Genomic DNA, 72089 nt, shown 5'->3' on the forward strand with positions numbered 1-72089 from the left:
ATGAATACAATTCTCATTAAAATATAATATATGTGAAATAATAATTAAAATAAACAAAAATACTAATATAGGGTTTTAGGGGGATATGTTTAACAACAAAATCGAAATCATTAAAGACAATTTAAATGAAGCTCATTCATATCTGCATTAATAATGTCTTTGTATAGGTGCATTATGTTGAGCTTTGTACAGGTCATGTTTTTCATTTTGTCAGGATCCACTTTTGTAAGATCAAAAATGTTTGTGTTGGTTCAGCGCTTTGAACAAGGACGCTGCCTGGTTTTTGGGGTTGTTGTCCCGGGTTTAAGATGCTAGGAGGACTTTATGAATGTGCAGAGTGTGTTGTGATTATGATGTTTAGGGTCTGGGGTGTTTCTGCAGCTGGGGCTGTATCAATTGTATAGAGTTTAGGGTTTTCTCTTTTGGAAGGATTTTGTTATGATCTTCTGTAATCTAAGAATATTAGAGCAAAATCATTGACCAGAGGTGAATGTTTGTTCCCTCTGTTATGAATACAATTGAACTTTAAAAAAAAAAAAAAACCAATGGCTTTGTACCAAACCTCTTTACTTGTTTGACATGAAAGCAACAGTCTGACAGGGAAAGGATATAGCTCTGTAATTGCAAAAATAAAGATTAGTTTTCTCATTAACTGAAATGAATGCAAAAAGTTTATCTTTTTTGTGGCGGTCTTCAGCCTTTGGAAGATAAATATAAGAGGATTCATTTGTCTGGCACTTATTTAAGACAAATAGAGAGAGCCATGAAATGGAAACCAAACCCCGTAGTGGGATGGAAACATCAAAATTGTATTACTGCTTTAAGAAGTCAAGCCGAAGAAGATTTTAAGAGCCTTCTCTCTAACAAATTTACTAAGTGTTACTGCCTTGTCATGAGTAGGGGCCAACTCTTTCACCAAGGCAGCTCGTTGATAGCTCTCAACCAGGAGAATATCAGCGGAGTTCTTTCTGGGTCTATAATTTTCATGTCAAGAACATCTTCTTGAAGTTTGTAGGGTTTAAGCAGGAACAAATCATAATTTCTAGGATTCCCATGCTTTCATTGCTGATCGAAGGAGTTCCATCGGAAGAAAGTCCTTCATTCCCTCTTCAAGCACTTGTACTTTCTCCAACAGTTCCTTGATGGCTTTTTCCTGTACCTCTCCACAAGTTTTCACCACTGTAAGCAGTCTCACATGGCTGCACATAAGAATGCTGAGTTAGTCTATCTGTTTTAATATGCTCAAAGTTTTAGTGGCATCTTGTTTTCATTAGCTTAACAATATTCCACTATATAAGCTATTATGTTAACTGGTGTGAACAATTCACATTTATCATCTTACATTAAATGAAATGCATAAAAAGGAAAAAAAAAGATCAGTAATGCACAAATTAGCTTTTAACCTTTTGCTAGATGAAGTTGGTCCAGAAGCGACCTTTGGCTCTTTTGTAAGGATCCTCAGGCAAGAGTTGAGGGATATTCATCCAGGTTTCATCGATGTATACTATTATCCAGAGCGATTCAGCAAAGGGTATTCCATTGTGAGCAAGAACTGGACCTTTCTGGTGGACAGGGTTGTACGTTAGGAGCAAAGGGCTTTTGTTCTTAAAATGTTCTTCCACACACTCGCAAGGTATGCCTTTAAGCTTGAGATCCAATTCTACTCTCCCAGCATAAGGAGTGCATCACATTCCATGTAGGGTCACTTTGTTTTCCTTTTCCAAATCTCTGTCTCCACTTGGATCTTATGTTCATCTTTGTGGAAGCACTCTACAGACTTGCAGCCATCGTCCTTAACTTGCAGTGCACATCAAGTCTTTTGCTCACTCATCCAAAAAGGTCGATGGTCTGGACTGAGTAAGCCGCCAGTCACATTGTCATATTAAAGAATAAAGCACCTAGTACAACTCTGTCACATAAAATAGAAAATTAGACATAGCTTTCAGAGGTTGGTGAAAAGCAGATGACACAAAACTCCAGTTGATCTGAATTATCCATAATATTTCAAAATTTGAAAAATGAGATTAGTGATGTGTTTTGTTCTCTGTTTTTAAATGATAAGGTACTTGACTGAAATCTCAGTTTTGGTAGCACAAATAGTCAGACTGTCCCACATGTATAGTTAAATATAACTGCCTTGAATAGCAAGTAACTGATCCTTTGATCCATTACTAGTCAATGAGCTTATCACTGATGCAAATCACATGAACGCTTCATTGATCTTAATTCTTTAAAGGGCTGTGGTTAGGACGGAGAATACTTTAAGCTAATTAGCACTTGTTTTATGGTTATTTGACTTTTGGCCTGTGACTGGCTAAAGGCATGGACTAAACCTTTTTTGGTTTTCCCTTTTATCTTTCATTTGGTGGTTAGATGTGGAAAAGGTTGACAAAAATCTCTATAGAAGTTTGCTTAAACTCTCTAAATAGCCATGAATGAGATTATCAGATAGACAAGGAAAGCTTTTAAGAGAAAGAGAAATTAAGAGATGGGAGAAGAAAACAAAGTGATACTACATGGGGTGTGGGCTAGCCCTTTCAGCAAGAGAGTGGAACTGGCTCTGAAGCTTAAAGGCATACCTTTTGAGTACGTTGAAGAAGATTTGCAGAACAAAAGCCCACAGCTCCTCCGGTGCAATCCTGTTCACAAGAAGATTCCTGTTCTTGTTCATAATGGAAAGCCAATTGCTGAATCGCTCGTCATCCTGGAATATATTGATGAAACCTGGAAGAACAGCCCTCGTCTCCTGCCCAAGGATCCATATAAAAGAGCCAAAGTTCGGTTCTGGACCAGCTTTGTCCAGCAACAGGTTAGCGAATATTCTTTGCATTTCTGTCTTTATAGTTTATAGGGACATCGCTTAAACTCACTACTGAAACAGAGTTGCTCTGGTTTTGTTGGAATGAATTATATTTGATACTTAATAGGAGAAAATACTAAAAATATGATTTTATTGAAATTAATGTTCAAGCTAATATAAGGACTAATGCTTATTTTCTTAAATGCAGCTGTTTGATACAATGTTCACAGTGACCAAAACAGAAGGAGAAGCACAAAGGAAAGCGGTCAAGGAAGTTTCAGAAAAATTGCAGGTGCTAGAAGAGGGAATAAAAGAGTTGTTTCCAAATGGCAATCCCTGCATTGATAGCCAGAATATTGGACTCCTTGACATTGTAATCTTATCATTACTTGGCCCCCACAAAGTTCAAGAAGAAGTTCTTGGCATAAAGATCATCGATCCAGAGAAGACTCCATTGATATTCTCATGGCTGACAGCTATAAACCAGATGACTGTAGTGAAAGAGTCGACTCCACCTCATGACAAGTTGGTGGCGCTTCTTAAATTTCTTAAAGAGAATTCCCTCAAGTCTTCAGCTTAGTATCATATGGTGTTTTCTTGATGTTATTAGGCATTGTCTAGCTTTAAGTTCCTTTCATATGCCTCAAATAAGCAGCAGTAAAGGCCATATCATCTTTGTGGTTAGATTGTTTGATACTTGATAAATTTGGTTGGAATATTTTTATATTTATTCAGGATGAATTTTCATCATAATATTGTGAAGAAGTTTTTAAGAAAACTAATTCTGGAAAAATGATGAGCATTGTTGTCTAATTTTCACAGACGTGCACGTTATCCCTGTAGATACTAGATTTTGGTTAATACTGTTACTCTAAAGAATTACGTTACAATATAATGTTGTACAGAGAACAACCAGAACAAGTGAAGTGCTACTTCACACTGAATAAGTAAAACAAGTAGAACACTACTCCATATGGAACAATTAATGCAAGTAGAACAACTATTTCGAATAGAATAACCACTTCATTTGGATGACAGTGAAAGCAACTCGGAATAAGTGGCAGGGTTCATGGGTTACTTTTATCTTGGGATGTTCCAGAGAGTTTGGCTTGGTGGCTCAGATATGGAGGTAGTTAAGAGGTCTTCCTCTTAACCCTTTCCTGAAGTACAAGTGTTTCACCATCTTACCTTGTTCTCGTATACTTATTCATATACAGCTTATTCTCTTATACTTATTCTCGTACAATTTATTCTTGTACACCTCTTTTCCATTACCTTTACTTGAGAACAAGTCTTACTACATCCAATTACAGTAACGATTACTTACATTAATATTCTTCATAATAATGTTATTCATTAGGCGCATTAAAGCCTATTCTTATGTAACCGTCACTTTTAGCACTATATATAGAGCCTCACAATTCATTTGGGAGGACTCTTCTCTTCCCCTCCAAGCTAACACATTCTCAACTTGAGAGCTCCTCTCTCTAAATTCTCTCTCTAATTATCTTGTACTCTCTAAGTCTTTTAAGTCTTTTCTTATTGTCTTCCACCTGCCACAGCACTTAGTACTTCAGGAACTGCTTCAATCTTCCTCTCTGCCGCCTCTGGCACATCCTTTTACTTGTTTGCAACACTTCCTCTCCCTATCACAAGAACCCCTTTTACATTTTGGCGACTCCACTGGGGAGGAGTGATTGCATTAAGCAAAAGCTTACTAGAAAAACTTTGCATTATTGGAAGAAATAGACAGTTCCTTTAGTAACCAAGATGCATCTATTCCAACCTACATCCAAAAGCTGATGAAAATGATTTAGGCTTCTTAAGAGAGAATGCAAATGTTAAAAGACAACAATAGGCGGATGTTGGAGACCATATCTCAACTTGTATCCTTCACTTCCACCATTTTTCAAGCTCAATCTGTACACTTTAATGAGAATTCACCTGATGAAGTCATTCCTCTAGTTACAAACACTAAGGGGAATGAAGGAAATGGAGAAACTACAATTAATGTGGATGTTTAGGGAAGAGTTCTTTTTCTTTACTCAAGAGAAAGTTAATCTCTTTGATTTGGGAATAGAATATCAAAAGTCCAGAGAAGACCTCATGGAATACATCTAACACTTTAGAGAAAGGGTGTTGGATATACAAGAGTCTTATGATGAAAAGGAGTTGGTGATGATTTGCATTCAAAAAAAATGTTTGACGAGTGTAGGCTACACTAGCAGAATTTACCTCTTCCAACTTTTGCTACCTTAATGGAAATGGCAAGAAGAACCAATAATACGATTCTCAAACAAAAGAGAGCTACTTGCTTCGATAGAAAGAATACTCCAAGAGTGAATGCAATTTAAGGAAGAGGTAGAGAAAGAAGAGATCCTTTTTAGAAGGAAATATTCCATAAGAAAATGCAAGCAGAATAGTTATTGATTGAGAACAACACGGTCCAGAACAACTCGCTTTCTGCTTATGTATGATATTTCTATGACTTTAACTCTTCATCGCTTTATGAATTGCAATTTGACAGTAAAAAAAATTCATATTCAGCCGCTAGCTTTATCGCTTATATTTTGGCTGTAATTATATTATACTATTGGTCGCAAGCTTTATTGCTTATTCTTTGACCATAGTTCATCATTCTTACTTTAGCCGTAAGCTTTACTGCTCATATTTTGGCTGCAATGATATTCTACTTTTGGTCGCAAGCTTTATCGCTTATTCTTTGACCATAATTTATTATTCACATTCCAGCCGCTAGCTTTATCGCTCATAATTTGGCTGTAATGATGTTATGCTATTGGCCGCTAGCTTTATCGCTCATTTCTTGGCCCTAGCTTATTACTCACAAATTGGCCGTAGCTCTTACGCTTACTTATTTTAAGGGTTGAATTAACCTCCTTCATATCAAGTTAGAGTTTATCTCCTTGATGTAAAGTTGAGAGTTCCTTTTTGGCCACATACAATAATATGAAATGTAAACACATACGCAACAAGCGTATAGCATTATTATTATTGCAAAAGAAAAAGAAATATGATATATCAATAGCGGAGTACTAGCTCAAATGAGCTTTCAAAAAGAGTAAAAGAAAAGCAAAAAACTAGTCAATTACATACTCCATAGAGAAGAGTTATTATTGGCAAATACAACTAATTGCTCTTGTACTTCAGCTTCACGTTTTTTTAGTGAAGCTATCTTCGCTGCAATGTCTTCTAACTCATTCTCCAAGGAAGACTTGTTGAGAAAAATCTTGGTTTTAGATCTACAATCACTGAGGCACTCAAGCTTGAATCCAAAGTTACAAGCATCATCGAAATCCTGTAACATCTGTTACAATTCCTCTGGTGAAGTACTCATTAGTGGAGCATGGGAAATGGCTAAAGCTCTACCCAACACTTCCATCATTAAGCAAATGACGTCTACGTTCTTTACAAAGGAGGTACTCCAAAACTCTCTCTCTATATTGAAAACATGCTCCAAGTATGCCACATACTCCAATGAAACTTGAAAGCCATGGAAGTCAACTTTCTTACCACTTTGTTTAGTATGTGCTACTTGAGTGCCAGAAGCACTACTTGCATCTCTGTGTTCTGGCACTGGGGAGGAAGAAGCACGAGAATTAATCGGAGTAGCTCTAGCATCATTAGTAACAACTCCAACATCATGAACAACCTCAATATTGGAAGTTGCTCCGACATTATTGATGACAACATCAAGAATAGCTCCAGCATCAACTCTAACATCAGGTACAATCTCAACAGCAGAAATAACTTCAGTGTTAGGAACAACCTCGGTATTAAGAATAGCCTCATCTTGAATAACCTGGGGAATAAAGCTATAAACATGATTTGGAAATAGAACATCCAAATCAAGGACATCATCAAAAGGGGCTAGCTCACCTTCACTTTCAGCTTCATCAACATCAACAGACTTATCATCAAATTCATCACTACGTTCAGAGTCACATGATTTTTCCTCAGTCTCAGCTTCAAAAGTTTCTTCCTCTTCAATCGAGTTAAGTTCTACTCTCACAGTTGTTTCTCTCTACAAAAAAAAAAAAAGTATGATGAGGGAATGAATTTAAAAAAAAAAAGTAAAAGAAGAAGTAAAAGATGAACTTACTTTTCGATGCACATGTTCTGTTTGATGAGTAAGAGCGCGAGGAGCATCATCTTCTTCTTCATTTACATTTCTTTTCTTTTTGAGAGAAATCAAGTGTAAGGATACATCGGAGTTACTTATAAAAGGAGTGTAGAGACAAGCTCTGGGATTAGTCAAAAGAATAATAAAATATCTCCATTCTTCAACACACTCCATCCAAAAAGCAAACCATCCAGAAGTGTGGATACCAACTCTATCAAAAGCTGGGACAATACAACTTTTCAGTTTATCTGAACGGAGTGAAAGTCTTGTCATGAGAAATGAAGAAACACAAGAAGAAAAGCTGATAGGCTAAGAGGAGTCAGGTGGAGCTAGTTGGTCAAATCCAAATTGACGTGCCACTCTATAAGGAGAATACACTTCAACAGAACGAAAGTTTCTATCTCCACCAGAACTAAAACTCTCAATCATAGAAGGCAAATGGGAACTATGAACCCATATACAAAAGTTAATACCTCGTGAGCTCATTCTTCCAGATTGTAGAGGATGAAGGTCATAATAAATTGCAGGATCACCAAATCCATTTATAGGCTGCACATAAGGTCTGGGATCGAATTCTTTTGTAACATCCATCACTTCAAGAACATTACCCCTTTGTAGTCGATTATGCCATGCCCAAGCTCTATAGTTGTTTCTGGATAAAAGGTTATTCATAGAAAAAGATGCAAAAGGATATGCATTAGGCATGGGAGCACAAGTACCAAACCTTTCCCATAAGCACATCTAAATGAAGGAAACATCCACATAAGTCAAAACCTTGTAACGCCCAGCTGACTCAATAGTTTTGAGTTGGTATAAGTCTAATATCTTATATAGGGATCCTAAATACAGTGGAGCAAGAGGAAAGCGTATTCCCTTAACCATTTTTATTGCTAAAGGAACAACTGCTGAGGAGATACCATCATCTGGACACCTTGGGAGTACGTGTCGTGCCAACCAAAAAATTATTAAAGCTACTAGCTCATACTTATGGTTTGGGTACTCAAGAGAATCAATCTTAATTCCTTTAGCATTGAACTTTTTATAAAAAACCCCTATCCAATTGGAAAATCGTGCAACCTTCGAAGTTTTACTCAGACTCTTAAGTAGATCAAAGAAAAAGTCTCGAGTACATACCTCTTCTTCAGAAAGCTTAATAGAGTGAAAATCATCCTTTCCTATACAAGGAAGTTCCAAGAGAACACATACATCTTCTAGAGTGAAGGTAAATTCCCCCCATGCAATAATCATAGTATGAGAAAACGTGCTCCACCATCTATCCTTTTTTCTCAAACTCTTAAGTAGCACGCCACACATCTATCCTTTTTTCTCTACGAATATTGAGCTTAGAAGTGATACGTATAGCATCAAGTATCCCAGCAGAAGAGAGAAGTTTAACATAAGAAGGATTCTTCAATACCTTAGTTACCCATTCATCCCAACCATAAACAAATTGAGAATTGGACCCTAACTTAGTAGCAGAAAAGGGAAACTCACAACGTTCAAACCTGAATTTCAGAATAGATGGTCCTAGAATACCACTTCTTCTATGAGGAGGTGCTTCTGAGCATAAACGATTCCAATCATATCCAACAGACTCAGAGGGATGTTCGTCAACCTGTCTGGCACGAATGTCTCCCCAAAAACGATCTTCTCATCTTTCTCTAATAATTTCATCTTCCCAATTTTCAGGAACAGGAGGAACTTCACCACTCTTTCCTACTCTAATTTTCTTGGGAGCAACTAATTTGGAATCACTATTCTTCCTTTTATGTGCAGTGGTTTTCTTCCTTGTTGCAACTCTTCCAAGCTCACCATAATTGATCTTCGGAGGGACACGCGTCCTAGGCATAGAGGATGATGGAAAAAGCTGCCTACAAATATGATCATGAAAAAAAGAGATAAGTATACATACGTAATAATTTTTTTATTTTTACTTATTTATTATGCATAAAAAAAATCACAACCATAAAATAAAACAATAAAACTTATCAAAATTATAAATTTTTATATTATTATTATTATTTTATATGCAATATAAATAAATATATATAATAAATAAGTAAAACTTAAAAAAAATTTAATAATAATAATAATAACAAATAGATAAAACTAATATATATATATAACATTTTAAAAAAATATATAAAATAATTAAAGAACTCGCAACGTTTGTTGCGAGCTTTGTTAAAAAGAGCTCGCGGCTTCACTTAAAAAGTTTTTACTTTAAAAAGCTAGAGAAAGACATAATACAAGTCAAAGTCATAATACAAGCCCAAGTAAAAAAAAAAGCTGCACCAAAACATAAAACAAGGGTCAAAGTCAAATTATATTAAAAAAAAAAGAAAAAAGGAAGACATGCAGCTTTTGCCAACTTTTTACGCATTTACTAGTTTGTTTCTTTATTCTGGTATTTCTCCCTCCTGACATGCCGTTCGCTTTAATCTTTTTTCTTGACTTCTTTATTCTAATATTTCTCTTTTCTATTAAACACTATATGTCAAAATAAAAACAATAAATTATACTTAAAAATAAATAAATGAATTAAGAAGCCTATTACTCCAATTTGTTAGATCCAAAAGCAAATAGAAACCATAGCTACCTTGCAACGAGTCAGAGTAATAAAAGATTAAAACAAAGCCAAGGTAACATAAATATTCTTACTTTATGATTTTCTTTTATAATCAAAATATCTCATGCATGAAATTTTTTTTCTTTTTTCTCTTTCCTCATATTTTAATAAAAAAAAATTTTCATGAATGGGGCAACAAGTAAGAGAAATTCAACTAAAAAAAATTCAACTGATTGAAAACAAAATTAAAAAAAAAATTACAAGAAGAAGAAAAATTTACTTACTTGAAAAGATTCGCAAAAGAATCGACTTTACTCTAAAATTTGTTTTGCTTTACTTTGAGTATGAATGAAGAAAATTGTTCATAGCAACTTGATATTTATAAGCCATGTAGAATCAAGATTTTTATGAAAAAGATATTAAATATTATTGCATAATCAATAAAATATTACAAATGGAATCAAGGTTTTTTATGAAAAAGATATTAAATATTATTGCATAATCAATAAAATATTACAAAAGATATTGAAATTAAAAAATATGCAATCAAATATTACAAAAAGATATTGACATTACAAAAAAAAAATAGTATTACACCTTACACAAGATAGTAACATGTTACTATCTAAAGTATTACTAGCTAAGGTGTTATTGTCTAAAACAATACTGCCCAACGCATTACTACTCAAAATGATACAGTATAATACGTTATAGTACAAAAAAAAATTTACTTTAAATTAATACATAAGAATTATTTTTAACAATAAATTTTTATGCAGGAGGCAAAATGTAGATACTAGATTTTGGTTAATACTATTACTCTAAAGAATTACGTTACAATATAATGTTGTACAGAGAACAACCAGAACAAGTGAAGTGCTACTTCACGCAGAATAAGTAAAACAAGTAGAACACTACTCCATATGGAACAATTAATGCAAGTAGAACAACTATTTCGAATAGAATAACCACTTCATTTGGATGACAGTGAAAGCAACTCGGAATAAGTGGCAGGGTTCATGGGTTACTTTCATCTTGGGATGTTCCAGAGAGTTTGGCTTGGTGGCTCAGATATGGAGGTAGTTAAGAGGTCTTCCTTTTAACCCTTTCCTGAAGTACAAGTGTTTCACCATCTTACCTTGTTCTCGTATACTTATTCATGTACAGCTTATTCTCTTATACTTATTATCGTACAGCTTATTCTCTTGTACTTATTCTTGTACACCTCTTTTCCATTACCTTTACTTGAGAACAAGTCTTACTACATCCAATTACAGTAACGGTTACTTACATTAATATTCTTCATAATAATATTATTCATTAGGCGCATTAAAGCCTATTTTTATGTAACCGTCACTTTTAGCATTATATATAGAGCCTCACAATTCATTTGGGATGACTCTTCTCTTCCCCTCCAAGCTAACACATTCTCAACTTGAGAGCTTTTCTCTCTAATTATCTTGTACTCTCTAAGTCTCTCTAAGTCTTTTCTTATTGTCTTCCACCTGCCACAACACTTAGTACTTCAGGAACTGCTTCAATCTTTCTCTCTACCGCCTCTGGCACATCCTTTTACTTGTTTGCAACACTTCCTCTCCCTATCACAAGAACCCTCTTTACAATCCCAAACAAGTAATATAATGATAAGTAGAGTATCGTTTTCGCAGGAATTTGTTTCTAAATTTTTACCAAGTATTAAAATATTATAGCAAATCAATCTTATTTAAGTAACCAAAATTTGTAAAAAATTAATTAAAACAAAATTTAAAATAAACACTAAATTAACCAATTAAAATTAAATATACTTGAGAAAAATAATATACTAAAAACCTAAGATTATGAGTTTATTCAACATTTCATCGGATATCAGCTTCTCTAATTATTTACCTTCTTAGGTGGTTTTACTAACCTAGAATCTAAAATTATGTACAAGTCTATGTTGAGATGCTTGTACAAATATATAACTTAATTAGTCTACTATTTGTCAATAGGAATTAACTAAATTAAGTTCATTAAGCTAGTGTCTTAATTTGGCTATGTGTGGCAATTGGTGTATGTTTACCCGAATCACAAATCAGATCACCTAAGTGACGTGAATATACACTATTCAAATTTTAGTCCAATATAAAATTTCTTTGTTGAGTCTCAATTAGATTCACAAATCAATTAATTATTGATCAGATAATTAACAACAATAATAACATATTTGAATAAGCAAAACCATACCCATTTATGATAAATAAAAGAAAAATTAATATTCAAACTACATATTAAAATCTACCATAATCCTAGAAAAATAAATTAGTTCATAATATCTAAAGAAAACATTATCCAAAGAAATTTAGCCATGAAATTCAAGTCAAAAAAAGTAAGATTAACATAAAATAGAGAGAGAAACTAATGTTAAAGCTTTGTGTTCTTGAATCTTTGTTAATTGCTCTTGTTCTCTTACTTGATTCTTAGCTCAAAATCTCCAAAAAGGCTATTGTCGTTCTCTCTCTTCAATGCTCTGAAAAAGGTTCTTTTTATAGGTTTAAATTAACCTAATTACCAAATTCCCACATAGCAATTCATTTTTGGAAAGCAATGTGGCGCCACAGCCATGCTTCCTTGGCACCACAAAGCCATGCTGTTGTTTGTGGGGTCGTGACCTTACTTCTTCAGCGTTGTGGCGCTTTGGCCTTGGGAGTTTGTATGATGCACTCCATTCATCTAGTGCTGCGGCCATGCTCTTCCCAGCACTGCAGCCTTAACTTCCTCAACGCTGCAACTTTGAGAAACTCAAGGCAGTGGCCTCCAGTCAACATGCTGTCTTGTGTAGAATTGCATCCATCTATCATTTTTCAATGTGATTTTTACCTCAATCAGATCTGAATTGGGTGAAGTGGTAAAAATAAAAGTTATAGCATGTTCTCTTATCTTTTCAATGGATCAAGAATCGCATCAATTAGACTTTTATAGCTTAAGTTATCTTTAAAATACTACAGCATATACGAATGAAGCTTTCACCATATTTGTGTGATTTTAAATCCAATAAACTTTTTTCATCAAATATCTTACAAAAACCAAGAGAGAAATCAACAATAACAATCTTTAAAGTAAATTAAAGCAAAATAAAGTAAAATTAAAATAAAATAACTTAAATTAACTACTTAACGTGTAATTTAACTAAAATGCTTAAGATCCAAACTTAAAATCTCAAGAATCTAGCTATGAAAACCCTCAAAATGTGTCAAAATAACTCTATGTAATAGAGTTATCAAACACTTGAAGAATAGGGGAAGAAAAAAGAATGAAGAGGCAGTATATCAGATAATCATAAGCAACCAAGGAATAACGGTTGCATTTTTATATTTATACTCACAAAGTAAAATAAGATCCTTAAATTCAGCCTTATGAGACAAAATCGAAAAGGAATCAGCTAAGCACAGCTGTGCCAACGGTAGCTAAAACAAACTAGCAAACATGGCTATTGAGCCTTTAATAGAAAAGAACCAAAACAACTGCACAAGTGTGCGTACAAGAAGAGTAAAGTGATAAGACCTAAATGACACAAGGAGTGTCATACAACTTAAAACAGACAATAAGAAAATGCCACATGAACCCATCGTTTCAACACAAAGAAATAAATAAGCAAAATGACAGGCTAAATAATGTTTAGACATTAAACTTGAAACAAAAAGAAAAAAAAAACGACATCGTTTGATGAACACTATTCTTCAATCTTTAACTTTCTATTGGTTCCCTTTAAACCTTCAACCAGATTAGGAATCAGTTCTTCAACATAGCCCCTTGATTCCTAATCTTGTGAACACCAAACAATGATCTCAGCGTTTCAAACTTTTCCCTACTCAAGCTCTTGGTGAATATATCAGTTAATTGTTGATCAATATGACAATGTAGTAAATGGATTTCATTTTCCTTCACAACCTCTCTCAGTGCATGGTATTTAACCCTGATGTGTTTTGTTCTACCATGCAGTATAAAGTTTCTAGCAATAGCAATGGTAATTGATTATCAACATAAATTGGTGTGCTCATCTCTTGCTTAACTCCAAGATCAGATAATAATTTTCTTAACCACTTGGCATGGTTTGATGCAGCAACTGCTACTATATACTCAGCTTCAGCTGAAGACTGAGCCACAACCTCCTGCTTTTTAGAGTTCTAGGAGAAAACACCACTACCAAATGTGAAACAAACCCATTTGTACTTTTAGAATCAACAATAGACCTTGCTCAATCACTATCACAATAACCTAGTAAATCACTGCTCTCATCCTTCACATACACCAAACCATAATTCACTGTACCCTTCACATACCTGAGAAGTCTTTTTGTAGTAGTAAAATGCTCAATTAAAGGTGACTGCATAAATTTGGAAAAAAGACTAGTGGCGAACATTAGGTCTGGCCTTGTTGCAGACATGTATAACAAAGATCTTATGATATTCTTGTAAAGCATTCCATTTGCCTTAATAGACCCATCATCATTGCTCAACATACACCCAGTTAAAAGTGGGATATTCACATCTTTGCGTGATTCCATTCTGAACTTTTTTAATATGTCACCTTTATACTTAGTCTGATGTAGAATAATTTGAATAGGCAATTGCAATATTTCCATTCCCAAGAAGTAAGACATTAATCCTAGATCAGTCATCTCAAACACACTTAACATTTGATTCTTGAAGTCTTCTAGATACGCCTTGTCAGGACTTGTTGTCAGCATATCATCAACATATAGGGCCACAATTAACACCACAGTGTCATTTGATTTTTTGATGTATAAAGTGTGCTTAGTCACACTTTTGACAAATCCTTGATCACTAAAATGCTGGTAAATTCTCTCATGCTAGGCCCTGGGAACCTGCTTTAATCCATAAAGAACCTTGAGAAGTTTTCAGACTTTTCCTTCTGAGCCTTTCTTCACATACCTTTAGGCTGTTCTACATATATATTCTCTAACAATACACCATTAAGGAAGGCTGATTTAACATCTAGGTGAAAAATCTTCTAATTTTTTTTAGTAAATAGTGCTACAAGTAGTCTGATGGTGTCATACTGGGCACCTGGGGCAAATGTTTTAAAATAATCAACATTATACACTTTAGCATAACCCTTTACAACTAACTTAGCTTTGTACTTGTTAATTGTCCCATTTGGATTTAGTTTTGTTCTGAAGATCCACTTAACTCCAATCACATGTTGGTCAGTAAGTCTATTAACAAGGATCCAGGTATTGTTCTTCAAGATCATATTCATTTTAGCATCCACAGTAGCACTCCAGTTCTTGTTTGACACTATTGCAGTGAAATTTGTAGGCTCAGTTACAGCTACATGACATCTGTTGTATATATCCTACAAAGTTCTAGTTCCTTTAACAGCTAAGGATTCATATTTAATATCAGATACTTCATCATCAGTAACTTGCATAGGATTCTCATAAGCTACAATCACTTTATTTGATTTTTCTACAGTGCTTTTGTTCGAATTCCAACTTTGCCCTTCATCAAAAGTCACATCTCTACTCATGAATACTTTATTAGACTCGATGTTATATAGCCTGTAGCCTTTAATCACCTTACTGTAACTAATAAACACAGCCACAATTGACTTAAAATCAAACTTTGTTCTTCTTTCTTCAGGCACCTTGGCATGTGAGATAGTTGGTTTATGCCCAAACCACATCTCATAAGGGGTTTTTTTAACTCAGCACCATTGTATATGCTTTATTAAGCAAGTAGTTGGCTGTATTCATAGCTTCTGCCTAGAATTTCTTGGGTAAGTTCATTTGATATATAGCAGGCATCTTTCCATTTCTCCCATTGTTCTATTCTTCTTTTCTGACTTGCCATTCTGCTGAGGGTTATATGTTACTGTGAGCTTATGTTGAACTCCAAAAGTGGTTAAAAAACTCTCAAATTCAGTTGAAGTGTATTTTGTGCCATTATCACTTCTTACTGTTTTTATACTCAAGCTTGCAAAGTTTTCTGCAAGTCCCTTAAACTTCATGAATTGCATTAAGGCATTTGACTTCACCTTCAGGAAATATACCCAACAATAATTGGTAAGATCATCTATGAACAAAATATAGTATCTACTTCCATTCAAAAAGGGAATTTTCATTGGCCCACTAATATCAGTATGAATAAGCTCCAATTTCTGAGTAGCCTTCCATTTACTTACCTTAGGAAAAGGTTTTCTAGTGACATATTTTGCAGTGTTTTTCTGGTTTTGCTATTGTTGGCAATCCTTCGACTAGTTCATTAGATGACATGTATGACAGTGAATTATAATTCACATGTCCTAGCCTCCTACTCTAAAGCCTAGAGGTATCACATTCACTATACAGTGCCAAGTGTTTAGTGTCTGCCAAGTTAAGAGGATAATAGTTGTTCCTCATTTCAATAGTCAATAGTTCACTACGAGTTGGATCAAAAATTGTGCATCCAAAATCTGCTTTCCTTTGACAAATGCAAATTCCACTAAACTGATCGGCCTATACTCTCTTACTCTATTCCGATTTTTCACCTTAGAAATTAATGTAATAAAACTTTCATTAACTCCATGCCCTAGTTTAACAGTATGAAAAAAAAATCTTTCATAAAGCACATCACTTCCTTTTTCACTATTTGCCACTGTGATTTGAAGAAGATGAGATTAAACTCCTCTGGTCTAGAAGTTTTATCCCCATCACACTCCTTGATAACCCCCACACACCTCATCTTCTTGACAAGGGGATTCCAGTTCAAACATAATCTCTCCAAAAAAAACAGGGATTCCACAATTTATATCTTCCAGTTTTAACGTTTTTATCAAACTATAAAGCTTTTGAACATGTTTAAAAACCTCTTTTTTAATAGGATTTGGGTCATCAATTTGTTGGTTATTCACATGTATACTGGCCACTCTAATGCTTTCTTCTCATCTCAGAAGTTATTGCATGAAAATATTTAGTATTCCTGTCACTTTCACAAACCCATCTGTTTCTTGACTTTTGTTTCCATTTTTCTTCTTAGATTCAATACAGACTTCACAACTCACTTCTTTTCTTCATCACAACAACTCTCAAATCAAAGTTCCCCTAAGAAATCTGTCATTCCACATCCATTTTATGCAATTCTCCTTCCAAGGTTTTAATTTTCTGAGCCATCTCCCTAAACTTATTTTTATGCCAATCTTGAATAACTAGTTGTAAATTTCTCAACCCCCTCCATACTGCAAGTCCACGACTAGTCTCAGCCACTGCTTTCTCCAATTGTCTGCTATCAAAGAGTGAAAGTTATCATTCTCCATCTAATAATTGCAAGCTGTGAAAGGTTTAGAACCTTAATTAGTATTCACACCTCCTAATACTACAAGATTATGATCAGACAAGGAACTGGAAAAACATTTCTGAAATATATCCGAATAACAATTTAACCATTCATTAGCAATCAAAATTCTATCCAACCTTGAGAAAGTTGCCTCTGCACGTCTACTGTGCCAAGTAAAACAATCCCTCACCATAGGGAAATCCACCAATGCTGTATCTTGTATGAAGTTGGCAAATGCGAAAATCGAGTTAATATTCTCAGTCCTCCTAATCCTTTCTTCCATTGATTTATTGAATTAAAATCACATCCCACACACCACCACACGTCCCTGTTGTGCATTTCATTTAGTAATAGTTCCCATAAAACGCTTGTCGTCCTTCATCATTTGGTGTATATACATTGATAAAACCACACTACTTATTTAGACCATGGACTTTTGGTCGCTAGCATAAAATTTTTGTTTAATAGGTGTTCTTCCTCAATGAAAAAATCATCCTTCCACATGGTAATAATACCCCCTAACAAACCCTTAGCCTCCACACTACACCCCATCACTCTGCTCTTCCACTCAATGACATAATCATAGGATTTTCTTTCCTAATCACCGTTTGAACGACTCTCTTCTTCTTATCTCTACATAAACCACGAACATTCCATGTAAAAAGTATCATTTAAACGATATAATACTACACCCTCAACCTGCTCTATTCCTCTAGACCTGGGTACCTCTCTCTTCTTCCTTTAACACCACCACAGTTCTTATGAATTTCTTCTTAGAGTTCCCACTGCATTCCCAAAAATTTGTATGGTAATTTTACTTTCGAATTTGTTGTATTATTCTTTTTTTTTTGTTTTGTTTTATTTAAAAATTTGAAAATTTTTGCTATAAAATAATTAAATTTTATTGTTGAAAATTGATTAAAAGCGTGAATAAGGAAAAGAAAAAAATTAAAAATTTGGACGATTGGTAAATTAGGGTATAAAAGTCCATAAAAAATAAAAATGGTTATGTAATCTGTTAAATAATAATTTCATTGGAAAAAAAATATTGGTATATTAAAAAATTATATGAGCAACAATATAATAATGTGAATAAAAATAAAAAATGCAATTAATGTTAATTACTAAAACATAAATATGATGAATGATTTTAAAACCTAAATTTTTGTTTTATGCTATCTTACAAATATAATATGCTCATACAGAATTATTTAAATAAATATAATTAAGATTAGATACAAATTATGATCCTTGTTATTAATAATTGAATCAAAATCTTTTAATAAAATAATTTCCTTTTTAACATTATGTTTTCAACAATGATTTTATTTACAATTCAACTGATATCATTGAAATAATTTGAGAAAGTCAATATTCGATACCATTAATAATAATATATGTTAAGTTATACAACAAAATATAAATATTTTTTAAAGAAGCAACGATCTATCAATTATATCTCAATTTGCTTATGATAAAAATTATGCAGTTTATAAATAATTACTCTCAATATATTTAATTTGCTTAACTTTAATTTTATTTCATTATTTAAGAAAATGTGATTCTATTCTATTAGCAAGAAAATATGAATATTAAGATCTGTAGTTTAAATTTGGGGCAGCAATCCTCTATAGTGGGGGATAAACCATATATTAGCTTGTTACTACTTAGGATAAGATAGACTTCTTATACCAGGCAGCCACAAATTACAACGTCCAGGAGATAAGCTACTCGCAGCATAAAATAAGGCAAGCCAGTCTTTCAACCAAAGCCAAGTAGGGCATAACACTATCCTAATAGCTCCGGACAACCACAGCCTTGTAACCAAGGCAATGTTAAACCACAAACATACGAATAACAAGCTCCAGATTTAATATATGCAAGGCCCTGGTCCAAGACAATAGAAAGGAAGCTCCATCCAATTCCCAGCAAGTTTAAAGAATCTTTCCAGCTATGCCTCCAAACCATTTTAGCTGCTCCCATCATTCCACCCATGCAACATCACCACGTAAAGCCTGCTGTAAATCAGATAATGGCATTTAGTATGGAACTAAAAAGGGGAAGGGAGGAGCAGTTGTACAACGCACACATTCAAATGACCAAACAATGCCTCAAAAAACACAACACCACACACTCTACAACAAATTGACTATAATTCAACCTGCCAAGTTAGCTTTTTTTGGTTAAGTAACCAACAATTTTATCACGGTAAAAATAAAACAGTTCAAAACCCAAACCTTATTTAGAAGTATGGGAAACTTTTGGGGCATTCTGAGCAGCAGTATTATGCGTGACAGCTCGTGCGCTGGTGCAAGTTTTGTGTGTAACCCCATCATCTTGCACCAATAATGGGGTAGAGTTGATTGATTGCTATTCAGAATCATCATAGACTTCTCCATCATCAGAAAGTTCATCAAATGATCTCATGTCAAGCTGGTATCGAAGGATGCCTCCAATCCCGCCAAACCCCCGGCAGAACTGAGAACCCTCCTGTGATTTGTTGGTAACAAACTCAAGATTACAACCAAACCGCCTGTATTCATTAGCAAACCACTCTAAAAGTGGCATCTTCTCCTGAACCTCCAAATCAGCAGAGCTGGCTGAATCATGGAAGTTGTTCTGATTAGCTTCCTGCTCCTTGTTCAAATGTTTTATGACAATTTCACCAGTGCTGCTGTTCTTCAGCACATACCTATTGATGTCCAAATTTTCCCACACAATAAGGATCTCAACAGCTCCCATCTCCAAGGCCTTCAATGTGTCATCCACACCGAATACATATTTCCCTGTATCTTGACTGATTTCTTCAAAGTATTTCCCTATTAAGCGCTTCTCCTGTATGAATTTCACATTCGACAGGATTTCTGATGAAAGCTCAATTGCCTGGTTAAAACCATTCTCTCCTCCATAAGAGACATCAACCACATTCAGAATCTTAGCCTGAAGCCGCTGATCAAACATATCTGATTGACTCAACTCAGTTTTGAAATCAGCTGATCCAGCCAGTATTAATCCAGCAACATTAGGCTGGCTGGTGGCAGGATTGATAAAAAACTGTGTGGCAAGTTCAGCCGTCTTCCTCACATAGTTGTGCCGCTTTTCCATTCGAAGTCGAGCAAAACGAAGAGCTGATTGTCCTCCTCTCCCATGCTTCTTTGGAAGATCAACACTGAACTTATGAAGAACCTCTCTGGTATTACCACTTAATGTTCCAAAAAGAGTTCCATTACCATCCATTACAATAAAACCAAACTTATCATCTGATTCCAAAAGTTCATTCAGTGCTTCCGTGTGAAACTTGTTGTCACAGAGATAGAGTGATGCATTTATAGGCTTGAAAGGCTCAAAATCAATTGTGACTTTCTTCTCCTTCCCTTCTTCAGTCACAATTGTTCCTGTGTAGAGCACAAGTCCATTGGGAGGAACCTTACTATAAAGTTTGAGCCTCTGCTGAGCAGAAGTGATTGCACCCAACACAGATTGACGGTTGACTCTGCTTTTGATATTTGAAGCAGTTCCAAATTCATCTCCCAACATCTTCGTAACCCTAGATACTTGATCGCGCGGAGGCATTATGAGGGATATCATGCTGGTTCCATTGCCTTTAGCAGCTTCAAGTGCTTTAATCAGCTTCTTGATCTTCCATATCTCAATATTTTTATCGGTCTCGTGGCCGTCTGCCATTGCTAGGTAAAGTAATAATTGCAGAAAATGGAAGCAATAAAATTACCTAAAAAGGCAGTAAAACATTAACAAACTATAACTCAAAAGTATTCAAATCTAGCACTAAGGGCATGTTAGACCGGGAACTTTTCTCAAGATAATAAACCAATCAAACAAAAGACCCATAAGAACATGAATATTAACAAATAAAATATCATAAACTGCCAAAGAAAAAGCAAGTATGTATCAATCATAGGCCTTATCATAACCACATCTTTGTACCTTCACTTGCAACACATCTAGCTTCGTTGTACTAACAAAAGCAAGATCGAATAACCTAAAGAAATCGAGAAAAAATACTATTGTCTAGTCTAGTAATTCTTCAAAGAGCCATCACAAATCTAGTAATAATAACAGGAAAAGAATCACCTTTTTTTTAGATATAAAAGTGCCAAAAGCAACTTCAAATAAACTGAAAAGCCAGGAGGCCAAAAAAATGAAAAAAAAAAAAAAGAAGAAAAAACACGCGGCGCATAGTAATTGGTAATACTAACAAACGAGATCTTAATTAATCATTTAAAGTAGCCATCAAAGCATGTACTAATACACACGTAAATATCTTTTATTGATTTTATAGAAAATCCAAACATATCGGAAAAAAGTTGCAAAGATGTTACCTTAAATTAATATAAAAACAGGAAGAAATACTTCAAAAAGGCTTCTTAGCAAGATATTTTTGTAGATTCCTTTCCTGCTAACATACTATTTTAATCGCTCCCAAAAAAAAATAATATTAACAGATTTCTTTTTAATATATTATATTATATTGTAATAGATATTCGCCAAAATATATATAATAATACTAGAAAATATTTAAAAATCTATTCTTGTTACTCGTAAAGAATAAGCTGTCTTATGTTAAAGACCAATTTTTCAAAACGAAAATGAAGAATACAACTGAAATTCGAAGCAATCGTATTAAATCGAAAAAATATTTAGAAATTGAGGGATATAATTTTATACTTAATCCCCGAAGTCGCTTCGTCTTGGATAAATGATGGAATCAGAAATCAGACCGAGATCAAATAGGAGAAGCAAAATCCAAAGCACGCTTTGAATATAGATAGAATTAAACTAAGAGAGAGAGAGAGAGAGAGAGAGAGAAACCTGAGGGTAATCGCCTGGAAGAAGAGGCTGGAATTTGTTTGCTTGTGAGTGCAGTCCGATAATAATACTAATAATATTCTATTCTATTCTCTCAATTCTTATGTTGAGAGCAAGAGCGAGAGACAACAAAGGCAGCTTATATATATATATATATATATGTATGTAGTACTACTACAGCTATTGCAATTGCGCCCTGAGACAGGAAATTCGTCTCAACCCCAAAGTCCATACCAAATTTCCAACGCGGCTAGGGTTTAGATTTGACATCATGAATTAAAATTTAACTATTTATGTAAGAAAATGTTGTATTTTTTTTTATGTTATATTCAATTGGAGTCTTTATAGAGTTTATTTGTTAACAACAATTAAAAATCAAATAAAAAAAGTGTATTATATGAAGCTTTCATAATTTTTTTATTTTAGAAAAAAGTTAATTTAAATTTTTTTTAATTATGAAATTATCAATCTGAATCAAATACTTGATACTTTTTCATCAATTTTTGAAAACTCAAATATGTCTTATAAAATTATGATCGTTAATTTTTATTTTATTCCTGTTTTTAAATATTATATCCTACAACGCTTGAAAATATAACTAGTTTTGGTCGTTCTTAAAAATAGTAAAGATTTTTTCTTATTTTTGAGAATATAAATTCATCTAATTTTATTTGTAATAATATTTATCATATAACTATAAAAATTCAATAGGAGATACTGATTATTACAGCAAATGAAAAAAAAAAAAAAGAAAAAGTGAGAAAATTTGTTATTGATCTATGTCAACTTAGATATAGTGATATATACTTATTAGTATAACTAATTAAATGGATTTTAATAATCAGATTTGGAGTAGGCATTTTTGTTTGAGAAGAAATTAAGATAATCGATAATTAAATTTGATAACTGATTAAATTATTAAGGTATTTAGGTCCATCATTTTTATATAGAGAAAAGAATATATTTGGAAGAGAAGAAGACAAAGAATGGATGGCATTGTCTATATACATAAAATACTCGAAAGAAAATTTTGGAGTCAATTGTCTAAAGTTAGCCTACGCATCAGCGAGGGTACACCTCTTATTAACCTTGAATAAAATATTTTCTGAATCAAAGTCATGTATACGACCATGGAAAAGCAGCTGGTCGAGAAGCTGGAACTAGGATAAAAGCCATTTTAGTATCTACTTCTAAGTTTTGCAGCCAGGAATTTGATCAAAATAGAAAAAAAAAAAAAAAAAAACACCGATAGGGGGAGAATATGGAAGAGGTAAACATAGTGAAGCTGCATGGGATAGGGGCTAATCCTTATTCTAAGAGGGTGGAACTGGCCCTTAGAATTAAAGGCATACCCTATGAGTTTATAGAAGAAGATCTGAGTAATAAGAGTCAACTGCTCCTCAAGTCCAATCCTGTTTACAAGAAGATCCCAGTACTTGGTCACAATGAAAAACCAGTCGTTGACTCCCTTATCATTTTAGAATACATTGATGAAACTTGGAAAAACGCTCCTCAGCTCTTGCCTGATGATCCACTGGAAAGAGCTAAAGTTCGCTTCTGGACAAGTTTCATTCAACAACAGGTAAAGAATTGTCAGTACTGTTTCTTTACACCGTTGATATAGAACCCTACAGCTAGAAAATAACTAATATCTTTTGTGAGTGCAGTTGTTTGAGGCCATGACTAGAGTAGTAACATGTGATGGGGAAATTCAAGCAAAAGCAATTGATGAAGTACAAGGGAAAATGAAGGTGCTGGAAGAGGGAATGAAGGAAGTCTTCACAGGTTCAGGTTCTCCAAGCATTGATGGCGATAATTTAGGATTGTCAGACATTATGATTTGTTCAACATTCAGTCCCTACAAAGCTTATGAGGAAGCCTCTGGAGTAAAAATATTAGACCCAGAAAGGAACCCATTGGTATTCTGCTGGGTGAAAGCCTTGAATGAGCTGCCTTTGGTGAAAGAGCTATACCCACCTCATGACAAGCTGGTAGCCCTGCTAAAGGTTGTCAGAGAAAATGCCCTCAGAGTTTCTTCCTCGACTTGATCTTCTTCTATTAATATGGTTCCAAGTTTGCCTGCTTTTGTTGTCAAAAATTTGCCTTTAAGGCCTTATTATGTGTGTTTAATCAAATAGAACTTGAGCTAATATAGCCTCTTTTCCTGTAGCTTCTTTTTACAGAGAGCTCTCTTCATCACTGGTACATGTCAACTAAATCTTGGTTTCAATAATAATTTTTGTTAACAAGCTAAGTAAAATTTTTATATCACTTTTTACATTGGTTTCAACTAAAGGCGCACAATTGTTAATAACATAGATCAACTGTCATTTTTCCATGCTAAATTTAGTCGGAAACTTTGAGGTTTGAGGTTGAGCTTCAATGTCAGCGAGTACGGGACTGCAGTCAGGAACAAGGCAAAAGGGTTTTTGGATGAACAATAATAACATTGACAACATCAAAAGAGGCAAAACAGAAACGTACGGGGTTCATTAAGAGATCAATTAACTTGCTTATTATCCAATGATCGATACTTGCCTAACTCATCAAATTCACATCATTAAACCGTTATTTCAATTTTTCACTAAAAGCCAGAAGCAATAACAATGTTATTCTCCTTTATGATTTGGTGAGTTGCTGCGAATTAAGTTGAACTCGTTCACTTTCAGTAACCCCAGTAAACAAATATTCTTTGACCTTGATTGCCTTGAGTAAGAAGGAATTGACCCATTACTTAGTTATAAGCTCATGGCTGATGTAATTCATGTGGTCCATTCAACACTAACGGGGCTACAGATTAATATGTTAATGTGTATGACCTAGTTAGAATACCTTAAACTATCTCTTCTTCAAGTTTTCATCATATCTCTTCTGACTCGTGGCTTAGTACAACTCCAAAAACCATTTTTTCCCCTATTTTGTAATTTTTTAACTTGATGGCTGATTTAGCAAAATGTTGACAAATAACTAAAGCTAGATTGTTTAAACTTTAAACTCTATATATTGCTTAATCTAACCGGACACTACAAAGTGATAATTTGCCCTTTCGTTGGGATAGTTGGCCAAGTTGTTGAAAGAAGAGAGATGGGAGAAGAACACTACACGGGATGTGGGCTAGCCCTTTTGTTAAGAGGGTGGAAGTAGCATTAATTCATATCATAATAGATAAGAAAAATATTTAGCTTCAAAAATTTTTAAAATATTTAATGTGTTATATATTTAAAACATTAATTAATACTATCATTACGAGAATATATAAGAAAAATATTTAATTTCAAAATTTTTAAAATATTTTATATATTATATATTTAAAATATTAATTTATATCATTATTATAAAAATACGAATTGTGTAAGAGATTAACAAAAATAAAAAAAGTCTAAAAATTATTATTAGTTGATAGATTAATTTATCACATTTTGACTCTTCCGGTTTTTACAGTAATTATAAAATTAGTCATTTCAATAATAAAAATTGTGAAAATAAAATTTCAAAACAAACTAAATGATGAATTTCTTACATATGATTTAGTTGTCTATATTGAAAAAGACATTATTAACTTTTTCATTACAAAATCAATAATTGATAAATATGAATTTAGAAAATATTGTAAAGCATAATTTTTCTAAAAGACTATGGTATGTATTCTTTTCTTATTTTTTTTATTTACATGTTATATTAAATTATTATCCATTATAAATCTTTTAATTATTAATTAAATTCAAAATATTAGTTTTAAAAACTTTTAACTCTCAGTTTCCTTTGTCTTTAGTCCCCTCCTTAAAATTTATCTTGCTCCCCCCTAGTACATCGGAGAAGATTTGGGGAACAAAACCCCACAGCTCCTCCAGTACAATCCTGTTTACAAGAAGGTTCCTGTTCTTGTTCATAATGGAAAGCCAATTGCTGAATCCCTCATCATCCTGGAATATATTGATGAAACCTGGTAGAATAGCCCTCAGCTCCTTCCTGAGGATCCATACGAACGAGCCAGAGTTCGCTTCCGGACAAGCTTTGTCCAGTAATTGGTTAGACAATATTCATGCTTCACCCACTACTCGAACAGAGTTGCTCTGTTTTACATGATTTTCATTGCATACATAATATAAGACAATAATGATACGATGCTATGTAAAATGAAGCAAATACAAGGAATTTGTCTTGAATGCAGCTGCTTCAGACACTGATCACAGTGATCAAAACTGACGGAGAAGCACAAGAGAAAGCCATCAAGGAACTGCTAGAGAAATTAGAGGTGTTGGGAGAGGTAATGAAAGAGTTTTTTCCAGATGGTAATCCATCCATTGATAGTGAAAATGTGGGACTCCTTGACCTTGTATTTTTCACATCGTTTGGACTGCACCAAGTTCGAGAAGAAGTTCTTGGCATAAAGATCGTAGATCCAGAAAAGACTACATTACTGTTCTCCTGGGTGACAGCTATAAACCAGCTGCCTCTAGTGAAAGAGTTGACTCCTCCTCATGACAAGTTGGTGGCATTTCTTAAGTTTATCAGGGAGAATGCTCTCAAGTCTTCTTCAGCTTAGTATGATTTGGTGTTTGCCTTCGAGGCCTTGATATGTGTGTTATATGATCGGCAGCACTAAATAGAACTTAAGCCACCTTTTCGCTAGCTTCTTTTACAGAGAGCTTTCACCTCTACATGTGTACCAAAATATTGGTTTCAATAATAAATTTTCTTAGGAAGGTTAACTGATTTTTTTTTTTTTTTGTTACATTGATTTTGACAAGAGGGGCGGTTTACAAGAACATAGATCAACTGTGGTTTTCCCATGCTAATTTTAGCCAGAAACTTTGAGCTTCAATTCTGACAAACAAAATGATCTGCTTCTTTAATGGGGACACAGGTAGTCGGTTAACATAATTCAAAGACAAAAGAAGGCTTCCATTGACTTCGAAGCAAAACTTACAGAAAGAAATGGTAATGTGCTTGTAGATTGTCCCCATATTTCACTTTTGCCTACAAATAGGGCTCTAATTCATGGCTTTCGTGCCAACCAAGACATTGGACTGGTCAATAGCCTTAGGATTGAAGTTAGAAAATTTCACGTTAAAAAATATTAGCAATTCCAAGAAGGAAAAAAGAATTCATTCCATGGATATGCTAGATGTTTAAATCCAAAGTCAAACTTTATATCTATTTGTAAATTTTTGACCATCTGAAAAGTGCCAAGACACTTTAAACATTCTATTTATTAAGGGATCCACCATAAACACAAAATCCAAGCACTAGCAACAAGAAGAAGGGGGAGATACAGAGATGGAGGAAGAAAAGGAAGTGAAATTGCTTGGGATGTGGGCTAATACATATGTTAAGAGAGTGGAAGTGGCCCTAAGAGTTAAGGGAATACCCTATGAGTATATAGAAGAGGACTTGAGCAACAAGAGCCAGGTGCTCCTACGACACAATCCAGTTCACAAGAAGGTCCCCGTACTTGTCCACAAGGGAAACCCTATAGCTGAGTCCTCTGTCATCCTGGAATATATTGACGAAACCTGGAAAGTTGCTCCTCGGCTCCTCCCTGATGATCCGTATCAAAGAGCTCAAGTTCGATTCTGGGCAAGTTTTATTCAGCAACAGGTAAAAGAATGATGCTTCTTAAATCACCAGATATCACTATGCTATGTTTCCTTTTATTTTCTTTTCTTTTCCTTTCAAAATAATTGATCGTCAAGTATTATTGACCAAGAGATGTCAACAAAGAAAGGATAGAAAAGAGCAGTTGTAATACCTTTGTCATAGATTAGCGCAGAACAGAACCATGGTCTTTGTGAATTCTAACGTTCTACAGAAAAATTAAGAAGACTGGCAATAGAATAAGGAACCGAACTGTCCTCATTACAAGAGCAATGATATATCTGATGTCAAACTGTCGATGACTAAGATTTGCACCAATCGTTTTATGCATGCAGCTGTTTGAGGCCATTGGTTGGATTATCACAAGCAATGCAGAAGCACAAGAGAAAAACACAGTTGAATTGCTTCAACAAATGGATGTATTCGAAGAAACGATGAAAGAATTTTACGCTGAGGGCATTCAAGGAATCCGAAATGACAACTTAGGGCTCCTGGACATTCTAGTTTGTGCAACATTTGGCCCCTACAAAGCTCTAGAGGAAGCCGCTGGTGTAAAAATTCTAGATCCGGAAAGGCATCCGTTTATATACTCATGGGTGACAAATTCGAACGAGGTGCCTGTGATGAAAGAAGCAACCCCTCCTCATGAGAAGCTTTTGGCACTTCTTCAATTTGTTTGACAAAATGCCCTCAAATCTTCCACTTCACAATCTTGATAACCCATCAAAGTTGCAAATATCTGGTGAATTAAAATAAATTTGAGGAATCATTCCTTTTTCTTGTTTAGACCTTTGTTTACACTAGGAATAAAGCCTGTTGGCAACATGTTTTTTCCTACAACAACTTCTGTATTGCCCGTGTTCTATGTATTCTTAATTAGGAGTCAATCCTATTTCTTAATTCTTACGAGTTACTAATACCTTAATTGGTTATCTTTACTTCATTCCAACCAAAATATAAAACAAAAGAAAAACCAAACTCTAGAAAAAGAGGAAAAAGAAAGCCACCCCTCCAGTAATTTCAGTCAATTGCAGCAATCAGACTAGTTACTAATTAATATGGCATGCAAATAACTTATCTTGATGGGCATGAGTGTATGGCACCAGAGTTGGAGCGATCCAGAGAGTAGAGGGTAAAGATTCCAACAAAAAATTAAATGCTCATTCACGTTTAAACAAACAACTCGCAATAATAATGCGCACAATCATCATCTCTTCAAGTCAAAATTTAATTGAAACAAAGTAAAATTGAAAAAGCTTCTGTCTCATCTTTTAGCTCTTTGATGCCTGCTTTTCCTTGGTCTTCTGAATCTTCAAAACCTTCTTCACAATCTTCTGCTCTTCAACCAAAAAGGCCCGTATGATCCTATAGAAACATTAGAATTTCCAGGAATTATTCATTGGCATATTACAAAAGAACAGTATCAAGTACTTCACATTTGAAGTTATATCTGTCATTGTATCAAAAGGTAAAAAACAGTTACTTCCGTGTGAATAAGATAGCAAAATTAATAATTTTGGCAAATAGATATAAGCACACCTCTCCCTGACTGCACCACCAGATAGCACGCCACCATAGGCACGGTTCACAGTCCTCCTATTCCTGGGTAACCTAGACCTCTTGTATTCGGCAGGTCTCAAGTGAGGAATCTGCACATAGAGCAATGTTGCATAACAGGAAGATTATTTCCACATGAAGCAGTCAGTCAACTAGCACAATCAGCACATATTATGTACAATAATTAAGTTTAACAAAGGCAAAATGACTTCTGCGCTTTGAAAATAATCAAACAACATTAAGCTCAACCTGTCCCCAAGACAGAAGAAAAATAAACAGCAAAATAAAACTCAATCCTGTGGAGGAAGCGAGCAGGTGAAAGGCTAACATTGCAATCTAACACGAGAAGTTTAATTCAAAATGAAGTAAAGTTTTAATCCCAAACTAAACTTCATCCCCATCTTGGAGAAACACAATATAATGGGGGGAGAAATGCCCCAACAAGACATAAAATTGCATTGGCGATGCGGTATTTCCTTTACAGTATGAAAGTAAAATTCACAAAGTGTTTTGCATCTGTGAGAGATAGGGCAATTTATATAACAAAAACAAACTACAAAGAGCTGCCCCAATTGTTTCCAGCACTAAATTTAACTAACTTGTTTATAAAAATGCTCCTTTGCATGTATTTAACGACTGATTGGCATAACATATTATGAACATTCCAAGCTCATTCCTCCAAAATATAACTACCCCAACAATTCAAACCTTTTTATATGTCTGAAGCGTTCTTTTTCTTTTCCCATCCCTAACCTTTTTCAACATTAATAAAGGTAAATTCAACTAAAAAAGCTTGAATTCCTTATACACGTGAAAATATAGGAAAAGTTCAATGTTGATGCAATGCAAAAGCTCACAAGCTTGAATTAATTGGTTCTTTAAAAAGAAAGTGAAAACATTTAGTAAATTAAACAACATACCCCTTGGATTCTTTTGCCAGTAACAGGACATTTGGGTCCGCTAGCTCTCTTCTTGGTGGTCTGGTACACAAGTTTCCCACCTTAAATTTCAACCAATGCCCACACAAATAAGCAAAGTTAAGAATTAAAAAAAAAAAAAGCAAATGCATATATATATATATATATATCACTGATTAAACCAACAATTGAAGTATCTATCTACCAGGAGTTTTGACGACACGGTGCTGGTTGGACTTGGTAGCGTAGCTGTGGCGCGTGCGGTATGTCAGCCGTTGAACCATTTTTTCCCACTTTTATGATTCTCTCCCTCTCTCTCTCTCTCTCTCTCTCTCTCTGTGGATGGAGGCGGAGACTGGAAGGGCTCTTGTTTGCAGCGAAGATGGCAAGTTAAAAACTGGAATGACTAGGATGCCCTAAATCGGACGGCTGTTGTACCTTCTATTTTAACGGTTGAAATTTGGTCTCCTTTGCTACTTTATTTTATTTAGGTTTTATGGTCGAAAAAATTTGAATTTTTTTTTAAAAATTTAAATAAATTTTTATTCTTTTATTATATTCAATCACATTTTTGCATTTTTATTTTAGATCAAATAAATTTTTTATAATTATTAATTAATTAATTATTATTAATCAAAATATTATTTATCATTATATATTCACGTTGCACTGATGTAACGTTAATATGGAAAGTAAAAAATATCACATGTTATATTATTATCAATTATGATATGTCAACGTATTATATCATCATCAATTATGACATATTAACATATTACATGACATAAACATCATTAATTGTGACTTGTTGACATGTCAAATGGCATAGAATAATAAATAATATTTTACCTAAATCAAACCACACAATATAGCTTATTTGACTTCGAATAAAAGTATAAAGACTTATTTGACTCAAAATAAAATAAGTGAGTCATAATTAAACATAATAAAAAAAGAACTTATTCGAATTTTTTCTCAATAATTTAGAGATTTTTTAAATATTATACCTTTTATTTAATAGTAGTATTGAAATTAAAATATACCATTAAAAATTTGATTTTATTTGGAACAATACAAAAATAGAGTTATTCTAAAAGTCTTGATGGGCACTCTTTTATGATTAGTTAAGTTATTATTTATAAATAATATATTTATATAAAATATAGTAATTGACAATGAATGTGATGAATACGAAAAATATTACCTAATATCATAATCTTACTTTAGCAAAGGTTTATAAAATATAATGGCATAAGAGTAAATATGTAAAATAAATAATTTTTTATCATTTAACACTTACATTTATCAAATAATATAGTAATTATATTTAACACTTAATTTCTCAACAACATATCAAACAGTTTTTACAATACAAATTGAATACTTAATTTTTCAGTTTAGCAAATAACAGCTAATTATGCATTAGAAATATGTCCTCAAACTTTGCTTAAATATGCATTTCACCTATCTAACTTTCTCCTATATCATCTGATTAATCAACCTATCATATGAAATTAAGGATGCGCAAATGGCTTCAAACTTCAAGCAATTTTAAAGGTTACCTACACGATAATCATGAACTAGTTTGTTCGGACTTATTCTCATTTTTCTAAGCATAGTGCATGATTTACACACACGAAAACAATTATAATCTATGCACCTGTTTTTTTTTTCCTTCTTTGAAGTTGACTTTTTTGTTGAAAAAAAAAAAGAAATAGAGAGAAACGAGGAAAAAGAGGGGCGAGAAAAGAGAGATAGAGATAAAAGGGAAAGGATCAAGCAAGGAGCAACAAGGGAGGAACAAGGTCATAAAAGCTAAATAGGGGCAGAATCAAACTTTAGATATTTATCATAGACTGATCTTAATTAAAGGATAAAGGTTACAATACATTAAAGCCTCGGAGTCAAAATTATAAGGTTCTAACACAATTTAATCATCTTACACCAAGCTAGATTGCAGCAAACCACAAGCTATCCAAGTGTATATATAGTCTTTGATGATGATCCACAAGAATGCCAATTAGGAATAACTTTAATGGAGAATGGGGTTACTCAAGCTTGCAAAGTCTAGTGCTAGCTAGAAGAAGGCAATCAATACTTTCTTTTCATAGAAAGAAATCAAAACACAGCCAAAAACTTCAAAGTTCATCAACTGACGATGAAGGCACCAAGTTTTCAAGCTAAATGTGATCCACACGGTTTCATCTCCTCAACCAAACCACAGGGTTTCAAACAACCATTGTTTAAACCTCAATCAACGAATAATAGTACATGAGTCACACTCAAAAAAAAAAACAAGAGAAAAAAACAATGCCCTAGTTGGTTGAAAGTGATGATCGACGGCTCACAAGGTTACAAGATAGCTAGGTCTATTTTAATGGATAAAAAGTCTTTGCAATTTCACTCAAAAAGCTTTTAGGGTTTTGTGGATGATTTCTAGTAGTTTAGTATTGTTGGTCATACCCCACAAAATATAGCATAAGCCTTATAATTTTAGGTAATTAATTAATCCCAAACCTCAGTGGATTTTGCTTAACCTTCATGTTAATTGCAAAATTACCAAGACTAATTGAACTATTTAATTAAATCCCTAAAGTTCTCAACTTTTTTCAATTAAGTCAAACTTAATTAACCTCTTTTCCACATTCTCAATTGACATTCTTTAATGTTTGTGACCCATCAAGTTCTTAACATGTTGACAATAAATAGAAATTATAATACAAGTCAAACTAGAAATAGATGAATTAAACTCCTTTGCATTCATCATCAATTCTCAATTGATCAGTTCATATTTATAAATCAAGATTAGCATATAGCAATGTATCATAACCACCCAAATCTTAAGATTAGTTATAATAATTTGACTCAATCTTTCAATACGCAATCTCATAGTGTAATTAATGTCCCTTCATCATCTAATATCTCAACAAGACTTAGAAAATGGTGCAGTTTCTACTCTTTTTCTATCTTTAGCATTTTAGTACTTGATCCCAATAATTGAACTCATCTTGAGACTGTGGACAAACCATTTGTCAACATCTCAAATTGTCTAAGCCTAGGGCTTCCATGAGTTATTACTTAGCAAGCTATAATAGGATATTCCCTTTAATTTCACTTAAAGTGATAAATCCTATATTGATCATTGTCTTACCTTCATATATCTTATGCTATACCTAATATCTATCCCCTTTTTAGCATCCTTGGCTAAGACCATTTTAGATAGTATCAAAGTATAGCACTCCTTAAAAAAGGTAATCACATGATCTCAAATCTAAGGATCTTTTACATAACTATGACAAAAAAACTTACTCCATAGACACTTGAGTGATATATTAAATGGAATTCTCATGGTGGGTCATGTTTAGTGCAATTGTTCTTATAACAAGCATTCACATGTTAATTCAAGTATCCTCATGCTTTAATCTAAGTAAGGAACATAGCCATGTTTCAATCTTTATGTCTTATCAATATCTATGTTTCTTGATAAAACTTTCGATAGGAACTAATTTAAGGATAATGAATTGATGCGATAAGGTTATTGTAATTATAATTCTTTATAATACCTTTTGCAAAGCATGTAATATTCCATGCAAATCAGCATGCATAAGGATTTAATAAGTAAAAAGTACCTTTTATAAATAATAAATGCTTAATGACAATAAGTATCTTCGTATAACAAATCCAATTCACTTGCTAGGTATAATAACACTATCAATCTCCCATTTGCAATAAAGTCAATCACTTATGTATCTAATACTAGAGTCTTCCATGATGATCATTTTTCTATTGGGACAGAGGCTTCGTGAATGGATCTGTTAGATTTTTATTTATGGGAACACCTTCAATCTTTATATCACCTCTTTGTATGATCTCCTTGATTAAGTGATAATAGCTTAATACATGTTTGGATATATGATGAGACCTGGGCTCTTTTTCTTATGCAATGGCTCCATTTTTATTACAATACAATAGTATTAGGTTAACAATGCTAGGAACCACACCAAGTTTTGTCATGAAATTCTCGATCAAAATAACTTATCTACCACTTCAAACATAGAGATGTATTCGACCTCAATTGTAGAGTTTATGGTTGATAACTTTATGATATAGAGTTATTTGGGTTTAATTTCGAATGAATGTATAGATACATTGGGGTAATGTATTGATACATATGGGGCAAAATAGCCTTAGGTGCTTTCTGCTTCAAATGCATCGATACATTTTGACAATATATCGATACATGTTCATCTTTGGCCAAATCTATCGATACTTTCTCAAATGTATCGATAGAATATTCTTCCTAGGGCCTTTGTTGTTCATTTTTCCATGAATGTGTCGATACATTGAGGTATGTATCGATACTTACACCCTTGTAGGTCGTTCTAGGCTTCCCAAAAACTCCAAAAATCAAAGTTTAACACTCCAATATTATTCTTGGTTGATATCACATCTCAAATCATTCATTTAAATTAATCCCATACACATAATCTCACAAACATAACATCAAACTTAGATTGAAACCTTAAATTATGGGACCATATCATATTTCCTCAAAGTTTTGCCTAAGTGTCAATATATATACTTTCAAGCACTTATCATACATATCATATCATCAAAGTCCTCAAAACTCCACATATTTCATAAATCGTTCTTAGCACACATAAAAAATTGGGGGTGTTACAATGCCATCGACCCAATGACCATCGTACATAATCGTAAGCTTCACATTGACATGCCACTGAAATTTAACAAAAAATAAGTGCCACAATCAATTAATTTATATATATAAAAAATTTGTAATCATAAGCTTCAATGAACTAGTCACGCAATACCTAACAAACCTTTCACGTAATGCTTAAAATCAATCTTACAATCCCTTCGTCTTAGTCATGCAATCCATACAACCTAGTCACGGAATGTCTAAAAATCAATCACGCGATCTATCGAAATACCTACATCTCCTTATGCCTAAAAATCAGTCACGTAATGCTTACAACCCACTCACAAAAAGCCCAAAATTCAGTCTTACAATACTTAAAAATCAATCACATAATGCCTAAAATCCAATCGCGCAATGCCTAAATCACAATGTTTAAATACCAATCTTGCAATGCCTACAAACTAGTGACTTAATGCTTAAAAATTAGTAACGCAATGCCTAATAACTAATTGATTTGCCTACTCGTAACTAAGTTTAAGTTGCCAAAGTCATACAAATATCTAATTAACAAATATGTCTAATCAATTTTAACCTTTCAACTCTAAGATTCAATTTTATGAATATAAACCTCAAAATACATATCTTGATGCCATTTCTTCTCTGTGGGATTGTGAGAGATAGTTTAATGACGAGATAAATAGTATTCGGTAAGAGACAAAAATGGAAATGGCGAGATAAATGCTAATTTTGCATAGAGAAAACTAGTGATTTGTCTAAAATTATTTAAAAGCTATTGTTTTCAAATCATGTCAAAAATTAGATGAAAATAATTAAAATTATTATAAAAATCATTTTTGAATTAGACTTATAAAAAGGGTTACTTCCCACCATTCCCTTTATAATAAATTGAATCAATCCAAATCGCTAAGTGTTTGATAGGAGACCCGGTCCGAATCGAGCTTGATCAGATAGGTGCTCGCGCTTCTTCGCTTCCATCAAAAACAGAAAAAAGAAACGGCTACTTCCAAAGGAGCCATGGACAGTGAACATAACTGAGAAATGAACAACACATCCCACCATTGCCTCTCTTTATTAACCAGCTGCAAAAACCTCAAAACCCTCAGTCAAATCCACGCTTCTCTCGTCAAAACCGGCCTCAACTCGGACCCTTTTATCGCCGGTAAACTAATCCTCCACTGCGCTGTAACTAACTCCGATGTTCTCGACTACGCTCGCCGTTTCTTCCTTCACTTCCCAAATCCGGATGTCTTCATGCATAACACTCTTATTCGAGGGTTCTCAGAATCGAGTACCCCTCAAAACTCAATATTTACATTCATAGATATGCGTAGGAAATCAATGGTTCCTCCCGATAGCTTCTCCTTCGCGTTTGTTCTCAAGGCGGCGTCGAATTATGGGTCGTTGAGAGCTGGGATTCAGCTGCATTGTCAAGCTTTGATTCATGGTCTCGATACCCATTTGTTTGTTGGGACGACTTTGATAAGTATGTACGGAGAATGCGGGTCTGTTTGTTTTGCGAAGAAAGCGTTTGAGCAAATGCTGGAACCAAATGTTGTTGCTTGGAATGCAATTGTGACGGCGTGTTTTAGGTGTGGTGATGTAAAGGGTGCACGGAAAATGTTTGATATGATGCCTTTTACGAATTCGACTTCCTCGAATGTAATGCTTGCAGGGTTTGCGAAAGCTGGGGAGATGGAGCTTGCCAAAAAGATGTTTTGGGAGATGAAAGTGAAGGATGATGTTTCTTGGAGTACTATGATTGTTGGATTTGCTCATAATGCGAGTTTTTGTGAGGCTTTTGGATATTTTAGGGAGTTGCGAAGGGTTGGGTTGACACCCAATGAGGTTAGCTTAACTGGGGTGCTATCAGGTTGTGCACAAGCGGGGGCGTTTGAGTTTGGTAAAATCTTTCATGGATATATTGAGAAATCTGGATGTAATTGGATTACTGCCGTGAATAATGCACTCGTGGATATGTATGCAAGGTGTGGGCATGTGGAGATGGCTCGATTAGTTTTTGAGAATATGCCATATAAGAAGAGTGTTGTTTCTTGGACTTCAATGATAGAAGGGCTTGCGATGCATGGTTATGCAGAAGAGGCAATACAGGTTTTTCATGAGATGGAAGGGTCTGGAATTAGGCCTGATTGGATTACCTTCATCACCATCCTATATGCTTGTAGTCATGCTGGGTTGATTGAGCAAGGATGTAGCTATTTTTCTAAGATGAAGAATGTGTATGATATAGAACCAAAGATTGAGCACTATGGTTGCATGGTTGATTTGTATGGTCGAGCTGGTTACCTGCAGAAGGCCAATGACTTTGTATGTCAAATGCCAGTATCACCTAATGCTATAATTTGGCGGACTCTTCTCGGGGCTTGCAGCATCCATGGTAATGTTGAGTTGGCGGAGCAAGTAAAGGAAAGGCTTTCTGAGCTAGAACCCAATGATTCTGGTGATATTGTGCTGCTGTCAAATATTTATGCAGTTGCAGGGAAATGGAAGGATGTTGCCACAGTGAGAAGGTCAATGACAGCTCAGAAGATAAAGAAAACTCCTGGTTGGAGTATGATTGAAGTTGACAGGACCATGTATAGCTTTGTAGCCGGGGAAAAATCAAAAAAGACTACTGCAGAGGCTTACGAAAAGCTAAAGGAGATAATGTTGACGCTTAGGGTTGAGGGAGGTTATGTTCCAGAAGTTGCAAGTGTTTTTCATGACGTAGAGGAGGAAGAGAAGGAAGATTCAGTATTTAAGCACAGTGAGAAGCTTGCTGTAGCTTTTGGGATCTCGAGGCTGTGTAAGGGAAGGGATATAAGAATAGTGAAGAATTTAAGAATATGCAGAGACTGCCATACAGTTATGAAGTTGATCTCTAAGGTTTATGGATTGAAAGTTGTGGTCAGAGATAGAAGTCGTTTTCACATGTTCAATGATGGTTCTTGTTCATGCAAAGATTACTGGTGATCGGTAAGTAGTGAGCATTAAGGCAATGAAAGTTTCTGCACTTCTCAGAAAAGAACTTAAATTTAAAGGAGAAAACTGAAGCTGCAGCCTGAGAAAGGAAAAATGAGCTATGAACCTGCTTATTGGGAAGAAGTACTGTGAAAAAATACAATGTTTGAGCTATACAATGGATCCGGTACAAGGAAGATTTTGAAAACTAACAATATTTGATTGAATTGTGCCAAAATGGAAAAGAACTTTTGAGTGAATCATACTCTGTTGGTATGCTGTAGGTCATGACATACTGAATGGACAGGGATGGAGCAAATAGTTAGTCTACAAGTCTGGTCAGGCTTCCCATGTGTAAAATATGAACAATGTATCTCCACGTTGAGTCTTTCCTGGATTTGGGTGGAGATACTGACCTGAAGCTGATTGTGCAGAGGAACTTGCTGAGCACAGTCTATACTTATTCTAATAACCAGTCTGCGGCAATTTTGAACCCATTATTTGAGATGTTGTCAGTGTGTATACAGAGAATTTTCAACTGGAGCTAATCAATTGTAGATGAATGAGAATATTTATTACTGCATCCATTTTGGATGCAAATGGGAGTGTGAAAAGACCATTTTTTTTGTACAACAAGAAAACACACAAAAAAAAGGACTATTCCTAATGAATTTTGCATTAGATACTATGGAATCTCTTGTATAGACGTTGAGAACTATCCTTTTCCTCGTGTTTTTTTTTTCTTGCTTTCACAACTCTCTTCACTTCCTGCCCATAGGGTTCCTATCTCTATTTAAATATTTGGGGTAGTATTGTCCTTCTCTTTTTGTTTTCTTCCTTTCTCCAAATTTGTTGCTAGTAGTAGCAACAACAATTCAAGCACCGGCAAAACGAGAAAAGTAGACAGAGATAGGAATTGAAGAGGACTGATCTCTTGAAAAGGGCTGTAGGCGTCCTAAGTTCCAAGTAGTCAAAAGAGACAAAAAGTGGAAACCAAAAATCTTAGTGGAGTGGTCCTGGTTTTAAGTCGCTAAGAATTCCAGCAGAATCTGCCTTCTCAAAGTACCATCCTTCTTTTTGCTTCTCTTCCTCCTCCTTCTCTCTCCAGATATTTCTAATCTCAAAAGGCTCTTTCACTCTCTCTCTGAATTTCTCCAATTCTTTTTCATGGCCTCCTTTGCAATTTCTATATTCTCGTCATCTTCTTTTGCTCTTTCTTGCAAAAACTACAGACCATTTCTCTCTCCCACAGCCTTCTCTGCAAAACCCATTTCCATCAAAGCTTCTTCTGCTTCCCTGGATTACTCTACACCCTCCTCTGTCATTGAACAAAAGCCCCTCAAACCTACTAAGGTAAAAAAGTTACCATTACTTTAGTTGAAAACATTGCGGAAATTTGAAAACCTGGAAAGACTTTTCATAATTAAACTGTAATTTATAGATCTGGGTTAGATTGGATTCTTCAATATTAGTTTAATTTTAGTTTGTTTATATCACTAGTAGTCTCATATCATATCTTTTTAATCATTCAGACAAATTGTTGGGAATGGAAGTTCAAGGATAATGTAATTAATATATACTATGAGGAGCATGAGAATGAGAGCACTGATCATGCAAAGAACATCCTTATGATTCCAACAATATCTGATGTAAGCACTGTACAAGAGTGGAGAGCAGTGGCTAAAGACATTTTGGGACGAGTTGGTAAAGTCAATTGGCGAGCTACTGTTGTTGATTGGCCTGGTTTGGGATACTCTAGCAGGCCAAAGATGGATTATGATGCTGATGTAATGGAAAAATTCCTAGTTGATTTCATTAAAGAGATAAGCTCCCCAGGTGGCTACTAAACTTTCTTCTTTCACAGTGTTTATCATTGTTGGTTGTAGTTAATTTGTTGCTTTTTTAATATGCATAGTTCTGATTGCTATGATTGATGATGATTATTTTGCTTGAATGGCATGATTTGACCCTTGTTGTGCTTATAATTGTTTGTGTTGATAGTGAATTCCATGGAGAGAGGCTTGGGCTACTGCAGGCTTAAAAATGTCTCTTCATTCTTTTTAATCCTTTTGGGATTTAGGAGTGCTTCTTCTTCTATATCTGTGTTCACTTCTATTTGTATTTATTTGCAGCATGATTAATTGGTTGGGAGAAAAGAAAACTTTTCATTCCTTTGCATTGTCTGTCAAAATTCCTTTTGAGACTATTTAACATAAGGGGGCTGTACTGGTTGAGAGCATGTAGATTTATCACCTGGTGTGAAAACTGAGTAGAAGACACACACACACACACACACACACACACACACACACACGTTCAATGTCTGCTTTGGACATTTACCGCCAAAAGATGTGAGAACTAGCAGTCTATACTCAATGGTGGTGTTTGAGGTCCAGTTCAATTTGGTTTTCCTTTTTCTTTTATGCTTGGTGTCCTTTCCTTCTTGCATTTTCTGCAGTGATGCTTGACCTTCTGCCACTAGTTTTTTCTAGAATGTTTCTAATTATGATACTTTATGTTATTGCCGCTTTATCTTCCTATAATTCTCATGTTTACTAAGCATGTCATATTTTCTTATCTAAGGCTCTAGTTTGCATCTGCAATACTGTCAACATTTGGTCTTCCTTTGGATCTTTTACCCTTTAGATGATATTATGGGAAAGTATTGCAAGACAATTTAATTAGAAGGCAATATAGCTTGCTAATAATTTATTGCTATTGAAACAGAAAACGATTTTGTGATCTTTGGAGGAGGTCATGCTGCCACAATAGCAATTCGTGCGGCAAAAAAAGGGTTGGTGAAGCCAAAAGCTATTGCTGCAGTTGCTCCAACCTGGGCTGGCCCCCTGCCTATTGTGTTTGGTCGAGATCCCAGCATGCAAACAAGGTATTCTGAATTCCAGTACTGCCTTTGTGAATGTGGACAGCTTGTTTGCTGGCCTTGAGAATCACTCTTGCTTTCTAGGTTGTGAAATTTAATTGAGGCCTATGTGCAAGGTAGCTGGGAGAGAAGCGGAGCTCATTTCACTCTGTTGAGACAAAGCTAGTTGCATCAGATCACCCATTCAATTTTTATGGTGCTAGATTTCTATACATTAGTTTTGCATCTTCTTTTTACCCAACAGTGCAGTGTTTTTGAACATCTCTGGCTCAACCTAAGCATTGTTGTTTGATTGCTTTTAGATTTTCCCATCAATTTCTTCCATGCAGAGTTTCTTTCTTATCAAAATTATAGATATGATGATTTTTTTTTTGTTTTCTTGATGAACCACTCAAATAGATCTTTCCTTTATGGTTCATGTAATTATCAGGTATGGACTGCTGAGGGGCACCTTAAGAGCCCCAGCTGTTGGGTGGATGATGTATAATATGCTTGTCAGCAATGAGGGGGCAATTCAGTCACAGTATAAATCTCATGTCTATGCAAATCCTAAAAATGTGACTCCAGCAATTGTTCAAAGCAGATACAAGTTGACAACAAAGAAAGGATCCCGATTTGTGCCTGCTGCTTTCTTGACTGGTCTCCTTGACCCTGTTACTTCCCGGGAGGAGTTCCTTGAACTCTATGCTGAATTGGAGGGGGAGATGCCCATTCTGGTTGTGTCAACTGAGGGATCTCCAAAGAGATCAAAGGCAGAGATGGAAGCTCTCAGGGAAGCTAAAGGAGTAAGCAAGTTTGTTGAGGTTCCTGGTGCACTTTTACCACAAGAAGAGTACCCTAGAATGGTGGCAGAGGAGCTTTACCAGTTTTTGCAAGAGAATTTCGAAGTCAATGCTTAAATCCTTCATGATGGAACTTCTAAATTCCAAGGGACATAGTTTTGTTCCACAACAATCCTGCTCTAACATTTTCCTATTGCTGGTCAGAATGGTTCTGTGTCAATGCAATTGTACGCAAAATAAAACCTTGTAAAATGATATTCGTCTTTATATATTTCACAGCTATGATAGGAATAAAATTGCTCATCTTCCAGAAAAGTTATAGTTGTGAAAATTTTTGAGGACTGATTAAGAGAAGTTATATAGTCTATTCAGTACCAGAATGGCAGAAAAATTGCCTGAGACTTAATGCTTTAATAATTACTACCTTCATCCTGCACTTGAATGGTAATTTGTGAGGATTACTTGTATATCTGTGTTTATGCTTTTGTGCAATCCCAAATGTAGCTGCTTGAATCCCCTAGATGGTTTTTCTTCTTAAGTTATTGGTTTCCTCTGACGAGAACAAGAAAATGATAGTATAACCATCTCTTTTACTTTCTAAATTGTTAACTTTACCTCTCCCTATTTCCCTGGACACATTAACATTAGAAATAAAGAGATGTGGAATTAACTTCATCCAAGGTTCTTTTATTTCCTTGTTTATGTGCACGTCGGGTCCCCTTCAATCAACCCTCGGGACAGGGCTTCTGCTCACTGCCCTGCTGCTTAAGTAACACTCTGGAGATAATTATTAAAAGATTACAATAAATGAAAATGATGCAAGTTGTGAACCTAATGGTTAAGATAATAAAAGGAAATTGTACTAGACATGGAATGCAGATTTTTAGCCTTGAAATCGTAAATGCTGCAGAGGAGGCATTGATGGAATTGCCATTGACAACTAAGAGAGCTACTCCACTGAATTGTGTTAAAATGAAATCTCTTAGCTTCTAATTTATTAGTGTTGGAACTGAACTTTAGCAAATGAAGATAGGTAGTTTTTATCTAGAAAAGACAAAAGGTTACTTTCCTTTGTACAAGTAAATGATTTAAAGAGTTTTTTTTCATCTTGTCGTTATGACATAATTAAATGGCTTGTGTCCATAAGAAAATGGACTGGAGATTGAGATTGTGGTTCAATTCTTGAGGCCTGCCCTGTAAGGCCTAATATAGAGAATGACCCATATTTTTTATTCATTGGGCTGTACTTCTTTTTTCTTGGCTAAAAGGGTTGTTTAGGAGTACCTTCAAATTTTAGGTTCGCCAAGAACGACATCCTTTGCTGGTATAAAAAGGAGAGGAACTAAGAAACGTTTTCAATAAAAAATTATCGATCGTAATAAATAATTAAAAATTTATATTTTTTCAATATATATTTCTTTGTATACAATCGACGATTCCGATGATGAGATTTTTTCGAGAAGTTTGTAAGGATAAGTTTCTTTAAGAAATTCTCTAGGTGAGATGACATTCTCGGATTTTATCAAAACGATGGAAGAATATGGGAAATGTCTTTGATAAAAGGTTATCGATTGTAATAAATAATTAGAAAGGATGGTTAAAGGTTGGTATGTTTTTTTACACACATGAGATGATTTGCATTCATACATGAACCTTCTACTTGGGCTTTGTCCTTGATTAAGAGGGAGTTAAGTAGCTACGCTCTCGTGAGGTAATAACCTCCGTATGGGTTAGTGAAACACTTCTACTCAAATTGAATCTAGTTTGTTTAAAGCTTATGATGGGCAAGGATCAGTGTGCCTTACTAGTCCATGTGGATGATAGTGAGGAACAATTTGAGAACCTTTTAGCTTTGAGTGAAATTGAACTCAGTATATGAAAAATTGTGAGTAGCCTTCCTATAAGTAGAGCCATTCCAACCTACTGTGAAAGATGTACCATCAAATAGGAACACATGAATGAATACTTTTCACTCTCTTTACTTTGATTTTTCATATAAAATTATGAAAATAATGGACAACAGAATGAACCATAGAGTGGATGAATATGTTAATATCAACAGTAATGTTGCCTATTTCACCCTTAATGGCATTTTGATTAGTTTTAAAAAAATAAAAAATGTATTATAAAATAAAATAATAATACAAAATAAAAAAGGGGAGTTCTTTTCTTCGAGTAATGCCTTTTCAAAAAGGAAGAAAAAGGAAAAAAGCAAGGAAAAGAAAACAAACAATGTCTTTTCTTTTATTTCTTTTGTCTTTTAAAAAATTATGAAAATGGTAAAAAGAATAAAAAATGATATTTCTTTTAATTTTTCTTTCTCGTGAAAAAAAAAAACCATAAAAGATAGAGAATGATCTTCCATTTAGATAAAAAGCAAAAGAGAAATAAATAATAATGGGGTTCTTATCGTGCTCGCATTTCGTGTATAATGTTTAAATTTTCTTGCATTTTAGGGGCACTTTTTCATTCTATATCACTCCATCCATTCATCAAGGCATTGTTGCATTTCATTCATACATGCACATGACATATTTTCATCCATATGCATATATTAGTCTCATGATTATTTTTCGCCATATTTATTCCAATAATAAAGAACCACATAATGTTATTAGCTTTGAAAGAAAGAGAACAAATCCACTTTTATGGAAAACATAATTAAAATTTTAGTGAAATTTTAATTTTTTTTCTTCTAATTTGTTTTGATGTAAGTTAAGGGGGTTGAAAGATATGGAACATCAATTAGAAATAAGGATAAGTGCACTAAAGTGCAATCAAGAAGAGTTTAGATACGATATTCGAGAAATGAGAGGGTAGATTGCCAAATTAATAGAAATGGTTGAAAGTTTCAACAAAGCCAAAGGAATTCGCCCTCAAGAATCCTCATCACCTTAAATTGAACCTTGCCTTCAACAATCACTGAATGAATATCAATTGATCATGGACAGATCTAACACTTTGTTTAGTAGCCCAAGTAAGGATCAGGTTTGGAAAAAGTCTTGAAAGGGATAGACGAGCTAAATACACATATGATTGAATTGAAGAACTTCATATCAAAGATGGGATTTTTGAGGCCCACACAACCTTCAAACAGTGGATTGCCCTAAGCACATATGTAGCACCCTTGATTTTTCAATATAAATTATGAAAAATGAATTTGAATTTGTAAATAAATTTAAAGACCTTGATGATGTGTTAAATATGTTGAGTAAATGGAAGTATGCCTATTGACACTTAGGCAAATTTTTAAGAATATATTTGGTAAATTTTAGAGTTTGATACTTTGATCAAGATTTGATCATATAATTGACTATATGTATAAAGGATTTTTTAGTAATATGAATTATTTGAAGTGTTTTGATTGAAGGAAATGAATTAGAGGCCTTACGGATGAATTTGGAAGGCTTGGAAAAGTTAAAATTTTGGAAATTAGGCATGATCTATCGATAGATTCAAGATAGAAGGTTTGGGAAAACAAGTTGGATGAACATTTATTGATAGATCCACTTAACTATCGATAGATGTCCACCAAAGAACTTTGTAAAGTATGGTGGCTCGAAAACTATCGATAGATTCACATAATTTATCGATAGATGACTGCATGAAATGAAAATTAAGTAAGCTGAGAGGCATCTATTGATAGAATCGTAGAATTTATCGATAGATAGCCAAACGAGAAAAATAAAAAGGGGGGCTAAAGCACAATATATCGATAGATTCAAGGAATCTATTAATAGATGAAGGTCAATGCCCAAAACTTTTTAGAGGGATCTATCGATAGATGCCTTCCATCTATGTATAGATGACTTGTAAACATAAAAATAAAAGGGGCTGAAAGTGTCATTTACCTTAATAAAAGAGGAAAACCCTTTCTCTCTCTAAACCTCAAAACCTTAACCTCCCAAACGAATTTTTGGAGCTATTTAGATTGGAGCTTCGAAAATGCTTCCAGAGGTAAGATTAAGCATTTTTATCAATTGATTTCAATTTAATTGATTAATAACTTAATATCAATTTGGTTTAGCTTTGGTGAGATTTTCTCCTTTGAGTTTGATGGGGATTTGGAGCTAAGATTTGGCCAACCCAACCACTAATTTAAAAATTTAGCTAATTGTTTAAGAATTTGAGCTCATAAATTAAATTTAGGTTATTTCGAAAGCTAGATAGTTTTGAAAACTAGGAAATAAATATGATTTGAATTTTTTGATATGTTTAAGGGAAGGTGGAAGCTACCTAACTCGTTGGTGAGCTAAATGACGATTAGAGGCTAAAGATTGGAGTTTGGCGATGGAACGCGCCTTCAACTGTCACTGTGAATGGGTTTAATTAAAATATATATGATGCATGACGCATTGAATAGTGTGCTGCCGTGGTACTAGAGTAATTTGTATGTACATAATTGCCTAGATGATTGTGCCTAGGCTAGAGAACAAAATATATATATGTGATCATATGTGCCATGTTGTGTGCCTTAATGCAAGTTACATAGTGGCCTATGATGTTTGAACCTAGACTAGGAGGTCAAGTGAATGTGATGAACGTCTAGGAGTAGATTACTCAAGACGAATGATTTTCAGAAAGATTGAATATATGATGCCTTAGAGGTTTAAGGACAGTTAAAACTATATTGAGCTTATAAATGATTAAAGCTCATTAAATGTGATTGATGGTGTGATTGATGGATATGTGTAGCATCCAAGGAGTGATGGCCTTATTTCTGGATTTGTATTTCATTTGATGATAAAAATTCCAAACGCTGATTTGATTTGAGGTTGAGTGGAGACCTATGCCCATTGTTTAAGTGTGCTTGTAAGGATGCTAGTAAGTAGAGATGGTGGCCTTAGTCTCGTTTGTGATTCTTGCCAATAGCGTTTTGATGTCACCCATCTAAGATTACTTCAAGTGATGCCATTCATTAGAAAATTAATCCGAATAATAACTTTGATTCTTCACCCATTGCTTTAGCAAGCATGTGATTTGACTCTGCCAGTTGGCTACCATGTGTGATTTGATGATGTCTAGGGAAGGACCACTTTACTATTGTGATTTGAATTGTGAGTGATATGACATAGCCTCGGATAGGCTTAGATAACCATGATTTGAAATTGATATAATACCTTGGCAACTAACGTGTGCCTATGGATATTCACTTTGATACAGCTTTGAGGATAAGCCTAGTGATATGTTATTTGTGGAGACTCCCAAGGATAATTGATATGCCCCTAACATTGGAGATGTTTGTTAGAACATTTGTTTGCACTAATAGTGCAATATTTGTATGTGTCAAATACATATGTTTGATTTATCTACACCCTTCACTGCGTATTGATTACTCACCCATTTGTTATACCATATGCAGATAAATAGGGCATATGACTGCATGGCAAGGGTCGTCCATTGACAAACCAATTTTGGCATATGGTAGGTCCCCATCTTGACATATCCTATAATACCCCGTACTTTGATATGGTGACTAAAAAGCTTATTGGATGCCAATTGAGGGTAATTATAATGTTTAGAAATGATGAAAGATGAAAGGAATAGTTTGGGATAAAATATTCAGCACACGAGAAAATAATAATAAAATAATGATATTTTTATCAGAGAAGAATTTGCAAGATAAAAAGTGATTCAGAAGTCAATTGAAGCATAATAAGGTATTTTGGGTACCAAGGGGACAAGAGGAGACAAGAGGAAATTTTTGAAATAAAATAATATTAAAATATTAATATTTTATTCAATGTCAAAATTTTTCATGAAGGAGTATATGGTCAATCTAAGTGGGGGAGAAGAAGAATGAGAGAAATTTCAGAGAAAAATTACGTCAGTGGGGCCTGCTTGTCTTTATTAAATAAAGATAGCGCGGGGTAAATAATATTTTAAATATTATGAGAACACCGCGTTGGGGTACAATCTTTATATTTCATTTGTACATATATAAAAGAAGATAATAGAAGGAAATTGGAGATTTAAAGATTTTGGGAGGACTTAATTAAAAGGATGAGAAACTTAAAGGGTAAAATAGTAATTTGTTACAAAGCTTGGTCAAAGCTTCCAATTTGTTCCTCATGGCTGACCATCCATGTAAGAATTTTTGGAAATGTAAGGCTTATATACAAAGAAAGGAAAAGACAAAGACAATGAGGAGAAAAGATGAGACAATAGTGAAATGGGGAGGAAAAGTCAAGTAAAGTGGCTTTAAAGGTTCCAAGCAATTGTTGATTTGCATTCTAACCACATGGCCGGTCAAGGAAGACAATAAAAGAAGAAGGAATGATGGTCTGGGCGGTCACTTGTGAAAGAAAAGAAAGAAATGGAGAATTTACAAGCAAGCTCGTCATTGTCGACCCCACTTGCAAACCAAATCAAACAAAGTTTTATCAATTTCTTTTGTTACCAACTAATTATGGAGACCGGTTATGGAGACAAAAGAGAGAGTCAAGCTATTAGTATTTTATTTTAAATCATGTGTGAAAGTAAAGGGGGGCCGGCCATTGAGATGAAAGGCCATATAAAAGAAAAGAAATGAATGAAAAATGAAAGATAGAAAAGATAAGAAAGAAATGAAAAGAAAAGTTAAGTCGGTTAAGTGAAGAAGAAAAAAGAAAAAGAGAAGTCGGTTGTGAGGGATAGCAAAAGAAAAGCAAAAGAACAAAGGAAAGAAAAAAGAGAGAAACAGCCGAGAGAGAGAAAAAGAAAGAAGAGAAAAACACATATTTCATGTTCAAAAATAAATTTAGATATCTAAAACATTCTTTTAAAGTAAAATTATAACTATTTAAATATAGTAAAAATATTCAATAGAATATTCTATTTTCTTATAAAATAATATTTATAGAGTTACCGGTAAATAATTTTTGTAGTGTAAAAGCTAAATAAATTCATACATACTGTAATACAAATAACCAAAGTACAAAATTTAATTTACAGTGACACGTGGGTCCACGAACGACCAAAAGTATCAAAAGCGGTAAACCTACAGTTCTTTTTTGAGGATGCAAGTCCAACTGTAGTCCTCGATGATATAAGCTATCTACAGTCTATTCTAAGCCTGAAATGGGTGGAAAGGAGGGTGGTGAGATTATACAATCCCAGTGAGTAAACAAATATCATCTGAAATATCTAAAGTCGAGTAATAGGAGACAATCAAAATATCCATCACAATACGTATTTCACAACTTGAAAATTCATCCCAACCCATGCAAACGATTGTATTTCATTTAATTTCTTAATAAGGCTTATGACTTTCATAAACATTTGGCTCATGCCATCAAATAGTACTCGATGGCACCTTGATCGGAAGCATCCAATCGAGCCCGCCAAGGCTGTAAAAAAAAAAAAAATCTCGTATACACGTAAAACATATTTTTATTTTATTTTGAAAATACAGCCGTTCCTTGGCGTTAGTAGAGTTCATCATCATGAGGTGGTTCGGCGTGACGTGAACTCTAACCATACCTCAGGAGATACCCTACGCGCCTCTTCGATCGAGGTATGAATATAACCAGATTCTATGCCCCTCTAATAGGCTGGTCCATAAAACCCGCCCACTGTAGCAAGCTAAACCCACTATACAATAAAAATTCAATAGCATGACATGGCGATTTGATCATTATCTAGCCTATCAAGGCAAACAACAGTTTATACATTTTCAACACAAATACCTATTCAGTCATTCATGCCAATATTTTCATAAGCCAATCAATTAGAACCATAAATTCACAATACATCAAATGGTCTCCAATTACTCTATTTTCAAAGCCATCATTCAATTTCAAGACAATTTATAAAATCATTTCATTTAAACACATTTTGTTTATAAAACCTAAAAATTAACCATTTAAACTCATTTTCCATAACATTCACAAAATCGAATAAAAAGACCACTTTAGATAATTAAAATGATGATAGGGTTACTCACTATGTCAAGAGTTCGGATTTTAGAGTACTCTGACTATTGATCCTCGGGTGCAATTTTTTTACCCTTTTTCGGAGGATTCACCTCCTAAACATAATGCAAAATCAAGCAATTTACCACATTGGTGCTAAATCGTTATAAAACTAATCTAAACTCTATATGAATGCATGATATGGAACGCGAATTGTTCGGATTATCGTCTACATGCGGTGTTGGCCTAACTCGATCTATCACCCGATTAATTGGCCAATACATCCAATTCAACTCCAATTAACTCCATTTCTTTTTTAATACCTCAAATCACCAAACACAAGTCAAATAACATAAAATTTAACAAAACCATCCTTACATTTCTTCTTGAGAATTTCGGCCATGGTGAGTGCATCAACACTATGATTTTTCTTACTTGATTTTCTCACCATAATTCATCATTTCCTAACCAATTCACTTGAAATAAAATCAAATCCACCATCAACACTCTACAAGGAAGATTCAACCAATGATGAACTCATGAGGAATATGTAAATTTCAAGCTTAATTCTTACACTTAACACCATAAACAACTAAAAACATCCATATATCTTAAAAATCTATCTCAATCATCATCAAATCTTCTCTCTAAGTGTTCGGCCAACAAGAGACCCATCATGAAATCATGTGATTTAATCATGGAAAATGCAAAAGAATGTATGGAAAAGGTAGATCACAAGTCAAAATCAAGAAATTTTACCTTTGATTGCTTGATTACTTGAAATTCACCAATTTCCTCTTGAATTTTCACTCTAGGGTTTTTGTTCTTTCTTTTTCTTGTTTCTCCTTGGTGAGGCCAACCATAATGAAGAGAAATGGGCTGGTTTTGTGCTAATTTAAAAGGTAAAATAATAAAGAAATAAAAGCTTGACACTTGTCACCTTACCATTGGTCCATTTTTAAATTCTTAACTATTAAGCTTTCTTTCTCCACCACTTAAATTTTCTCAATTATCCATGATAATATTGGGTAAAATCCATGTGTTGGACAGTGTTGGGTGGTGTAAAATTACAATTTTGCCCTTGGGGTGGCAAAATGACTATTTTACCTTTATCCTCGAAAAAACATCAAAATTAAAATTTTTCATTTCTCAAACTCCAATTATACTCCAAATGATCAATCTTAGTCAAAAATTTCATCCAACACTCACATCTTAACCTCGGGTGGTAAAATGACCATTTTGCCCCTAGGTCATGAAAATTCCAATTTGACTCCAAATCGGTCTTCGAACTCCGAATCACCATTTTAACTAATTCTGGGGTTTTAAAATTCTCAATTTCATCTTAAAATCTCTATTTGGACTAATTTGAGGCTTAATTCAACTTAATTATACCATTTGGTACATTGTTGTCCTTTAACGATTTTTCAGGTACCCAAGTAAGCAAACATGCATTCTTATGTAAGAATGGCATAATAAACATATTGTAGAGTCGAGCTTGACGTTTTCCATGCTAAACATCACCAAACAACTAAAAACACTAGAATAACATGAAATCTAGCTAAATCCAAGATCAAAACCCCTGCCTCTATGTTCGGCCAGCAAAGGTATCTTCATGCAAACTTGATTCTCAACCATGGAAAATAAAAAAGAATGCATAGGAAAGGTAGATCACAAGCTAAAATCAAGAAATTTTACCTTTACTTGCTTAATTCCTTGAAATCCACCAATTTTCCCTTGAATTTTTTCTCACTAGGGTTTGTTCTCTTCTTTTTTCTCTTTGTTCTTGTCTTAGCCGACCAGGAAGAATGAAATAAGAGAGGTGTGTGCTGGTTTTTTTTTTTTAAAGGAAATATTAAAATAACTAAAGCTTGCCATGTGTCACCTTTTAATTGATCTATTTATTAAACTTAATAATTAAGCATTCTCCCACCACCACATAAAATATCTCAATTATCTAAAGTATAATAGGTAAAATTCAAGGGCTTGACAAGTGTCATGGTGGTGAAAAATTTCAAAAATTCTAATTTTACCCCCATAGACAGTAAAATGACCATTTTGCCCTTATGCTTGGAAAAATGTTAGAATTAAAATTTTTCACTTCTCAAGCTCAAATTATGTTCCAATAGTCAAACTTGATCAAAATTTCATCCACCATTCCAATTTTGCCCTCGAGTGATAAAATGACCATTTTACCCCTACGTTATGAAAATTCCAATTTAACTCTAAATCAATCCCTGAACTCCAAATCATCATATTAAGTCATTCTAAGGTTCAATAACTCTCGAATGCATCTTAAAATTTCTATTTGGACTAGTTCGAGGCTTAAATCAACTTAATTGTACCATTAGGTACAATATCATCTTTTAACGATTTCTGAGGCATTCAAGTATGCAGACATTCTATCAAGTACCTATACAATATGGCAAATATATTATAGAGCTGGGCTTGACAGCACTACCTCCCTTAAAATAAAATTTTACCCTCAAAAGTTCACTTATCGGACTCGAAGAAAAGATAGGGGTATTGGCTTCTCATCTAGTGTCGACTTCCCACGTCATCACCTTTATAGGGAATTTCGATTTGTTCATCTCGTTTACCTCCAGTTCAACTTGAGTACTTCACTTATGTCTATCATTATCCTTTAGAATCAGATCAACAGTAACCTTCACAATCATGATCTCTTATATCGAGACACCAAGCATGCTTCTATTACTATCATTAAATTTGAACCATAACTCCATCTCAATCATACCAATTTCGATTGTATTTTATATTTATTTATATATACTAATCACCATCTTATTACTTCATTCCTTATCAAACTTCTCGACATTCATTCATTCATCCCATCCTCATACAATATTGTGTAGTTTATAGTATCAATAACATGCCATACTCATTCCTGTATATATCCTCAACGTTAGGGAAGGTTATGGCTTCAATTATTCCCACATACTTCATGTTTACCTTGCATTTAGGAAATTTCAATCTTCTTAATCCTATTAGTCCATCTCATATGGCTTAACCGTACTATAGATTACATTTCCTTAACTATTTCCCCAAAACTCCTTAGGTCGCCGTAAGTAAACTTCTGACAGGATTCTTGATTGTTACATTATCTATGCAACTCATTAAATATATTGAGTTCAAGTCTCGAACCATTAAGAACCATTCTTCACTTTAGTTGGGTACATTACTAACTCCACACATGCATATACACACATACATTCAGATGTCCATATTCCTCAATATGTATAAGGGTCCTTGTTCTCAAGTGCCTTCAGACTAATTTCTTTTTGTTCATTCCCATCCATAACCAAGATTCAATAGAATAATCTTCATAATTCATGTCAAAATTTTCATATTTAACTTACGAACATTGGGTATAATCCATTCCAGATTGCTCTTTTAATGTCTATACTTAGCTTCACGTCATATACACGTTTTTACTCTTTTCTTATCATTCCCAATTATATACTTAAGCTTCCTTGTACTATATATCATTGCATCACAATGTCATTTTCATTGAATTGCAATCTAATATGCATGTATGCTTTATAATGTCATTGATGCTTCAAAAATTTTCCTTGACTTGATCATTGCATGTTATGCAATACCATAATTCCTAAAAGTCATCCTTATTCCTCGATTATCTTTCATGCCTTTTACATATATTGTATCTTTATTGCATTCCGATATTGATTTGTCACTTAAGACTCAGACTCATTTGAATCATGTATGCCTTAAGCATTTTCGAATTCCAATTCCCATAATATATTAGGAAATTTTCATTATCTGACTTCATTATCAAGGTTAACTTCAATCATCTTTTGTTCTACTCTTTCACATGAACATAACATCATTCTTGAAATCTTTATTCACACTTTCATCACTTGGTATTGACATCTCTTATCAATATCTCATACATTCATCTAACTTTTCACTTGCTTTCTCTTTAGTCTTTAACAAGGCTTAATCTCTTGTCTTCTTTATTTCTTAAGATTTAACTTTAGTCAACATATTATTCATCTTAACACTCCACATGTTAATTTATTTTATGTATCCATCTCAAAACTCTCTAACTTTTCTTTCTCTTACATACCAATATATGAGGTAATAAAGAAACTTTTCAATTCACTCATCATCTTTATCTTAATACTTCCCCAATGCACTTAAGACTCCAAACAACAAAGCTTAGCATCAAAACTAATGACCATTCTTCAACTCGTGGGTTTCATCTTCATGCCACTCACAATTTGCTTGTGCTTTCTAGCCATAAAGGGTTCTTAATGCGATAACATTGGGTAGTCGGTACTGTGGCATTGTAGTTGTTCGAATTCACTTTATCTAAGCAATTCTTCTACCTTTAAAGCTACCACTTCAATTATTCACAATCGTGTGGCTTTCCTCTGAGTCTATACCTCAATTAGCAAGACTAACTTTCTATCACAGGTGCGCGACTAGAACATTGATTTAACATATTTATTTTGCCACTAGCATTCCTATATCTTTACCATAACATTTAGTACGGGTTCACTTAAGCAATGATCTCTAAATTTACTCATAGCTACGTGTATATCACATTGCACACCACTTATCATTGGGAGCCCAGCTTTACTCATCAATTCTTAACCAATTACATTTATAAAGTGGATAGTTCACTTAATTATTACATCTCGCCTTTACAGTTATAAGATCAAAATATCTTGAATTTAGGATGCAGAAGTTCCCTCGTAGAACATATCCAAAAATCCACATATTTCAAGTCCCACCTTAGGACATCTTTCCCATATGGTGAAATGAATTCACAATATATACTAGCATACACATAATTACTCATTATTTATAGTATCTCTCTATTCTCATTATTCATAACTTATTATCTTTCTTGTCTTATAGTTCCAATAGTTTATTAACCTCTGTACAAAAGACTACGAAAATAGTTTGTCTTTCTCCACACTTTACACTCGCAATCCTTATTAATCCAGAATTTATCTTTCTCAAGTTCCATCATTTACCTCCAATGGACCATATTTGTGTCAAATTATCATGTCATAATGTTATGGCATCATTTTATAATTCCCTCCATACTTAAAGTTATGATCCTTAACTTAATCACCTTAATCACTCAAAGTGTCGTCTAAAGCTTCATTGATCCCTTCCATATTTTTTCGAATTGTAACTACAATTAAGATTCCCAATTTCAAATCTCCATGATTGATTGTTAGTCTTACCACACTGTTTCCCAATATCCTATGCAATTACAACACACTGAACCTGCTTATTATAACATAGTCCCCTAGTTCAATGTGTTTGCTCTGGAATCATCTTCTCTGATACAATTTGTCCCATAAACCAGAATTTTATTTATTTAGCCTTGCATTCGGAATCATATAAAAAACTCACATACTACGATAAGTAATAATTTTCAACAAACATCGTCAATTCAAATGGCCTTTTATACCTCGTCAAAATCTAGAGGTATCACCCCAAAAGTTCATCACGTTAATTGGTATCCATTTCTTAGTATTGCAAAATATATTCATTGTTAATTAGGGTGATTGCTTGAATCATTAATGACTTTCCACATCAGTCTTCAATAATTATCTAAGGTGATCAACCATGCCACTAAGATAAATATCTTTCCTTAATAGCCATAATGCTTGTCACGACCCGTAACTCCCATCGAGCTCGTGACAACCGCTGCGAAGCCTCGACAGACATTCTTCACCTCGAATGTTGATCGAAACCTCGCAAGGCTCTCGTATCAACTTTCGCACTTCCCCGGTGAGCAATGGTTATCAAATATCGTAATTCGAAGGATTACAAGTCATTTCCAAATCAGAGCATAACATATTGTTTTCTGGCTCACAAGGGCATTTTCGTCATTTTTCGTCGAAAATCTCAAAACTTGGTAAAAATGTAGTAGGTAAGCGGAAAATATATTTTTAGTGATTTAAAAACAAATTAAGTATCTAAAATGTTCATTTGAAGTGAAAATTTGACCATTTGAATATAATAAAAATATTCAATAAAATAAACTATTTTCTTGTAAAATAATTTTTATAAAGCTATTGGTAAATAATTCTTATAGTGTAAAAGTTAATTATATTCATATATACTATAAAGCAAATAACCAAAATATAAAATTACTTTTACAACTACATTTGGGCCCACATCTAACCAAAATGGATCGAAAGCTGAAAACCTACAGGTTTTGCCGATTGAAGTCCAAATGAAGGTCCTTATCAAAGTCAGCTAACTATGAAATTCTCCGAGCCTGAAATGTGAGGAAATGAGGGTGGTGAGATTATAAAATCCCAGTGAGTAAACAGACACCATTTAAACTATCTAAAGGTGAGTAAATGGAGACGAATTAAAATAAGTCATCATACTGTAATTTCATTACCTTTCAACTTATTTCACCCAAATAAACAAATAGGCTTATGATTTCTTGAAACTTGGCTCGTGCCAAAAATCATTCTCATACTCAGTTATCAGGGATACCTTGATCGAGGGTTATCCCAACTGAGTCCGCCAAGGTTGTTAAATGTCTTTACATCAGAAATTTTAGCCATACCTTGGCGTTGGCTGAGTCTCACTCTCACGCGGTGGTCCACGTGAAGTGCACTCAAATCTTTACCTCAGGAGATACTTCATCCAACATCTCCCCCCGGAGGTAAATATATAATTGGGTTACTGTGCCCCTCTCATAGGCAGTCTACAGAAACCCCCACCACTGCAGTGATTATGGATTATTTTATCTACCACATGATTTATAAATCTTTTTCTGCATGGTATGGCAATTTATCGCAACCTAACCTCTCAAGGCTGAATACACAGTACAAATAATTATAACACAAAAAATCAGTTTAGCCATTCATGCTCATATATTGTCATAAGCCATTCAATTTAAAACCATAAATTTAGAACACAAGCAGGCAGTCTCCAATTACTCTATATTCAAAACCAGTATTCAATTTTTTAGAAAATTTATAAAATCATTTTATAAAATCACAATTTCTCCTAAAACATAGTAATTTACCATTTAAACCAATTTTCCATAAAATCACACAATTGTATAAAACTACTTTAGATAATTAAGACGATAATAAGTTTACTCACAATTCTAGGAGTCAATGTACTCCTAATCCCAGTCTCAAAGCACAATCTCTGTACTTTTACCAGTGTAATTTACTCACCACCTATCCACAATGTACAGTACATAATTCACCATATCAATGCTTGACCATTATAAAATTAATTCAGGCTCGGTGTATATGCATGATATGATATGCAACTTATCCGACTACAGCTTAAATGTGGTGCTGACCTAATTCGGCCTATTACCCCATTAAACGACAATTGTGTCCGATTTGACTCCAAATTGCTCCATTTCATTTCAATATTTCAATTCACTAAATACAATTCCAATAATCTAAAATTCAGCCTGATAGCCCTTACAAGTCTTCTTGAAAATTTCGGCCATTGTGGTGCACTATCACTAAAAATTTTTCCATTTCATTTTCTCACCATAAATCATCATTTCATCAATTTTTCAACCAATTCACTTGATCACAAAATCAATTCATTACTTCTACACTTCACATAGGGTTCGGCCATTGAAGGTTCTGGGGAAAATGGATTCTTTTCTTGTTGTTTTGTTTCTAAACATGCTTAACTAACTAAAAACACTAACATAACTTAGAATCAAATCAATCTAACATCATTCTCTCTCCATACCCATTCCAACCAGCCATGAATTTATCATGAAAACATGTAATTTAACCATAGAAAATGAGGAGAAATGCATGAGAAAGGTAGATCACAAGTCGAAATCAAGAAATTTTACCTTTTGTCACTTGTTTCCTTGAATTTTCACCAATTTTTCCTTGAATTTCTTCACCTAGGGTTTGTTCTTCCTTGGTTTCTCTTCTCTTTTGGTTTGGCTAACCACTATGAGAGAAATGGGCTGATTTTTATGCCTTTTTATATAGAAACAATAAAATAATAAAAGCATGACACATGGCATTTCCTTATTGATTCAAATTTTAAATATTTGACTTTTAATTCTTTAATTCTCCACCACACATTTCTCATGTTTATTCATTTCCATGATGAATAAAATCCCTTGGTCTTGACAAGTGTGGAGGTGGAAATTTACCGATTTGCCCTCGGGGTGACAAAATTACCATTTTTGCCTCTATACTCCAAATTATACCGAAATTAAAATTTTTTACTTATAAACCTCAAATCATACTCCAAGACTCAAATCATACTCCAATAAGTCAAATGGGGTCAAAAAAGCTTTTCTAAAAATTTCCATTTTGTCCATAGGTAGCAAATGACCATTTTGCCCCTAGATAGTAAAAATTTCGGTTTGACTCCAAATTGATCCTCGAACTCCAAATCACCATTTTAAATCATTCTTGGATTTTGAAACTCTTAATTTCATCTTAAAATTCCTATTTAAACTAGTTCGAGGCTTAAATCGACTTACTTGTACTTCTAAGCACAATACCAACTTTTAAATATCCTTTGAGGCTTTTCAAATATACAATCACTCTATTAGTCTCATGTGTAACATGGTAGATAATTTAGGGCTAAGCTTGACAATGCTAATCCACTTCTGTCCAACCAAAAGATTCCCATATACATCCAGTCATTTAAACAGCTACTTTATAATCCATTCTAGTCATACACTTTAAAAGCCAAACTACTAACTTCTTTGTACAGATAACTATTATCTCCTTTACACTACATCTAACTAGAGTTAAAGTAGTACAAAATCCGACGAAAATATTACATGTCATTAAGATCATCATCTTAATTTGAACTTATCGGAAGTTCTACTCCAAGTCCTTTTTAAGATCCTCTTCCGAGTCCTCCTCCTCTTGAGATTTTCGCCTTTGTTCCTCAATCTAAGCTTGCTATATTCTCTTGTATTCTTTGTCACTCACAGGTGTGGCACCTATTCCACATCCAGGAGGAAAATGTCGTACAACAGTTACCTTCCTAGGGGGGTAATTTACAACAGTTACTTTCTCCTTATTCTTTTCTTGTTGTTCCCTTACAATTCTCCCACAACTTGGAGGAAAGTGTCGAACAACGGATACAGATACCTTCCTAGGATGATAATCCCTTTCAGCTATCCTTATTTATCCCCTTTTTTCAACGTATTCCTTAAACTCTTTCAAAAAGGAATTTCTCATGCTTACATTAATGTCATTACTATAAGCATTTTCAATGGTCTCACAAGAGTCAAAGCTTTCTTTTTCGCGAACCCGCATCTCCAAATTCGATGGAATCCAATTAATAGGAATCCTAGGCGAGGCACTTTCTGGACTACTTGGTTCGGGTTGCCATCAGCTCCTAGCAGTAGAATCTAGCAATCTCTCGCTAATACTATGAGAGGCATCGGGACTATTGTCTCTCCTAGGCATGGTGTGTGCAACCAGCGCACCTCAAAACCTATATGCAATCAAACAGTAATTTATGAATTATTTACGCATCACAAGAACGGGTAGGTTTCTATATGCAAATGCATGCATTCAACTCAACCTAACCTAACTTAACTTGGGGTCACACTGACACTGTAAATTTTTAAAATAACTTTAAAACCAATGGCTCTGATACCACTTTAATTGTCATGACTTGGTACAGCCTTCGAGCTCGTGACAACCGTCGCGATGTCCCGATAGACATTCATTATCTAGAATGCCAACTGAAATGTCGTAAGGCTTAATATTAGTTTTTGCACCTCATCTGTGAGCAATAATTACTAAACATCATATTTTAAAAGATTATAAGTTATATCAAAATTGAAACAATAAAAAAAATAAAAAAAATATTTTCTGTCTCACAAGGGCATTTTGATCATTTTTCTCAAAAATTTTGAAACCTACTGAAATATAACACATGGGGGAAAATGCAGATTTCATAACTAAAAACAAGTTTTTATATCTAAAACATTCATTTAGAGTGAAATCGTAGCTAATAGAGTAAAATAAAAATATTGAATAAAATATTCTATTTTCTTATAAACAATATTTATAAAACGCTACATGAATAATTTTTACAGCGTGAAAGCAAAATAAATTCATATATACGGTAACACAAATAAGCAGAGTATGTAATTTAATTTACAATGACGTGTGGGTCCTCGAATGACCAAAGGTAACAAAGGCTGTGGACCTACAATTTTTGAGAAGGCGAGTCCAATAATAACCCTCGACGTAATCAGCTATTTACTGACTATCCTGAACCTGGAATGAGTGGAAAGGAGGGTGGTGAGTTTATATAAACTCAGTGAGTAAATAAACATCATCTAAAATATCTAAAGTCGAGTAAATGGAGACAACTTAAAATAGTTCATCATACTATAATTCATAACGTTTCAAACTCAGTTCAACTAAATAAAATAAATTCATTTCACTCAAATAATCAACATAGCTTATGAATTTCTTAAAAACTTGGCTCGTGCCAAAACTCATTCTCGGGGATACCTTGATCAGAGGCATCCAACCGAGTCCTCTAAGGCTGTTAAATAGAAGACATATATCCATAAATCATATTTGTATGTTTTAAAACATAGCTGTTCCTTGGCGTTGGCTGAGTTCACCCTCATGTGGTGGTTCGACGTGAAGTGAACTCTAAAGCTTTACCTCAGGAGTTACCCTTCATGCCTTTCGTACCGAGGTAAAATATAACGGGGTTTACAGTGCCCTTCTAATAGGCTAGTCCACAGAAACCCGCCCACTGCAATAAGCTAATCGATATCCCACCAAATCAATAAAAGTTTCGACAGCATGACATGTCAATTATATTACTACCTAGCCTATCAAGGCAAAATAAACAGTTCATACAATTTCAACACAATTTCCAATTCAGCCATTCATACCAATATTACCATAAGCCATTTAATTCAAACCATAAATTTACAACACAATCAAATAGTCTCCAATTACTCAATTTCTAAAATCATCATTCAATTTCAAAATGATTTATAAAACTCATTTCATTTAATCACATTTTACTTATAAAACATAAGGATTTACCATTTAAACTCATTTTTCTATAAAATCACAAAAACGAATAAAAACTAGTTTAGATAATTAAGACGATAATAAAGTTACTCACAATATCGAGAATCGAGGTACTCTTAATCTCGGTCTTTGGGTATCATCTCTTTACCCTTATCGAAAGTTTCACCACCTTGACATAATGCACAATAAGCAATTTACTATATTTGTGCTAAACCATTATAAAACTAATTTAGGCTCTATATGAATGCATGAAATGGGATGTGAAATGTTCGGATTATTATCTAAATATGGTGTTCTACATAGGTTCAATTGTGTATGGGGCTGAAATGGTATTGACCTAATTCACACTATACGCCGGTTAATTGGCCAAAATATCCAATTCAACTCCAAATAAATTCATTTCACTTCCAATACTCCAAATCATCAAATATAGGCTAGATAACATGAATTATAGCAAAATCATCCTCAACATTTTCTCTTGGAAAAATTTGGCCATGGAGGGTTCATGAATAATATGTGGTTTTTCATGCTTGATTTTTACACTTTACATCATAAAACAACTAAAAATACCTAAATAGCATGAAATTCATCAAAGTTCATTTTCCAATTTCTCTTTCGAAAAATTCAGCCAATGGGTGTGGGTGAAGGGCATGAAATTTCTTGCTTGTTTTCCATGCTAAACATCACCAAACAACTAAAAACACTAGAATAACATGAAATCTAGCTAAATCCAAGATCAAAACCCCTCCCCCCCTGTCCGGCCAGCAAAGGTATCTTCATGCAAACTTGATTCTCAACCATGGAAAATGAAAACGAATGCATAGGAAAGGTAGATCACAAGCTAAAATCAAGAAATTTTACCTTTACTTGCTTAATTCCTTGAATCCACCAATTTTCCATTGAATTTTTGCTCACTAGGGTTTGTTCTCTTTTTTTTTCTCTTTGTTCTTATCTTAGCCAACCATGAAGAATGAAATAAGAGAGGTTTGTGCTGTTTTTTTTTTTTTTTGTAAAAGGAAATATTAAAATAACTAAAGCTTGCCATGTGTCACCTTTTAATTGGTCCATTTTTTAAACTTAATAATTAAGCATTCTCCCACCACCACATAAAATATCTCCATTATCTAAAGTATAATAGGTAAAATTCAAGGGCTTGACAAGTGTCATGGTGGTGCAAAATTTCAAAAATTCTAATTTTACTCTCATAGACACGTAAAATGACCGTTTTGCCTTTATGCTCGGAAAAATGTCAGAATTAAAATTTTTCACTTCTCAAGCTCAAATTATGTTTCGATAGTCAAACTTGATCAAATTTTCATCCATTATTCCAATTTTGTCCTTGGGTGGCAAAATGACCATTTTACCCCTATGTTATAAAAATTCTAATTTAACTCTAATCAATCCCCGAACTCCAAATCACCATATTAAGTCATTCTAAGGTTCAATAACTCTCGAATGCATCTTAAAATCTCTATTTAGACTAGTTTGAGGCTTAAATCAACTTAATTGTACCATTAGGTACAATATCGTCTTTTAACGATTTTTGAGGCATTCAAATACGTAGACATTCTATCAAGTACCTATACAATATGGCAAATATATTATAGAGCTGGGCTTGACAGAACTTGTCCTTGCAGATGTTCTCAAACCATTCTCCAAACACCATTAACACCAATCACCCGAATAAAGGTCACTCAAAAGCTTGAACCCAAATGGAAATAAAGGTCTCCAATTTTCATCAACGTTATACTAGATAATGATGGTCATCATCTAGGCAGTGATCAATGTTATAAGTAGTTGACTTGTAATATTTATGTATTTTATATTTTAGAAAAAACAAGCAAATCGGGCCCTCTCATTAAGAATCTAAGTTTGGTAATTCGATAAGTGTCAAGATTATGCTCAAGCTTCAAATATGCTTAAACCATTCAAATTCTTTTAATTGGATACCAAATGTGAACTTTTTAGCCCATTGTCCAAAGCTATCGTTCACCCATGTTCTAGGGCATGACATAAAAAAAAAAGGTTACCCAATACTTCCAAGACACCCTAGTTGGAAAAATGGCCCCTTTCCCTCACTCATTTGGCAAAGATAATATGAACAATTCTTGCCAAGAAGAGTTGAGCATGATAAGGGATTTTGATGTGAGATCTCTAAAGGCTTCAAAAAAGTCTTTGATATGAATTGTCACCTAAGCCTTCATTTGAGTGGTTGATTTATTAAAAGCATTCTCAATGAGTCCTTCCATATTAGAAAGCTTGATTTAAGCTTGAGTTGTGAATAAGTGAAACAAAAAAAAAAAAAAAGAAAAATGAGTGAATGGTGAGGAAAATTGATAGTGAAATTATGCACTTGATGTACTCAAATGGTGCCAAAAAAGAGGAAAACAAAGAAAATTCAACCTTTGCTCTTAAATTCTTTTTAGGGATTGTTCTTTAATGTAAATAATTATAGTTGAAAGGATAAATGCCCATGTTTCCTTTTGCCTTCACAAATGAGAAATTATCAGCTAGTTACCCCTTTGAGCTTATTGAATTTTCTGTAAAATGCACCTCAACCGAGGATCACCTCTCACATTGAAAGGCAATTATGTAGGAAAATTTTTGTTAAAAGCATGGTTGATTGAAGATTCATTTCAAGGGAAAAATGAACATCTTTTATAGTATGCGGGCAAATGAAAAATTGAGTTCTCGAAAATTTTGAACTAAATCTATCAAAATGAAAATTGTAAAAAAAAAAAAAAAAAAAAGAAAAAAGAAAGGCAGAGAAATGAAATGATGGAAATAGCATGCTTGGAAAACTGACGAATGTCTTAAAAGAGTCCTTTATGTGACTATGAATGGTCCTTGGTTTGATCACCCTTAAATACATGTTTTTAGCCTTTTATCTATTCTTTGAGAACCCCTAACCTTATTCTACATTACATGCTTGAAAAAGTCCATTTTAATCAAGTATGGATGCTTAAGTTGAAGAGTTATCCTATAGAAGAGAATCATTGTATTTTTCAAGTGCATGATGAAACGATCTTGACTTCTTTTCAAGTTCATGCTTAAATGAGATCTTAACTTCTTTTCTTTGCCAAAATTACCCTTTTAAATTCCTTAATTCATTTTGGACAAAATTTGAATTTTTGAAGTGCATGATGGAACGATCAATGAACTAAAATGATGAAAAAAGAAGAGAAAAATGAAGCTTTAAAATGAAAACTTGAAAAGGTAGTCTAGAGCAAAAATGGGAACTTATGAAGCCACTCATGATTCTGAATGAAGCTGTAATAATAAGCACCAGAGAGAGATTGTTTCAAGGTAGCTAGAATGCGTTGCATGATAACTCTATTTCATAGAGTTATTTTGTCACATTTTGAGTATTAAATTGGCTAATTCTTGAGATTTAGGTTCGAAATTAGGTGTTTTTAGTTGTTTTTCTTTGTTTAGTTTAAATCATGTTGAGTTGTTTTATTTTAGTTTTATGTTAAATTTCTTTTAGTTTAGTTTAGTATTAATTTACTTTTATGCTTTCGTAGGTATACAAATAAAAATGCTTCAATTGTTGAAGAACAGTGCATGAATGGCTAGTGCTTTTCTCATACATATTTAGTATTTTGAGAATAATTCTCATTTTAGATGTTTAATTGACATGATTCTTGAGTTATTGGAAAGCTAAGAGATAGGACTACAACTTTCATGTTTAGCACTTTACCTAGTGTAGCCCAGATGGAGGAGAAAATCGTGTCCCAATTTGAGTAAGTGTAGTAGAGTGCACAGTGGAGATAGCAAATGTGGCGCCACAGGGCCAAAAGAAGTGAGGCCATGGTTCCAAAAGGAAGAAATGGAAACAAAAAGTATATAGCAAGTGCGGCATCGCAGATTTGGTAAAGTGAGGTTGCGGTGCCGCATTGATATCTCGAAAAAAGGTTTTTTCTAACTTAATAAAATTTAGGTTTTTTAGAGGCTATTTAAAGGCACTTTTAGAGCAATTGAAAGGCACAATTAAGCTAGGGTTTCTCTAAAGAAAAAAAAAAGTTGTCAAGCACTCAAGAAAGTAAAGTAAAAACTTAGAAAATTGAAGAACTAAGACCTTACAAGCTTTAGTTTCTTTTTTTCTTTGATTTTATTGAATTGTTATTGATGGTTAAACTTTTTTGGACTATGTTTTTATTACTCATCATGAACTAATTTTATTTATCTAGGATTGCTTGAAGTCAACATGTAGTTTGGATTTTTAATTTCCTTATTATTTATGATCAATAAAATATGAGTTGTTTATTCCATTCTTGTGTTTAATGCTTCTAATTGGTTGATCACCAATTAGATTAATCTGGAAACCTAAATGTAATTTAGAATGAGTGTTTAGTGTAGACCTAGATGAAATAGCTTAAGTTCAAATTCACTTAGTTGATTGGGTAATTTGATTTGTCTATAAGATAGGAATACACCTATATGTCTTATGTAGCTAAGATTAGAGCCCAAGCTTAATGAGTTTGTCTTTTATTCAATTCTCATAGGAATATGGTCAATTGATTAAGATAAATATTTTTATAAGAACATTGAAAGAGACTTATAAATAATTTGAGAACTTTAGGTTAGCAACTCAATCCATTTAGTAAGTTAAGAAAAAGAGACAAAATTCAGATGAAGTGTTGAGGGATATTGTAATCCTAAGCTTGTTTATTGAATAATTTTTCTAGTTAAGATTTGCCATCAACTTTTAGATTTAGTTTAGTTATTATTTATTTTTAGTTTTGCTTTTATTTAATCACTTTATATCGGTAGTTTGAATAAGATTATGCTGTAATAATTTTAGTACTTAGCAAAAGTTAGTGCAATTCTCTATGGGATTCGACACTCTATTTACCATTATATTACTTGTTAATGATATGTACACTTATGTGGTAAAATTGATAACAAATTTTTGGCACCGTTGCCAAGGAATTGTTTTCCTACTTTTTGTTATTATTAATACCAAGAAATCTTAGTCTTAATTTAAGCTTTATCTTTCTTTATTTTCAGGTACTTTTGGTCGTTTTATGCAAAGAGTGAAAAGTTTGGAGACTGTTCCTTTTGATCCATAAATTGAAAAGACTAGTCAAAGACTTCAGAGAGAAAATTCACAAACTTCAACTTAGATTGAAACAATGGCTAAAGAACAAGGAGAAGAGAACAAGTCTTTGAGGGAATATGTTGCTCCTCTTGTGCAAGGTCTTCACTCTAGCATCTGAAGACCTACCATACAAGCTAATAACTTCAAGATCAAGCTAGCAATCTTTCAAGTGATTTAGTGTCAAGCCTAGCTCCATTATATACTTGCCATGTCATTGATGTACTTGATAGCATGTTTGCATACTTGGATGCCTCAAAAAATCGTTAAAAGTTGGTATTGTACCTAGTGGTACAATTAAGTCGATTAAAACTTTGAACTAGTCCAAATAGAGATTTTAGGATGTATTTGAGAGTTATTGAACCTTAGAATGTCTTAAAATAGTGATTCGGAGTTCAAGGATTAATTTGGAATCCAATTGGGAATTTTTATAACGTAAGGGTAAAATGGTCATTTTACCACCCGAGGGCAAAAATTGGAATGTTGGACAAGATTTTTGACCAAGTTTGACTAATTGGAGCATAATTTGAATTTGAAAAGTGAAAAATTTCAATTTCGACATTTTTCCGAGCATAAGGGCAAACCAGTCATTCCACGTGTCCGTGAGGACGTAATTGGAATTTTTAAAATTTTCCACCACCGTGACACTTGTCAAGCCCATGAATTTCACCTATTATCATTTTTATACTTTGGATAATTAAGGTATTAGATGTGGTGGTAAGAAAATGCTTAATAGTTTAGTTTTAACCATGAATCATTCGCACGTTGACACGTGTCAAGCTTTAATTCTTTTATAATTTTCTTTATAAACCATCATAAACCTCTCCCAATTCTTCTTTCATTGCCGTGCAAGCCAAAGAAAAGGGGGGAAAGAATAGAAACAATCCTTGAGGAAGAAAATTCAAGAAAAATTCATCGGTTACCGAAAAACGAAGCGATCTGAGGTAAGATTTCGCGATTTTAGCTTAAGATTCACCTCTCCCATGCTTTCTTTTTCATTTTCTATGGTTGAAACCCAAACTTTCATGAAGGAAGTCATGTTGGCCGAATCAAGGGGGGAAAGTTTTGATGATGGTTTTTGTTAGATTTCATGCTATCTAGGTGTTTTTAGTGGTTTTGTGATATTCGGTATGAAAAATAAGTAAGAAAACCACATGTCCTTCACTAAACCCTCATTGGACGAATTTAATAGGGGAATTATTGATGATGAATTTTGTTATATTTCATATTATTTAGCTCTTATTTGATGATTTATGGTGTCGGATATCGACAATGGTTATCGAAAAGTATAGTTCTTTTAGTAAACGACTTGACTGACAACGAGAAAATCATGGTAAATGGACTTGGATTTGATTTCTAATTATATATATGGACTTATTGGACTGTGTTGACACTGATTAGCACGTTAGTTCCGAATCAAAATGAGTTTTAGATGTGATAATTTAAGTCACAATCAAGTTTATTGAGGTACTTTGGGTGTATTTAAAGTACCGAAAGTGCAATGAATTTATTTGGGGTTGAATCGGATGTTTTGGCTGATTAAACAATGTATAGTGCGAGTTAGGTCGAATACCATTTCATTCCAATAACAATTGAACTTATGTAGAATACCATCTTTAAGTGATTATTCGAACATTCCTTATTCAATTTCATGCATTCATATAGAGCCTGGAATAATTTTATAATAGTTTGGCACAAATGTATGGAATTACTTGTTGTGTATTAGGTATAGGTGGTGAGCCCTCTGGTAAGGGTAAGGATATCGTATTTGAGGACCAGAAGTAGGAGTACTCCTTGTTATTGTGAGTAATCAGACTATCATCTTAACTATCTAAAGTAGTTTATACTCATTTTTATGATTTTAAAGAATAATGAACTTAAATTGTAAACTATTATGTTTTATAACTAAAGTGTTGGTTAAATGAAATGAGATTCATAATTTGGTTTGAAATTGAATCTTCGTTTTTGGAAATTGAGTAAGTGGAGACTATATACTTGTGTTATATATATGTTTTGACTATTGTTAGTTATGTCGACCCTGCTTTGTAATAAATGTATCTGCATAACGGGATTTGTAATTGACATATGGTTGGAATTGATGGCTTATGACAATGTGATGGCATAAATGGCTGGATTTGTGTTTGTGTGAATGTATGAACTATTTTGTTTTACCTTGACAGGCTGGGTAATATCATATTAGTCATGTCATACTGCCGAAATTTTTATTAATTTGGTGGGGTAATTGATTAGCTTACTGCAATGGGCAAGTTTCAATGGATCGGCCTATTAGAGGCGCACGGTAAACCCCATCATGTTTTACCTTAGTATGAAAGGTGCGGAGGGTATCTCCTAAGGTAGTTTAAAGTTCACTTCACGCTAAACCACCATGTGAGGGTGAAACTCAGCCAACGCCAAGGAACGGTTGTGTTTTTAAATGTAAAAACATGTTTTATGTGTATATGTTATTTTAACAGACTTGGCGGACTCGATTGGATGCCTTGCGCAAGGTGTCACCGAATACAAGTTTTGGCACTAGCCTAAGTTTTTAAGAGAGTCATAAGCCTTGTTGATTTTTTTTATGTAATGTAACTGTTTTATATGGGTTGAAATGAGTTTTAAAGTTATGAATCATATTATGATGAGATGTTTTAAATTGTCTCCATTTACTCGGCTTTAGATGTCATAGATGATCTTTGCTTACTCACTGGGTTTATAAAAACTCACCACCCTTCTTTCACCCATTTCAGGCTCAGGGTAGTCTATAGACCGCCTATTTTGTCGAGGGTTTGCTTTTGGATTCGCACCCTTAGAAATCGTAGGTTTACAGTCGTGTTTATTTTTGTTTTTTTATGGCTCACATGTCATTGTAGAATATTTTCGTATACCTTGGCGCAATATGCTATTATATATACGAATTTATTTTGTTATTACTTTTTATTAACTGCTTATGTAGAATTTTATAAATATTATTTTATATGAAAATGGAATATTTTATTCAATATTTTTATTTAGTTTGATTAGCCATAATTTCACTTTAAATGGTGATTTAGATACCTAAATTTATTTTTAGATATGAAATGTATATTTTTCATTTATATATTATATTTTTAGCAAGTTTTCAAAATTTTTAGGTAAAATGACCAAAATACCCCTGTACGGTAGAAATTACTTTTGATTGTCTTTGATTTGAAAATAGTCTATATTCTTTTAAAATATGATATTTAGTAACTACTACTCACAGGGGAGGCAGAGAATTGATGTTAGAGCCTTGCGAGGTTTCGGTTGACATTTCGGGTAAGGTATGTTTATCTAGACATCGTGGCGGTTGTCTCGGGCTCGAAGATAGTATCGGGTCGTGACATTTAGACTTTAGTGTAATTTGGAGGACTACCCAATGATGATTCAAATGCTCATATTGTGAATATCCTAAAGATTTACGAGACATTCAAGCACAATGGGGTCTCCTTCCTTTTCATTAAGAGACAAGGCAAAGAGTTGGTTGATTTCCATTCTTGCTAAATCCATTACTATTTGGGATGATTTGGCTCAAAAGTTTTTAGCTAAGTTCTTTAAGCCAGCTAAGACAACGAAGATGTGGAACAACATCATATCATTTATGCAATTGGATTTTGAGTCACTAGATGAGGCTTGGAAGAGATGCAAGGATCTATTTAAAAGATGTCTTCATCATGGGTTACTTAAATGGCTGCAAGCACAGACTTTTTATGATGGGTTGTTGGATCCAATTAGAACTATTATTGATGTTGCAGCAAGTGGAGCACCCATGGAAAAATCTATTGATAAGGCATATGATTTGTTGGAGGAGATGGCTTATAATAATTATCAATCGCCATCTGAAAAATTGGTGCCTAAAAGAGTTGCTAGTATTAATGAGTTGGATGCAATTAATGCTTTGACTGCACAAGTAGCTACTTTAACTAAGAAATTCGATACTTTGGGAGTTCATGCTGTTCAGAGCCTATTCATGACTCGTGACTTGTGTGAAGAAAGGCATTGTAATGATCATTGCCCAATTAATTTTGAATCAATGCAATTGGTTGGAACTTTAATAGGTAGCAAAACATTCTAATATTCTTTTTGTTAAAGCTTTGGAACAAACGCCAACCTATGTTAAGTTTCTGAAAGACATTTTAACTAAGAATAGAAGATTAGGTGAGTTTGAGACAATTGCAGTTATTGAGGAGTGTAGTTATATCATATAGAATAAGCTTCCATCAAAGCTCAAGGATCTTGGAAGTTTCACCATTTCATGCACTATTGGCACTCTACTCTTTGCAAAAGCTTTAAGTGATTTGGGAGCAAGTATCAATTGATGCATTTGTCTATTTATTGGAAACTTGGTTTAGGAGAAATCAAGCCTACTACTGTGACCTTATAACTTGCTGATCGATCTCTTACTTATCCAAGAGGTATTATTGAAGATGTGCTTGTTAAAGTTGATAAGTTTATCTTTTTAATAGACTTTATTGTACTTGACATGGAGGAAAATTGAACTATTCCTATTATTCTTGGGATACCATTTTTACATACTACTAAAGCTCTCATTGATGTTGAAAAAAGAGAACTTATCTTAAGGGTTCAAAACCAAGAGGTAACTTTTAATATTTTCAAAGCTTTAAAATTTCCTAAAGAAGTTAATAAGTGTTTTGTAGTGAATGTCATAAATAATGTCACCAATGAGGTATTTCTTGATAATTATCCCAATAATCCACTTGAGGCTTCTTTAATTTCTATTTCAGAAAGGGATGATGATGAATTTATTGAATGCTTGAATTTGTTGTATGTTCCATCACGTGTCATGCGATCTAATCCTCAATTTAAGTCCTTGGACCTTCCAATTGCTTCATCTTCACCAACCAAGCCTTATATTAAAGAACCTCCTATCTTAGAACTCAAGCCATTACCAACACATTTGAGGTATGCTTTTCTTGGTGATTCATATATTCTTCTTGTTATTATTTCTTCTTCTCTTACTAATGTGCAGGAAGATAAGCTTTTGCAAGTGCTAAGGGAGTATATGAAGGCACCAGGATGGACCATTATAGACATCAAATGAATTAATCTGTTTTTATGCATGCATAAGATCTTCCTTTAGGATAACCATAAAACCACCATTAAGCATCAACGTAGACTTAATCTTATCATGAAAGAAGTGTTCAAGAAAGAGATCAATAAGAGGTTAGATGTAAGCATAGTGTATCCTATTTCAAATAGTGCATGGGTGAGTCTAGTCCAATGTGTGCCAAAGAAAAGAGGGATGACTGTAGTTGCTAAAGCCAACAATGAGCTTATTCCTAGTAGGACAATGATTGGTTAGAGGATGTGCATAGATTATTGAAAGCTCAACTAGGCCTTGGTGTCGAATTTACAATGCAAGTGCATGCATTGTAATGAAAAGTAGAGTATCGTTCCCATGAGAAATTGCACCCAAAAACTTTTGTTAAGTACTAAAATTAACATAACTTAATTTTATTCAAACAACCCAATTTAAAATTACTGAAAACTAAAAATAATAACAAAAATAGCAATTTAAACTATAAAAATCAATTAAACAAAGTCTAGAACCACAATATCCCTCAACATTTCATTTGAATCTCTTTCACTCTCTCTTTACTTATTGGACAACTGAGTTGTTAACCTAGAGTTCTAAATTATTTATATGTCTCTTCCGATGTTCTTATAAAAATATATTTCTTCACCAATCGAATATATTCCTATGCAAATTGCAATTAAGAAAGACTCATTAAGCGTAGACTCTAATTATGGCTACATATGACATGTAAGTATATTCCTACCTTACATGCAAATTAAATCAATAATCTCATGTAATTGAAATTAAACATATGCTACTTCATCTAAGGCTTACACTAAACTCCCTTTTCTAGTTCCGTTTAGGTTACCTTATCTTTCTAGTTGGTGATTAGGCAATCAGACGCATTAATCACAAGACTGAAATAAACAACTCAAATACTATCAACCATAAGCAAGAAAGAGCATTAACAAGTCAAACTACACGTTGGATTCAATTACAATTCTAGATAAGAAATTTAGTTCCTCATAACTACTAAAAACATCATCCAAAAAAGTTTAACCATCAATATAGAAAGTATAAAAGAACTAAAGAGAAAAGAAAACTAAGATTTGTCATCTTTTTTATCTTCACTCTTTAAGGGTTTTTCCTTGCTTTCTTGCTTGCTTGACGACGCTTTTTATTTAAAGAAAATCTATCTTAATTGTTACCTTCGAGTGCTTTGAAAAGGCCTTTAAATGGGGCCTAGAATCTTACTCAAAATCAATGTTGGTCCCAAGTAAATGTGCTAGAGAAGGGGTGAATAACACTTTTTGGCTCTTACTAAAATTGATTTCTGATTGGAGACAAATGCAAGATAAAATAAAGATTTAATGATGAATGAAAAACTAAAAACAGAGCAGACAATCACACAAGAATTTATAGTGGTTTGGTCCAAGACCTACATCCACTACCTTGATTGTTCAACCAAGGATTTTTCAAACCAATCACTATGAACGGTGAAATTCACAAGCTTTCACCAAGCTTTTACAATGGCTTTTACCAGGCTCAGCCAAAACCTTTCACAATAGTTTTTACCGGGATCAACCAAAACCCAACAACTAACTTTTTTAGGCTAAGTTAGAACCTGTACACTCAATCAAGCAATCCAAGCTTGAATAAATTCTCTTAGAGTGTCTCGCACACTTTAAGCATACAAGGAGAAGAGAAATAAATATGTACCTATGATCACTAACTTGATCTAAGTGGTACAAAGTGAAATGCTTATCTCAAATACAAAGATAGGAGTGAAGTGCAGTAAGAGTGTAGAGAGTTTTTGCTGGTTTTTGAGCTCTTTTTAGACTTGGAAGCCTTAATTGCATTTTCTAGCCGTTGGGAGCCTCTTAAATACTTGAAAAATCAACTTTGATAGGTGTTAGGAAGTTTTTGACAGTTGGAAATAGTTTAGTGGCAGTTCTGGCCATTAATCTGTTTTCT

The 72089-nt window shown here is 33.8% G+C and overlaps 6 protein-coding genes and 3 pseudogenes across 11 annotated transcripts; 6 read left to right on the forward strand and 3 right to left on the reverse strand.

The window, feature by feature from the left end:
- Positions 1-820: 820 nt before the first annotated feature.
- LOC108661167 (glutathione S-transferase U9-like) lies at positions 821-2116 on the reverse strand (annotated as a pseudogene).
- LOC18604669 (glutathione S-transferase U9-like) lies at positions 909-3593 on the forward strand. Of its 2 annotated transcripts, XM_007037264.3 has the most exons (3): positions 909-1633; positions 2374-2809; positions 3009-3593. In XM_007037264.3, the coding sequence occupies exons 2-3, from the start codon at positions 2489-2491 to the stop codon at positions 3378-3380; spliced, it is 693 nt and encodes a 230-aa protein (XP_007037326.3). In that variant the 5' UTR covers positions 909-1633; positions 2374-2488; the 3' UTR covers positions 3381-3593. The 2 variants fall into 2 exon arrangements, with proteins under 2 accessions (XP_007037326.3, XP_088661175.1); XM_088805049.1 differs by having other exon boundaries at positions 909-2809.
- Positions 3594-18457: 14864 nt separating this feature from the next.
- Positions 18458-21886, reverse strand: LOC18604671 (eukaryotic peptide chain release factor subunit 1-3 pseudogene; annotated as a pseudogene). 3 transcript variants are annotated; one of them, XR_016025560.1, is made up of 3 exons: positions 21657-21886; positions 19064-20512; positions 18458-18844 (listed from the first exon to the last, which is right to left on the reverse strand). The product of XR_016025560.1 is annotated as a eukaryotic peptide chain release factor subunit 1-3 pseudogene, transcript variant X2 (transcript). The 3 variants fall into 3 exon arrangements; XR_016025561.1 differs by having other exon boundaries at positions 18458-18841; positions 19064-20556; positions 21657-21885; XR_016025559.1 differs by having other exon boundaries at positions 19064-20556; positions 21657-21884.
- A 929-nt stretch (positions 21887-22815) lies between these two features.
- Positions 22816-23913, forward strand: LOC18604672 (glutathione S-transferase U9-like). The gene is made up of 2 exons (XM_007037269.3): positions 22816-23235; positions 23321-23913. Exons 1-2 carry the CDS (start codon positions 22915-22917, stop codon positions 23699-23701), a joined length of 702 nt encoding a protein of 233 aa, XP_007037331.3. The 5' UTR covers positions 22816-22914; the 3' UTR covers positions 23702-23913.
- Positions 23914-24401: 488 nt separating this feature from the next.
- LOC18604673 (glutathione S-transferase U9 pseudogene) lies at positions 24402-26369 on the forward strand (annotated as a pseudogene).
- A 564-nt stretch (positions 26370-26933) lies between these two features.
- LOC18604674 (glutathione S-transferase U10-like) lies at positions 26934-28151 on the forward strand. The gene is made up of 2 exons (XM_018117235.2): positions 26934-27254; positions 27587-28151. The coding sequence occupies exons 1-2, from the start codon at positions 26934-26936 to the stop codon at positions 27929-27931; spliced, it is 666 nt and encodes a 221-aa protein (XP_017972724.2). The 3' UTR covers positions 27932-28151.
- A 226-nt stretch (positions 28152-28377) lies between these two features.
- Positions 28378-30108, reverse strand: LOC18604675 (large ribosomal subunit protein eL34). 2 transcript variants are annotated; one of them, XM_088805050.1, is made up of 4 exons: positions 29931-30101; positions 29729-29808; positions 28791-28900; positions 28378-28616 (listed from the first exon to the last, which is right to left on the reverse strand). In XM_088805050.1, the coding sequence occupies exons 1-4, from the start codon at positions 30007-30009 to the stop codon at positions 28523-28525; spliced, it is 363 nt and encodes a 120-aa protein (XP_088661176.1). In that variant the 5' UTR covers positions 30010-30101; the 3' UTR covers positions 28378-28522. The 2 variants fall into 2 exon arrangements, with proteins under 2 accessions (XP_088661176.1, XP_088661177.1); XM_088805051.1 differs by having other exon boundaries at positions 28530-28701; positions 29931-30108.
- Positions 30109-35307: 5199 nt separating this feature from the next.
- On the forward strand, positions 35308-38052 carry LOC18604676 (Tetratricopeptide repeat (TPR)-like superfamily protein). Its single transcript, XM_007037273.3, has one exon. It carries the CDS (start codon positions 35445-35447, stop codon positions 37374-37376), a length of 1932 nt encoding a protein of 643 aa, XP_007037335.3. The 5' UTR covers positions 35308-35444; the 3' UTR covers positions 37377-38052.
- Positions 38053-38256: 204 nt separating this feature from the next.
- Positions 38257-41460, forward strand: LOC18604677 (alpha/beta-Hydrolases superfamily protein). Its single transcript, XM_007037274.3, has 4 exons — positions 38257-38717; positions 38897-39200; positions 40092-40251; positions 40676-41460. The coding sequence occupies exons 1-4, from the start codon at positions 38532-38534 to the stop codon at positions 41142-41144; spliced, it is 1119 nt and encodes a 372-aa protein (XP_007037336.3). The 5' UTR covers positions 38257-38531; the 3' UTR covers positions 41145-41460.
- The last annotated feature ends 30629 nt before the right edge of the window (positions 41461-72089 follow it).

The sequence above is a fragment of the Theobroma cacao genome, chromosome 3, assembly GCF_053813885.1.
Source record: "Theobroma cacao isolate CCN51 chromosome 3, ASM5381388v1, whole genome shotgun sequence".
Taxonomy (NCBI): Eukaryota; Viridiplantae; Streptophyta; class Magnoliopsida; order Malvales; family Malvaceae; genus Theobroma; species Theobroma cacao.

Excerpts from the sequence above, each read along its gene's own strand:
- LOC18604669 (XM_088805049.1), top strand. The coding sequence starts at position 2,489 with ATGGGAGAAGAAAACAAAGTGATACTACATGGGGTGTGGGCTAGCCCT. Across the intron at positions 2,810-3,008 it reads CCAGCTTTGTCCAGCAACAG|CTGTTTGATACAATGTTCAC; the intron begins GTTAGCGAATAT and ends TCTTAAATGCAG.
- LOC18604672 (XM_007037269.3), top strand. The coding sequence starts at position 22,915 with ATGGAAGAGGTAAACATAGTGAAGCTGCATGGGATAGGGGCTAATCCT. Across the intron at positions 23,236-23,320 it reads CAAGTTTCATTCAACAACAG|TTGTTTGAGGCCATGACTAG; the intron begins GTAAAGAATTGT and ends TTGTGAGTGCAG.
- LOC18604674 (XM_018117235.2), top strand. The coding sequence starts at position 26,934 with ATGGAGGAAGAAAAGGAAGTGAAATTGCTTGGGATGTGGGCTAATACA. Across the intron at positions 27,255-27,586 it reads CAAGTTTTATTCAGCAACAG|CTGTTTGAGGCCATTGGTTG; the intron begins GTAAAAGAATGA and ends TTATGCATGCAG.
- LOC18604675 (XM_088805050.1), bottom strand. The coding sequence starts at position 30,009 with ATGGTTCAACGGCTGACATACCGCACGCGCCACAGCTACGCTACCAAG. Across the intron at positions 28,901-29,728 it reads CTGGCAAAAGAATCCAAGGG|ATTCCTCACTTGAGACCTGC; the intron begins GTATGTTGTTTA and ends CTCTATGTGCAG. Across the intron at positions 28,617-28,790 it reads GGTGGTGCAGTCAGGGAGAG|GATCATACGGGCCTTTTTGG; the intron begins GTGTGCTTATAT and ends ATGTTTCTATAG.
- LOC18604676 (XM_007037273.3), top strand. The coding sequence starts at position 35,445 with ATGAACAACACATCCCACCATTGCCTCTCTTTATTAACCAGCTGCAAA.
- LOC18604677 (XM_007037274.3), top strand. The coding sequence starts at position 38,532 with ATGGCCTCCTTTGCAATTTCTATATTCTCGTCATCTTCTTTTGCTCTT. Across the intron at positions 39,201-40,091 it reads TAAAGAGATAAGCTCCCCAG|AAAACGATTTTGTGATCTTT; the intron begins GTGGCTACTAAA and ends CTATTGAAACAG. Across the intron at positions 40,252-40,675 it reads GATCCCAGCATGCAAACAAG|GTATGGACTGCTGAGGGGCA; the intron begins GTATTCTGAATT and ends TGTAATTATCAG.